The 72,089-nt window shown below is 40.2% G+C and overlaps 1 protein-coding gene across 1 annotated transcript; it reads left to right on the top strand.

The window, feature by feature from the left end:
* Positions 1-24,958: 24,958 nt before the first annotated feature.
* On the top strand, positions 24,959-54,845 carry si:ch211-241b2.5 (programmed cell death 1 ligand 1). The gene is made up of 8 exons (XM_060935386.1): positions 24,959-25,061; positions 35,276-35,333; positions 35,558-35,908; positions 37,837-38,121; positions 41,799-41,912; positions 44,390-44,452; positions 48,705-48,749; positions 51,491-54,845. Coding segments are annotated over exons 1-8 (939 nt in total). The 5' UTR covers positions 24,959-25,040; the 3' UTR covers positions 51,493-54,845.
* The last annotated feature ends 17,244 nt before the right edge of the window (positions 54,846-72,089 follow it).

Here is a 72,089-nt window from a genome sequence, read left to right as displayed (position 1 = left end):
AATTTGTACCCAATACCTTTCACACTGTAATCCTGAATTAAAGCTCTTTAAACTTGTGCAGCTTTATATTTTGGACTGTGTATGATACTTTAACACATAACTTTCATCATGAAACAGCTGGATGAAATGTCAAGTCAGGTTTATTTGTACAGCACTTTTAACAACATTGTTGCAAAGCAGATTTACAGAAAATTAAAGCCTTTAAACATATGACCTAACTTTATCCCTCATACATTTATTTATCCCTGATGAGCAAGCCTGTGGCGACGGTGGTGAGGAAAAACTCCCTCAGACAACATGAGGAAGAAACCTTGAGAGGACCCAGACTCAAAAGGGAACCCATCCTCATCTGGGTGATAAAAGACAGCATGATTATAAATACCTCGCTTCTATAACTGTCCTACAGAGTCAGAAAGTGCAACTGTGTAACCAGGAAATTCATTATAGTTTTAACATGAAGTCTGTTTTGTTGAAGTTATAAACTGTTCATTGATGGAGACTTGAGTGCAAAACTGTTCATGACAACTGCAGTCCTAAAGTTATCATGGTGATTGTCGTCCTAAACCATCGTAGCAAAACTGTGTCCAGAACCATCTTCCAAGAGTCCGTGTGTGTGTGCACGCACAGGTTTCCCTTTGAGCGTGCACTGACAGTTCCATCATTCTGTCGCTAAACGAACAGCTGATCACACCGAGGTGCTTGCTGAGCGCCGATTTTTATTAGTTTGGTCCTGCGTTTCCTTTCCTTCGTATATAACATAACGTCTTTTCTTCTCTCTTTCTTTCCGTTACTGTAGTCGTTCTTTCACATTTCATTCGCACACTCACGTCCTCCAGTTTTCTCTCCTGTTTCAAGTTTGTATCTCACAATGCCTTGAGTGAACGGGGAAAGCCCACCACGTGATGCAAGACGTAGTATCTTGTATTGGGTCATGGTGAAGCAGGAAAAAATAGCGGAGAATTTAGGGCCACGTGGAGATAAATTCATTAATTGTTCTATTTAAAAATTGGAAGTATGTGATTCGAATTCGGTAGCTTTTGGTTTGTTTAACAAAAATAATTAGGTGTCGGGGAAAATTCTTTTTATGACCTAAAGTTGAAAAATCTGAAAGGCCGTCTATCTTTAATTCTGCATCTAATGGACTTGCACTGTTTGAACACCAGATGTCACAATCTGTGTAACCAAAATATTTTTCTTTCATGGAGAATCTGTTCCACTCCCAAAAGGAATCTGCACTTGGGAAGCAACCAAAAGCCTGATAGCTCTGGATCACAATGACCATTATGTTTCAATTGATCATTTTTAATGTTCTCAGGTCATAGACTTTATTAAATTAATAAAATGTCAAGTCAAGTTTATTTGTATAGCGCTTTTAACAATAAACATTGTCGCAAAGCAGCTTTACAGAATTTAAACGACTTAAAATATGAGCTAATTTTATCCCTAATCTATCCCCAATGAGTAAGCCTGTGGTGATGGTGGCAAGGAAAAACTCCCTCAGACGACATGAGGAAGAAACCTCGAGAGGAACCAGACTCAAAAGGGAACCCATCCTCATCCCAGCAACAACAGACATGACTGTAACATTAACAGTCCTAACATAAAGTCAGCTTCGTTGATGCTATAAACCCCCCACGGACGGAAACCCGAGCGCAAAACTGTTCACGACACCCGTAGTCCCAAAGTCAACAAGTCAACTGCAGTCCCAAAATCAGCAAGTCAGCTACAGTCCCCAGCCACAAAAGCACCACTGCAAGAGTCCAGAGCGTCCTCCAAGCACGAACCCCAACTGTCCACATGGGGCCGCCCTCCACAGGAGCGATGCGATGAGACTCCAACCAGACACAGGGCACCAGGATGGATCAGGCAGGTTCGAGGAGCTGAAGAGGTCAGCATCTCGATCCCAGGACCGACATGTAACTCAGAGGGACAGATTTTTTTGGGGGGGGAGAGAATATTTTGAAAAATATTTTGGAGAATTAATTAATGTGTTTAATTCAAATATGGTGAACGAAAGGAAATTTTTAACAATAATGGAAGGATTCTCAAGTGTCAATGCTTTGAAACAGAAGTTATGTGCAAATTTTCATAAATTAAAGTGAAATATATATCATATGACTATAGTACTGTAGAGCTAAATTTAGTAAACAGTCAGAAGGTTGTTTGCAAAAGTGTGATGAAGATTTCCTGCATTCTTATAAATACTGGAATAATGAATGTATTCGGTGGCACGGTGGTGTAGTGGTTAGCGCTGTCGCCTCACAGCAAGAAGGTCCGGGTTCGAGCCCCGTGGCCGGCGAGGGCCTTTCTGTGCGGAGTTTGCATGTTCTCCCCGTGTCCGCGTGGGTTTCCTCCGGGTGCTCCGGTTTCCCCCACAGTCCAAAGACATGCAGGTTAGGTTAACTGGTGACTCTAAATTGAGCGTAGGTGTGAATGTGAGTGTGAATGGTTGTCTGTGTCTATGTGTCAGCCCTGTGATGACCTGGCGACTTGTCCAGGGTGTACCCCGCCTTTCGCCCGTAGTCAGCTGGGATAGGCTCCAGCTTGCCTGCAACCCTGTAGAACAGGATAAAGCGGCTACAGATAATGAGATGAGATGAATGTATTCTGATTCTGTAAATGGTTTCTAATGTTTTAATAATCTCTCTTCAGTTTCTGCTGACCAAGTATAAATCGATACAAAGGACAGAACAAGGTGAGAAGCATAACAGATATTTGAAATAATTATTACCCAAGATAACCTGGCTATAAGACCAGGTATGTGTATATACTGTATGTCGAGTTAGATTATAGATCTTTTCTCCAGACCAGGAGGAGATGAAGTGTGCCTAAGTCTTAAAATCTTACTTGAAGTGAACACAAGAGGGCAGCAAAACCACCTTCTTCTTTCAACTGCTTCTGTTATTTGGATCTGCATATTTGATTTGGCAGAGATTTTATACCAGATGCCCTTCCTGGACTGGTACCAAGTATGCACCGGTTTGTGCAACTGCAGTGCCTGGGTATTTTACCTAAACTGCATGTCTTTGGACTGTGGGGGAAACTGGAGCACCCGGAGGAAATCCACACAGGCATGGGGAGAACATGTAAACTCCACACAGAAAGGCTGCAGTTGGCCATGAGGTTCGAACCCGGAACCTTCTTGCTGTGAGGTGTCAGTGCTAACCACTGCACCACCATGCCACCCAAGAGGGCTGCAAAACCAGAAGTATGTGAAGTGAAATGAGCTCTTCACCTGAATTAACCATTTGGCTCATCACTATGAGACACCTGATATCAGGTCTCAAGTACAACTCTATAAATCTTTGACGCTTTAATATAAATGTCATTTAGAGACACAGCAAGTGTTGCCAGGCAAAACAAACCTCACCTGGCAAGCACTTATTTTATACCTATATGTTGATAATGATAATATTTCTCAATCATCAGCTGTCCGGTTATAGTCCTATGAAAATCCATGACCTTGAGTTTGACATTTCAAAGTCATTCAAGGTCAAAGGTCATGGCGGCAACTGAAAGCCCATATGGGACTTCTTATATGTTGATAATGCTGAACATCTGGGTATCATGAACCATTTTAAAGTGCATATTCTGGACCAATTTCATGTTTTTTTTATATGAAAGTCTGTCCCTTTACACACTCATCCAGAAGGGTAATTTTGCACAAAGCCATCTGTCTACAGCAGAAAAAAATAAAACAACAAACCACATCTGGAAAAATCCCAAGGGAGTCTGGAGCCAGATTTGTAACGCCACGTGCGGATCCGCCAGCAGGCTGACCTAAGGTTGACCTTGCCATTGACCTTGACCCGATTACCCCCAAAATTTAATCAGGTAATCTACAGACCATTGCCCACCTACCCTGAAAATTTGAAGTCAGTCGGTGCAACCATCTAGATCAGGGGTCACCAAACTTTTTTCTCTGGGGGCCACATTGTCGTTCCTGACTGTGATGGGGGGCCGGGGTCGGGTCAGCTATATAACATAGAATTGTATGACCCAGACAAATATGACCACCAGCAGGCCTCATTGTGTCGTAGAGATTACTAGCCTGGCACAGCCATCCCCACTACTATATCCCCACTACTGTATCCCCACTACTGTATCCCCGCTACTATATCCCCGCTACTATATCCCCACTACTATATCCCCGCTACTATATCCCCACTACTATATCCCCACTACTATATCAACACTACTATATCCCCACTACTATATCAACACTACTATATCCCCACTACTATATCAACACTACTATATCAACACTACTATATCCCCGCTACTATATCCCCACTACTATATCCCCACTACTATATCAACACTACTATATCCCCACTACTATATCAACACTACTATATCCCCACTACTATATCAACACTACTATATCAACACTACTATATCCCCGCTACTATATCCCCACTACTATATCAACACTACTATATCAACACTACTATATCCCCGCTACTATATCCCCACTACTATATCCCCACTACTATATCCCCACTTGATTCCTGGCACATATTTGTTTATCTTTACTAGTGGTTTGCAAAAGTAGTAATCGAGTCTTCACACTTTGTTTTAATTTGAAATACCACAGATATTCCATTTATTTATTTTCTAATAAAAATAACATCAAAGCTGTCAAGGTAAGAAACATCTGCCTAGTTGAGGTGATTGACACTGGCAAAGGTGAGTGGAAAATTATAAATTGTAGGTAGGCCTGTTGATATTATTAATAATATTAATAATAATTGTGTGCAGCACTTAATAAAGGTCAAATAAATAGGCCTATAAAATAAATACATTAAAAAAAACAGTGAAATTATACTTGTAATAATATGAGCAATAGATCAATAGATCACAGCAGTTGTGCTGTGTCCTGCACGTCATTGCTCTCATCCACGGCCAAAGCAAAAAACTCGATTTCTGACGCTTTCTCATTCAGCTGGTCATACACGTTGTCCCCCAAATCTTTGGTTCGCCTGGTCATAGTAGGTGCGGAGAGACTCACCGCGTCGAGCGCATCCTTCTTGTCGGGACACGCCTCCTCGGCCACAGCAAGCATGCATACTTTAACAAAGTCCTCATCAGTAAACGGCTTTCCATGGGTAGCTAGTAGGTGAGCTACCTTATAGCTAGCTCGGACAGCAGCCTGGTTGATCTGGGTTTGGCGAAGGAATACATTCTGTTGTGCAGCCAGTCTGCATTTCATCCTCCAAATCCTGTCTTCTCTTGTTTGCCCTCGCAAACTAGCATACTCTTTGTGGCGGGTTTCGTAGTGACGATGCAGATTATATTCTTTGAAAACCAACACACTTTCTTTACATACAAGACAAACTGCACGGTCCTTACACTGAACGAAAAAATAATCAGTGGCCCACTGTTCTTTAAAAACTCTGCACTCTCTGTCAACTTTTCGCTTACCGCGAGCCATTTTGCTGTCCTGAACACTGACAGTTCTCTGCGCGTGCGCTGCCTGTCACTGCTTGATTGCGAGCATATGACGAAAATTCGGAAAATATGAATAGTTCATTTTATAATTAAATATCAATTTTAATTGATAAAATCAACAAAATACAAGATGCAGACGTTATTATTTGCCAAAAAGCAATTTAAAAAAATAGGCCATGACCACTTTTGGGGATTGCCTCATAGGGCCGGTTCAAGTGGTGGGGGCAGAGGGGCTGGGGGGCCGGTCAAAGGGGGTGGCGGGCCAGAGTCGGCCCGCGGGCCGTAGTTTGATGACCCCTGGTCTAGATGCTAGATTGTTAAGAGACAAACAAACAAACTGCGCTGATTACAATATCTTGCCCTGCTTACTCCGTCATGGGCGAGGTAATTACTAACCCCATTTCCAGAAAAGCTGGGATGTTTTCCAAAATGTGTAATAAAAACAAAAATCTGTGATTTGTTCATTCACATGAAGCTTTATTTAACTGACAGAAGTACAAAGAAAAGCTTTTCAATAATTTTACTGACCAACTTAATTGTATTTTGTAAATATCAACGAAGTTAGAATTTGATGCATGTAACACACTCAAAAAAATTTGGGACAGAGACAAGATAAGACCGAAAAGTTTATAGGCTATTCAAGTAACACCATTTTGGAAGATCCCACAATAAGCAGGTCAATTGGTATCATGATTGGGTATAAAAGGAGCATGTACCAAAGGCTTAGTTTTTGCAAGCAAGAATGGGTGTGGCTCACTGCTTTGTGCCAAAATTCATGAGAGAATTGTTACTCAATTCAAAAAGAACATTTCTCAACGCAAGATTTTAGGTCTTTCAAAATCTACAGGATATAAAATTATGAAAAGACTCAGAGAATTCAGAGAACTCTCAGTGTGTAAAGGGTGAGGTCGGAAACCACCGTTGAATGTAGGTGACCTTAGAGCCCTCAGATGGCACTATGTGAGAAACCGTCATGTTGATGTGACAAATATAGCCACATTGATTCGGGAGTACTTCAGAAAACCGTTGTCACTTAACACAGTCTGCTGTTGCATCTAGGAGTGCAATCTGAAACTGTATTATGCATGGAGGAAGCCATTCATCAATTCTATGCAGAAATGCTGCTGATTTCTTTGAGTCTGGACTCTTCTCAGATGGACCAAAGGACAGTGTGCTGTGGTCAGATGAGTCCACATTTCAGCTTGTTTTCAGGAAAACCGGATGTCGAGTTCTTCGTGTCAAAGATGAACACAACCATCCAGTGTGTTATCAGAGAAAAGTGCAAAAGCCAGGATCTGTGATGGTACGGGGGCATCAGTGCCCATGGTATGGGCGAGATGTATGTGTATGAAGGTACCATTGATATATTGGGATTTTAGGGAGACATATTCATCAAGGTGACGTCTCTTCCCAGGAAGTCCATGCTTATTTGAGCAGGACAATGCCAGGGCTCATTCTGTGCAGGCTACAACAGTGTGGCTTTGTAGACACAGAGTGCGTGTGCTTGACTGACCTGCTGCCAGTCCAGATCTGTCTTCTATTGAGAATGTATAGCGCATCATGAAGAGGAGAATCAGACAACGGTGACCATGCACTGTTGAGCAGCTGAAGTCTTGTGTCAAGCAAGAATGGACAGAAATTCCAATTCTGAAACAGCAACAGTTAGTATCCTCAGATCTCATACAATTAAAAAGCGTTGTTAAAAGGAAAGGTGATGTAACACAATGGTTAAAATGCCTCTGTCCTAACTTTTTCTGAGTGTGTTCCAGGCATCGAATTCTAACTTCATTTATATTTACAAAATACAATTAAGTTGGTCAGTAAAATTATTTCTTTGTGCTTTTATCAGTTAAATAAAGTTTCACGTGAATTAACAAATCAGATTTTTGTTTTTATTACATTTTTAAATAAATCCCAACTTTTCTGGAAATGGGGTTAGTACATGCGCTTATGCTTAAATCCCGACAAGAACAAAATAGAATTTGAATGCTTTTTCTTCTTGTTCATTGAGAAATCCATGTAGATGATCTGAGAAACTACAAAATCGTACAAGAATGCAAAAGAAGAAAAGAGAAGAAGAACACACACAGGCTCAATTCTGACAAAGAGATGCTTTGTCCTTGCACTTGAAATGAGGAGATGGGTTTCCTGATGATGCCCATTCTTTGAATTTTTTAAAAACTCTTTCCTAAGTAACCAGTGTAGAAATTACATAAAGGTGAAATTGTAGAAATGTAGCTTAGGCTTGGTAAAATATAATCATGTAAAATAACATGTCTGTAATTTTTTAATTTATGTATTTATATCAGATTTATTTGCTTTTGCTGATTTAATTATTTTACTTTACATTTTAGTTTGTTCCTACTTGAATATTCGGAATCTTATGTATGAAATGTTGTATATACAACCCCGATTCCAAAAAAGTTGGGACAAAGTACAAATTGTAAATAAAAACGGAATGCAATAAATTACAAATATCAAAAACTGATATTGTATTCACAATAGAACATAGACAGCATATCAAATGTCGAAAGTGAGACATTTTGAAATTTAATGCCAAATATTGGCTCATTTGAAATTTCATGACAGCAACACATCTCAAAAAAGTTGGGACAGGGGCAATAAGAGGCTGGAAAAGGTAAAGGTACAAAAAAGGAACAGCTGGAGGACCAAATTGCAACTCATTAGGTCAATTGGCAATAGGTCATTAACATGACTGGGTATAAAAAGGGTATCTTGGAGTGGCAGCGGCTCTCAGAAGTAAAGATGGGAAGAGGATCACCAATCCCCCTAATTCTGCGCCGACAAATAGTGGCGCAATATCAGAAAGGAGTTCGACAGTGTAAAATTGCAAAGAGTTTGAACATATCATCATCTACAGTGCATAATATCATCAAAAGATTCAGAGAATCTGGAAGAATCTCTGTGCGTAAGGGTCGAGGCCGAAAAACCATGCTGGCTGCCCATGATCTTCGGGCCCTTAGACGGCACTGCATCACATACAGGCATGCTTCTGTATTGGAAATCACAAAATGGGCTCAGGAATATTTCCAGAGAACATTATCTGTGAACACAATTCACCGTGCCATCCGCCGTTGCTAGCTAAAACTCTATAGTTCAAAGAAGAAGCCGTATCTAAACATGATCCAGAAGCGCAGACGTCTTCTCTGGGCCAAGGCTCATTTAAAATGGACTGTGGCAAAGTGGAAAACTGTTCTGTGGTCAGACAAATCAAAATGTGAAGTTCTTTATGGAAATCAGGGACGCCGTGTCATTCGGACTAAAGAGGAGAAGGACGACCCGAGTTGTTATCAGCGCTCAGTTCAGAAGCCTGCATCTCTGATGGTATGGGGTTGCATTAGTGCATGTGGCATGGGCAGCTTACACATCTGGAAAGACACCATCAATGCTGAAAGGTACATCCAGGTTCTAGAGCAACATATGCTCCCATCCAGACGACGTCTCTTTCAGGGAAGACCTTGCATTTTCCAACATGACAATGCCAAACCACATACTGCATCAATTACAGCATCATGGCTGCGTAGAAGAAGGGTCCGGGTACTGAACTGGCCAGCCTGCAGTCCAGATCTTTCACCCATAGAAAACATTTGGCGCATCATAAAATGGAAGATACGACAAAAAAGACCTAAGACAGTTGAGCAACTAGAATCCTACATTAGACAAGAATGGGTTAACATTCCTATCCCTAAACTTGAGCAACTTGTCTCCTCAGTCCCCAGACGTTTACAGACTGTTGTAAAGAGAAAAGGGGATGTCTCACAGTGGGAAACATGGCCTTGTCCCAACTTTTTTGAGATGTGTTGTTGTCATGAAATTTAAAATCACCTAATTTTTCTCTTTAAATGATACATTTTCTCAGTTTAAACATTTGATATGTCATCTATGTTCTATTCTGAATAAAATATGGAATTTTGAAACTTCCACATCATTGCATTCCGTTTTTATTTACAATTTGTACTTTGTCCCAACTTTTTTGGAATTGGGGTTGTAAATAAATTTGCTATTGGAGAAAAAAAATATATATCCATCAATAAAAATGATACCTTGACCGTTTCATGCTCCACAGCTGAGTTTCACTGATTATTCAGCATATACTACTGGATAGAGAATCGTGGTTTTCCTGGAATACTGTTAGATATGTAGAAGTGTGAAAGCTGAATATAAAATCAGGTATAAACATACTGTGAGTGCACAAGTGAAATATATTTCCAACATAAAGTATGACTTATTCTTAATTATTTCAGGCTTTCTGAAGTGAAATGTGATCCAGATCATTGATATTTTGATGTGAGCTCTGTCTCACTTTGAGCTCATTCATATACAGTACCAGCCCAAAGTTTGTACACCCCTTCTAATTCAATATTTTTCTTTATTTTTATTAATTAAAAGTCACTTCATGTATTAAAGTAATGATGGGTATCGTTTCTCTTTACTTAGTTGAGTGGTTCTTGACATAATATGTATGGATTACTACAGCTGTGGTGTTGAATAGGGCTATTTATTTATTTGTATTTGTATTTTTTACTATTTACTGTTCGATCTCAAATGCATTAAGTCAAGTCCAGTTAAACATGAGCTAACTTTATCCCTAATCTATCCCCAATGATCAAGCCTGTGGTGATGATGGCGAGGAAAAACTCCCTCAGATGACACAAAAAAAACTTCGAGAGGAATCAGATTCAAAAGGGAACCCATCCTCATTTGGGTGATAATAGATAACGTGATTATAAATAACTCACTTCTATAACTGTGTCCTGTAGAGTCACCAAGTATAACTGCGAAACCAGGAAATTCATTATAGGTTTAACATGAAGTCTGTTTTGTGACATTATAAACTGGAAACTTGAGTGCAAAACTGTTCATGACAACTGCAGTCCTAGAGTTAGCAAGTCAACTCTAGTCCTCAGACATAAAAGCATTACTGTAAGAGTCCAAAGCGTCTTCAAGTGCGACTTTTGACTGTTCATATGGGGCCGCCCTCCACAGGAGCAATGTGATGAGAGTCCAGCCAGAAGTAGGGCATCAGGATGGATCAGGCAGGTCCGAGGAGCAGAAGAGGTCAGGATCTCGATCTCAGGATCGACATGTAACTCAGAGGGACAGACAGAGTGAGGGGGGACACAGATTGTTAGGTATGCCCAATGTCACCTGATGAGTAAGAACAGTATACATTTTGCACTGAGTGCAAGCAGGGACTCTGGCAAAACTAACTATGACAGCATAACTAAAAGTGGAGAGCCAGACAGGCATGAGGGAGCCCCAGAACAGAAAGCAGCCAGTCACTACACTGTCAACAAACCCAAGTAAGAAGGCAAGAAACTCGTCCACTAATTACCTTTTGACAAGGCACACCCGTTAACTGAAAAGCATTCTAGGTGACTACCTCATGAAGCTGGTGAAGATAATGCCAATAGTGTGTAAAGCAAAGTGTCATCAAGGTAAACGCTGGATGCTTTGAAGAATCTAAAATATCAAACATTTAGTTTTTAACACATTTTTGTTTACTACATAATTCCATGCATGTTCCAGATATTATTTCATAGTTTTGATGTCTTCAGTATTGTTCTACAATGTAGAAAATACAGAACAATGAATAGAGTAGGGGTGCACAAACTTTTGACTGGCACTGTAGATTTAGTGCAAGTAGCAACCCACTATCCATGATGGAAGAAATGGAGACACCGGAGTGCACTGTAGTTTGTATCGGGGATGGTAGATTGTAGGGAGATGCACGCACATCTCCGCGTGCACACATACTAGACAAAATCGACAAAAATAGTTGGCCTACATGTTATTTGCGATCCCAAAATAATCTCATCTCATCTTCTGTAGCTGCTTTATCCTGTTCTACAGGGTCGCAGGCAAGCTGGAGCCTATCCCAGCTGACTACGGGCGAAAGGCGGGGTACACCCTGGACAAGTCGCCAGGTCATCACAGGGCTGACACATAGACACAGACAACCATTCACACTCACATTCACACCTACGCTCAATTTAGAGTCACCAGTTAACCTAACCTGCATGTCTTTGGACTGTGGGGAAAACCGGAGCACCCGGAGGAAACCCACGTGGACACGGGGAGAACATGCAAACTCCGCACAGAAAGGCCCTCACCGGCCACGGGGCTCAAACCCGGACCTTATTGCTGTGAGGCGACAACGCTAACCACTACACCACTGTGCCGCCCCCCAAAATAATAACTTGTTTAATTTCTGATTTTAACCCCTTGACTCCCTCCATTAGCCTGGCAAGCCAGACTAAATGTGAATATTTAGTCTGGCCTCGCTCGTAGACATTTCCGAAGGGTGTGGGAGGAACAAACCGCTGTCTTTCAAACTGTCTCTGTGCGTATAGGCCAACGCTCTGACCAGTCAGCGCAACAGTGACTGTGACGTAGTCAGAGCGACAGAAAGCAGTGGGGGAGGCCTTGAAATAAATAATTTTTCAAAATGCGTATTAATTAATAAACAGGTTCTAGATATTAAGAAGTTTGGAGATAATGACCACAAGTTTGGAGTCTGTACCTCATACACTCATTTTTTTTCCCAAGTGTTTTTCAAGGGTTTACTTAAACTGTTTTTGAGAGTTTTTATTTAGTGGTGTTTGGTGAAATAATTTCCCTTAAATTTAAAATAACGGGAAAATAAGAAACAATCAAAAAGTAATGTTTCAAAGCTGTTTATTAATTCTTCGTACTGCACAAACTAGCCCATCCTTTTGGCTACGAGCGGAGCCAGCTGGTAGATCAGACTTTTGCCATAGCCGGTCGGCAAAACAGCGAAAACGTCCTTCTTGAAAAGGAATGAGCGGAGAGCCTCTTCCTGCTCATGTTTCAACGAAAACTCCAAGTCTAATTCTTCTAAAACTGATTCCAAAGCGGAGTCAAACACGCGCTGTTCACTAGCCGTAGCCATCTTTCCTGTTGCGCTTTCTCCAGCGTCGCACAGCCTTGTCGTCACTCCTGCAAAAGCCCGCCCAAAGAATCCAAACAAAAACCTTGCGTTGTGATTGGCGGGCACGATTTGATGCCCGGGGTGTTTTTGTTTATATGGTGCGAGGCTAGACCCACTCGCTAGGCAAAAATATTTTTGGCCGCTAGGCGGGTGGGTCTAGTTTACTAGGCTATCTCTCCATGCTAATTGATTACAAAAGCATGTACAATTTTGTCTTTAGAGGTTTGGGAGATTGGAAACTATGCCCATGGAGCCTAAAGCATAAAGTTTTATGCCGGTTTTTGTCATTTTATACGTGTTATAGAAAGAACTTGCCACTTAGTAAATCAATAAATATCACAAATGACTTGAAAACATGTTAAATGAAAACAATTTGAAATAAAGCAATCATTTTATAGTGCTTTAAAGGGGTGAGAATAATTTTGACCCCTACATTTGTAGAGTGAAACGACAATGTTTTCGAATCCAAGCTTGAAATGAAATTTAGGAAAAATGGAAAAATAGAAAATCATCATCATCATGGATGATGGATGTCACATCGAGTCCGATGACAATGGTCGGTGGTAGGAGTGTCTTGTGGCAGCAGAGGCACAGGGTATAAAACAGACTTAGCATTTAATTGCCATCTCATCTTCAGACTCTGGCATCTTTCTCCAAAGATGGGCCTGGTTAATCTTGTAGCATCTGTTCTGCTCAAAGTTTGCAGTTTACAAGGGTAGAAGGATCCATACAACAGTACTGAAGAGATTTTTAAGCAGAGTCTTTATATCACTTTCTTGGTCTTCTAATACCATGTTCCCCAATGATCTACATTATATTACAGGCATTTAAGAGCAGACGCCCTTATCCAGAGCGACGTACAACGTACCCAGAGCAGCCTGGGGAGCAGTTGGGAGTTAGGTGCCTTGCTCAAGGGCACTTCAACCATTCTTGCTGGTTCAGGGGATTGAACTGGCAATGTTTTGGTCCCAAAGCTGCTTCTCTAACCATTAGGCCACAGCTTCCCCATACAGAAGATGTTTGGGAATTCTTTCATCATCTATACAGAGTACATATCCAGTCCACTGCAGTTGACACGTGATGATTACACTTTCAACAGAGGGGCACTTTATTTTAAAAGAGAATGGAATGCCATTAAAATGGAATATTCAATAATAAATATGTGTTTTATTGTGGAAGTTTCATGTTTATGGTGGGCTAACAACCTGTTTCAAGATGTTTCAAACATCTTAGTCCTGATCTGGGATACACAGGATGGCCTGTAAGGTTATTTCCATCATTTAATAAAATGAAAAATCTTCCTTTTTTTAATTTCACAAAGACTGCATTATTTCTCAGCATTTGTCATTGACTTACAATAACCCAAGTGCCATTTCTTTTCCTAGAAAAACAAAGAGAAATTCATTAACTTCCCCAAACCGTAACTTCTTGTTTTGCAACATCCTCTCACCAAACTAGGATTTGCCCAATGCTTTTGGTTACCGAATACATGATCTTCCACATGCTTCGTCAGACAGATCTCATTTTCCCATCAAGGAGTGATGAGATCCTGAGTAACATGAGAACTGACTCAAAGATTGTTTCCTTGTATCAACTGTAATGAGAGTGTGATTAAGTTTCAGTTTCTTTGGTCATTCCACAGAGGGGACACTCATGTAAAAAGAAAAAAAAAATCCCTTGATACTCCGTAAAGTTTTCACACGTGCAATTCCACTTATTCAAACGTCTATGTAGTGACAGAGGTGAGAAATATCCACTACAAAAGAACTAATCTGTAAACAGGATCATAATCCCCCTCAGGATATTATCGTTAACATGTTTCCATGATGAAGTCTTGGCTGACTTCCATGTTTGGAATCTCCAGGTGTGAGGATTTATAAATACAGTAGATAAGGATCTGGATCGGAAAGCCCATACATATTCCGGAAAAGTTAGATTCCCTTACATTAATGACAGAAATGCAGAATTTCGATTGTAATTGTGCAGTACTGAAATTAGCTGGTTATCTTGTCATCATCCTTATAGTTACAGTAAAAATATCCCCTCGGGATGTTTACAGTCATTCAGCGATCATAGTCTGAGTATCACTAGCAGGTCACATGAGAACAACTGACGCTCTGCACTTCATCTGCATCTGAAATCATCTCAAACTGGCAGAAATTTTAGGTCGAATTTGACAGTCTTGGTTTTTGAGCTTGTGAAACTGACAAAAGAGGCATAACTCATGGGAATGTTTGTGATTTATCCCAACTGTTGACACAGCTATATCACTGAAATAACACAGAGCGTAGGCATATCAGGTGGAAATTCAAATTCAGTCCGTATTGCTTGAAACTGGTCTCACTGGATTCAGAATTGACAGCAGAACAGACTTTTTTTTACAGAATTAAAATATGTTTATCCGTTCTTGAGATATTACAACTCATAGACTGAAAAAAGGCTTCTTTTTTTTTTAGAAAACTGCCGTAATATTCTGTATGAGGATCACATGGTCCAAAATGCGCCTCATTAACCAATGAGATCAAATGTTTTTTCTTAACAACTTAAGATATTTAAATTCCATAATTTAATGGAAATCCCAATTTCCATTAAAATTCCATATTTAAATGGAAATTGGCAGCACATAGATGGTTGTATACTGAATACAAAGTTTGAAAAGTTAGTATTTAATTAGTATGAATTATGTGAATTAGGTAAAACGTTAAATTGGTACACTCAATAAAAAAGTAATAAAAGTATTTCTAATCCCCTCTTTGTGCTCTGTAGGCCTTTGTATTTCTCAAAAGTAGGGCCTACTAATGTTTATATGAAAGAATATAAATTATAATATTCACAGCTTTCAAGGCGAACCTCGAAAAAACTGCGTGATTCACATCTAATAAACAATTCCATTTAAGTGAATTAAAATCGACACTCGCGTTTCTGACTTCCGTTTTTTTAAATATCATTCCGACCACTAAGATCTCTATTTTTCATCAAAACAACTCCAGTTATATTCTAAAATAGTTATTTATTTACTTGAAACAGTTTGATTTGAAACAAAAAATAAGTAGGTAAAGCTATGAAAACTCACTTCAAAGTCTCCTGTGAAGCATCACATCAAAACTAGCAGATGGAAAATTGTGCTGAATGCTTCATCAGAAACAATGAGAGCGAGAGAACATCCCTATAAAAATTATATGATTGATATTGATGAGTAATGCAGTGGGAAACCGATCAGAAGAGAGAGAGAGAGGGAGAGAGAGAGAGAGATTTAGTGCAAGTAGCAACTGCAATCTGCCATTACTCCCAAAGCACCGAACAGATCTTAACCAGATACATTTCTTTGAAAAGCAGAGATTATAAGCTTTTTAATGAGAGTATTCACACATCACACACATCACATTATCTCTAGCCGCTTTATCCTTCTACAGGGTCGCAGGCAAGCTGGAGCCTATCCCAGCTGACTACGGGCGAAAGGCGGGGTACACCCTGGACAAGTCGCCAGGTCATCACAGGGCTGACACATAGACACAGACAACCATTCACACTCACATTCACACCGACGGTCAATGAGAGTATTCATGACAGAAAATATTCAAGAGTTAAGCAATGACAGAGTTGGAAACTTAGATGAGCGTCTGCATGAACAATTTTCACAGCACGGCCAGCGAGAGTCTGATACGCCAACTGAGAGTGTTGAAGGAACCCGTTTAAAGTTCATTTGTGTCCAGTTGGTCACAGGTGTTAATTAAACACTGCAAGTTTTGCTTACATGGCATGGCTTTTCAATCTGCCACTGAATTTTACTTATACCAAAAAAAGTCGTATTTTGTGTCATTTATCTGTTGTAGAATGTGAAGTGTGTTAAAAAAGGTGATCAATTTACTTTAGCTTAAAAAAAAGGTCAATTTTGTGCCACTTCTATACACTTACCGTCCACTTTAATAGGAACTTGTTCTTGACTCTAAGGTTCCTGTTCTTGGCTGCAGGAGTGGAACCCAATGTGTTCTTCTCTCTCTGTTGCATGCTGAGATGCTTTTCTGCTCATCACAGTTGTAAAGAGTGATTATATGAGTTACTATATGAGTTCCTTCCTGGCAAAAAAAAAAAAGCTCAAACCAATCTGTCCATTTTCTCAACTCTGATCTCTCTTATCAACAAGGCATTTGTTTCCACCCATAGAACTGTCGCCCACTCACTCACTCACTTACTCACTCACTCACTCGATGTTTTTTGTTTTCTGCACCATTCTGTGTAAACTCTAGAGACTGTTTACTATGTGTGAAAACCCCAGGAGATCAGCAGTTTCTGAAACACTCAAACCAGCAGTCCGTCTGGCTCAAACCAACACCTATGCCATAGTGAAAGAAAGTTACGCTGTGAGATCACAGTTTTCCCCATTCTGATATTTGAACTTTGTGAATGTTAACTGAAACTCTTGATTTGTATCTGTGTGATTTGATGCATTGTGCTGCTGTCAAGGAATCGGCTGATTAGAGATCTACACTACCGTTCAAAAGTTTGGGGTCACTTTGAAATGTCCTTATTTTTGAAAAAAAAAAGCACTGTTCTTTTCAATGAAGATCACTTTAAACTAATCAGAAATCCACTCTATACATTGCTAATGTGGTAAATGACTATTCTAGCTGCAAATGTCTGGTTTTTGGTGCAATATCTCCATAGGTGTATAGAGGCCCATTTCCAGCAACTCTCACTCCAGTGTTCTAATGGTACAATGTGTTTGCTCATTGCCTCAGAAGGCTAATGGATGATTAGAAAACCCTTGTACAATCATGTTAGCACAGCTGAAAACAGTTTAGCTCTTTAGAGAAGCTATAAAACTGACCTTCCTTTGAGCAGATTGAGTTTCTGGAGCTCAAATGGCCAGAAAAATGTCTTGACTATATTTTCTATTCATTTTACAACTTATGGTGGGAAATAAAAGTGTGACTTTTCATGGAAAGCACAAAATTGTCTGGGTGACCCCAAACTTTTGAACGGTAGTGTACATCAAATAAAACAGCAGGTGGATGGATGGGTGTTCCCAATAAAGTGGCCGGCGAGTGTCGTGTGTCAACAGTGTTAAAAATGGGCTTGCTTAGCTTTAGCTATAGACAGAAATGTAAATATTGTGTCATGTGTCTTCTATAGAGTGTTAACAAATGCCATTATTGTGTCATGTGTCTTCTATTTAACAATTATTCGCCGAAGATGAAGTGAATATTGGTGTGACGGCCTCCTATGCTAGGGCCTGGCTGTGTGCTGTTTCCTGTTCCTCTCTGTCTTCCTGTTTTTTGCAGGTCTGATTGACAGGTGTTCTGAGTAATGGGGTGCACCTGCTTGATTGGGTGCCTGGTGATCGGGTGTACCTGAGGAGAGAGCACGTCATAAAATGGCTGCTGCGGGTTCCCGTTTAGCTCTCTCCTTGTCTTCCCGGCACCACGTCTTTTGTTTGTGTTGGCTTTGGCCTTGGTTTTGTCTTTTAGTTTTGCACTGTACAACATCCTGCACTCAACAATCATCCAACAACAAACATACTGATATCACTGACTTTATATGCATAAAGTAAACATTTGTGTTCTCATCTCATTATCTCTAGCCGCTTTATCCTGTTCTACAGGGTCGCAGGCAAGCTGGAGCCTATCCCAGCTGACTACGGGCGAAAGGCGAGGTACACCCTGGACAAGTCGCCAGGTCATCACAGGGCTGACACATAGACACAGACAACCATTCACACTCACATTCACACCTACGGTCAATTTAGAGTCACCAGTTAACCTAACCTGCATGTCTTTGGACTGTGGGGGAAACCGGAGCACCCGGAGGAAACCCACGCGGACACGGGGAGAACATGCAAACTCCGCACAGAAAGGCCCTCGCCGGCCACGGGGCTCGAACCCGGACCTTCTTGCTGTGAGGCGACAGCGCTAACCACTACACCACCGTGCCGCCCCACATTTGTGTTATTTTGGGTTAAATAAATTGTTATTTTTAAACGTTTGTGCGTCTCCCTCGTCTTTTGTTTTGGCCAGCGAGCCGGGTCATGACATTGGTAAATAATAATTGAGATGAAGAAGTCGAGGTTAGTATTCACAGATATTCACTGAGCCTGAGACAGATAATTGTTTGAGTATAAATACACAGTTGATTATTTTAAAAAATCTTATTAAAAAATCATTTATTTCGGGGGGCGGCACGGTGGTGTAGTGGTTAGCGCTGTCGCCTCACAGCAAGAAGGTCCTGGGTTCGAGCCCCGGGGCCGGCGAGGGCCTTTCTGTGTGGAGTTTGCATGTTGTCTGCGTGGGTTTCCTTCGGGTGCTCCGGTTTCCCCCACAGTCCAAAGACATGCAGGTTAGATTAACTGGTGACTTTAAATTGACCGTAGGTGTGAATGGTTGTCTGTGTCTATGTGTCAGCCCTGTGATGACCTGGCGACTTGTCCAGGGTGTACCCCGCCTTTCGCCCGTAGTCAGCTGGGATAGGCTCCAGCTTGCCTGCGACCCTGTAGAAGGATAAAGCGGCTACAGATAATGAGATGAGATGAGATTTATTTCGGTCTTCAAAAGCTTCATGTAAATGTAATAGCATTGTAGCGCAGACTTGTGTCAGTTATCTACACCGAGTCACATAAAATACTTTCTTTTGAAATCGAAAAAATTAATCACAGTTCCACCTTACCTTTGAATAGTTTTAGATCAAACTTCGTAGCATCTTTAGTGCTTTTAGAAACAGCATTTTCTTTCATCATTTGTAATTCTTCCTCACTTATGGTGACAAAGTGATCGGCCGCCATTTTGCCGACTTGCTCGAGGTGATTATCGAGAAATAGTCCGAAGCTCTCAACCAATCAGCACGTATGATTTTTATAATCACCTCCGTATTAGGCTTGCAGTACTCGAGTCCGACTCGTGCCCTAATTTTAAGGACTCGTGACTTGATTTGGACTTGAGCGCTGATGACTCAGACTTGGACTCGCACTCGTACATTAACTGCATTTGGACTCGTTAATTGGAGACGAGGACTTGGATTTTTTCTTTATTTTTTGTAACATGCCATAATTTGGCATAAGATTTATATTTATATCTGCATTAAATTTTATACTAATTTTGTGCAATAGGATGCACATTCACCTGTTCATACATCATGTTCAGGAACAAACTAACGTTAATGGCACTAAAATGCCTGGAGAGACGCCGCTAGGATTGTCCGCTTTGCTTAAACAGACTGGGGAAAAAAATACACTGCTATGTGTTCCATATGTAGAAGAACTATCGAGGAGACGACGGGGACAACCTCGAATTTCAATCATCATTTAGTAAGACTCCACCCAGAGAAGGAAGTGACACACTATTGGCCCTTTTCCACTACCCTTTTTCAGCTCACTTCAGCTCGCTTCAGCTCACTTCAGCCCGACACGGCTCGCGTTTCGACTACCTCAGAGCAGCACGACTCAGCTCGCTTCAGCCCTGCTTAGCACCCAAAACTCGCACGGTTTTGGAGTGGGGCTGAAGCGAGCCAAACCAAGACGAGTGGGGCTAGGGGCGTGAGCAGACACTCCCCTGTGCACTGATTGGTGAGGAGGAGTGTCCTCACATGCCCACACACGCTGGGATCTGTAAACCCGGAAGAAGAAGAATTACGAATTACGAGAATTTCTGAAGCCATATTATGCGCCTCGCCTCATCTATACGCTCTTGCCAGTATCTGCTGGCGTTGTCGGTGACAACAAGCCACAGCACCAAGACCAGCAACACTAATGACTCCATGTCCTCCATGTTTATTGTTTACTATCCGGGTCGTGAGACTACCGCTTAAAAGGTCACTGATGTCACTGTTTGCGCTGCCTAACGACATCGCGTGACGTCCACCCACTTTCGCTAACTCCACCCAATGTGTCCACCCACTTCCAGCCAGCACGGTTCAGCGCGGTTGTAGTCGAAATGCAACTCCAACAGCCCCACTCAGCTCGACTCAGCCCGACTCAGCACGGCACGGCTCAGCCCAACTCAGCCGCGTTGGTAGTGGAAAAGCGGCATATGTTCATTGCTCTGTTGATAGTAGGCGGGGCTTCCTTGCTGACCGATGAACTACCTAGTGTTAACCTTCTCTTGTTATTTGCCTTGTTGATAGTGGGCGGGGCTTGTGTCAGACTCGACTTGGATCAATAGTGGACTCGACTTGAAATTTTCTTTAATGACTTGGACTTGAGCAATGGGGATTCGAGATTGGACTCGGACTTGAGGTTTAGTGACTCGACTACAACACTGCTCTGTATTTAAAGAGTGTTAGCAGTGTTTAAAAGGTGCTGCTTAACTTTTGCGATAGAAAAATGTCATTAATCATGTCGTGTGTCTTCTATAGAGTTTTAAGTTAACACTGGGCTTACTTTACTTTAGCTATAGACCAAATGTCATTATTATTATTATTATTATTATTATTATGTCATTTGCCAGGCAGCACGGTGGTGTAGTGGTTAGCGCTGTCGCCTCACAACAAGAAGGTCCTGGGTTCGAGCCCCGGGGCCGGCGAGGGCCTTTCTGTGCGGAGTTTGCATGTTCTCCCCGTGTCCGCGTGGGTTTCCTCCGGGTGCTCCGGTTTCCCCCACAGTCCAAAGACATGCAGGTTAGGTTAACTGGTGACTCTAAATTGAGCGTAGGTGTGAATGTGAGTGTGAATGGTTGTCTGTGTCTATGTGTCAGCCCTGTGATGACCTGGCGACTTGTCCAGGGTGTACCCCGCCTTTCGCCCGTAGTCAGCTGGGATAGGCTCCAGCTTGCCTGCGACCCTGTAGAAGGATAAAGCGGCTAGAGATAATGAGATGAGATGTCATTTGCCTGTTATAGAGAGTTAAAAAGGTGATTGATTTACTTTAGCTAATAATGAAATGTCATTATTTTGTCAGGTATACATCATATAGTGTTAAGATTGTTACACGTAGCTTGGTTATAGGAAGATACTGTATATTTATGATGTCATTTATGTGTCATAGAGTGTTAAGCTTTTGTAAAACGAGTCTTTACTTCACGTACAGAAGAAATGTCATTATTGAGGCGTTTTTCTTTCATAGAATGTTGTGATTGTAAAAAGGGGGTTTCCTTATCTTTAGCAGGACAACGAATCTCATTACTGTGTCATTTATCTTAAGTGTTAAGACTGTTAAATCTTTAGGGGCTTTACTTTAGCCATATAACAAAATGCTCTAACATGATTGTGTTACGTGTTTATCATAGAGTGTGGTGATTAAAAATAACATGCCAGTACTATGGGGGAATTTACATCTTTATAAAACCAAATCAAAAATTTTTCTCCTACTGCATGAATCTTCATGCACTTTATGGGTTGCCACTACAAAATCCGTGAGGTTAGAGTTTTGCTATCAGACAGAAATGGGGGAAAAAAAACCCACAAGGATAATCCTGTTTCTGATCAAAGCACGTGGTAGCTAATGAAAAGTACTGAAACAAACTATGGATCGTTTCACTTTTATGGTCATCACTATAGTGCAGGTGCTGTGCATAACAATAATCTCTCTCTCTCTCACACACACACACACACACACACACACATATATATATATATATATATATATATATATATATATATATATATATATATATATATATATATATATATATATATATGAGTGATTCCACGCTTATGGGTACTGAAATGGGGACATGAACTTATTCACCTAAAACCATTTCTTTTTTTACCATCAGGTCACAAAACATGTAATCTTTAATGAATGATATGTTAAAAGATAACTTTAATTTTCTGAGATGTAATAAAAACATATTTATATGCCAAAGTCAAGCCTATGAGTTCCAAAATGATGTCTGTTACATTACTTCTGTTACGATTGTCCATCTCGCGTCTGTTACAAATTAATTACAATCTAGCTATATACCATGTTAATCTTATTGAAAGAATGTGTATGTTTATTCTACTACACATGTTTATTAATTATATTTGCTAAAACATCACCTTCCTATGTTTCAAAAAGTAATTCTACATTGTTAAAATTGAGAATATATATGTCCACAACACTTCTGTTACGTTCTGACTTTGGCATATAAATATGTTTTTATTACATCTCAGAAAATTAAAGTTATCTTTTAACATATCATTCATTAAAGATTACACGTTTTGTGACCTGATGGTAAAAACAGAAATGGTTTTAGGTGAATTTTTAAAAATAAGTTCATGTCCCCATTTCAGTACCCATAAGCGTGGAATATAGCAACGTCTCTGAGTCCAGGGATTGTTTTTTACCCTCAACACTTGCCACTAGAAATAACGCCGTCTCAGTTCCAGTTCTAGAGGCTCCATGCTGTATTGTGAGCGTACTGTGGTTTTTTTGGTCTGACACACCTGATTTGCCATGCCTGTACTTTTTGCTTTCCTCATCATGTTATGAAGAGATAAAGAGGTAGAAGTTCTGGTCACATGACATGCATGGAAAATCCAGACCACATACACACACACACAGACACACACAAATATAGAGCATGAGAGAGTGTGTGTGTGAGATAGAGAATGAAATTATCTTGAATGAACTCCTCCACAGTTTACTTGCTCCCACTCGATCACAATAAACTTTCAGTAGTTGTCATATTCGTTCTGTGACACATTACACTTACAGCACTTACACCTACTCAAAATATACTGAACTTACTCCATCATCATGCCTACTCTCATTTTTTGGGGTCTAGTTTGAGGTCGTTTTTGGTCTCCAGCGCCATACTTGTTTAAAATCCAATCGGAATGGTAAAATATTACTAAAATTAATTCATAGTGAGCATTTGGTTGAAATTATGGCATTTTAAACACATCAACATATAAGTGTGTGTTTTAGATAAATAACTTAAAACTTGTCCTCATGCTTATTTTTGTCATCCCAACATAGCCTTGAAAAAAATTAAGTCGACAGGCTATCATGTTTGACATCTAGTGAATATCTAGCGAATATTCTGTATAGTTTAACAAAAAGTCAAGCAATACGTCGCATAGTTAATTTCTGAGGCGGCACGGTGGTGTAGTGGTTAGCGCTGTCGCCTCACAGCAAGAAGGTCCAGGTTCGAGCCTCGTGCCCGGCGAGGGCCTTTCTGTGCGGAGTTTGCATGTTCTCCCCGTGTCCGCGTGGGTTTCCTCCAGGTGCTCCGGTTTCCCCCACAGTCCAAAGACATGCAGGTTAGGTTAACTGGTGACTCTAAATTGACCGTGAATGTGAGTGTGAATGGTTGTCTGTGTCTATGTGTCAGCCCTGTGATGACCTGACGACTTGTCCAGGGTGTACCCCGCCTCTCGCCCGTAGTCAGCTGGGATAGGCTCCAGCTTGCCTGCGACCCTGTAGAACAGGATAAAGCGGCTACAGATAATGAGATGAGATGAAGTTGTAAAATGAATAGAAAATATAGTCAAGACATGTTTCTGGCCATTTTGAGCATTTAATCGACCCCACAAATGTGATGCTCCAGAAACTCAATCTGCTCAAAGGAAGGTCAGTTTTATAGCTTCTCTAAAGAGCTCAACTGTTTTCAGCTGTGCTAACATGATTGTACAAGGGTTTTCTAATCATCTATTAGCCTTCTGAGGCAATGAGCAAACACATTGTACCATTAGAACACTGGAGTGAGAGTTGCTGGAAATGGGCCTCTATACACCTATGGAGATATTGCACCAAAAACCAGACATTTGCAGCTAGAATAGTCATTTACCACATTAGCAATGTATAGAGTGGATTTCTGATTAGTTTAAAGTGATCTTCATTGAGGTGGGTGTCATGGCTCAGGTGGATAAGGCGCCATACCATAAATCCAGGGACCAGGGTTCGATTCCGACCCGAGGTCATTTCCCGATCCCTCCCCGTCTCTCTCTGCCACTCATTTCCTGTCCTGTCTCTACACTGTCCTATCCAATAAAGGTGAAAAAAGCCCAAAAAATATCTTTAAAAAAAAATAAAGTGATCTTCATTGAAAAGAACAGTGCTTTTCTTTCAAAAATAAGGACATTTCAAAGTGACCCCAAACTTTTGAACGGTAGTGTATATTCCATAGATGTTCCAGATGTTCTTTTATAATTTTGACATCTGCAGTGTTGTTCTACAATGTAGAAAATGCAAAATACACAAAAACCTATGAAGGAGTAGAGTATGGGGTGTATAAACTTTTGACTGCTACTATATGTGGTTTGAAGACAAACCACAAGGCACAGACTCAGGGTGCCAATACTAACACCAGGAAGCGATAGAAAAATTGCTGGTGATGAGAATCTGAGAATATTCATAATATGAAGCTGTTCAGTAAATTCCCAGCTGTTCTCATGGCTGACGCATGAAGAGTTTTGGCGATTATGACGTCATAACTTCGCCTTGGGCTTGGAAACAATGAATGTGAACAAATCTCTCTCTATCTCTCCCTCCCTCCCTCCCTCTCTCTGTGTGTGTGTGTGTGTGTGTGTATCCGTCTCCACAGACCCAGAGACCGCCCCTTCTCCCCTCCCACTCGGGGGCGGGGCCTGAAAGTAATTTCCAGAGCGCCTTTTATGTCAGCAGTGTTATTGTTGATGCTGTGTCTCAGAAAGAAAGTTCAGCAAAGCTCACATGTTCACTAACAGCCTTTAACGCTGAGGATTTATGATAAAGACCAGAAGAACGGTAAGATTTCTGTACAGCCTATTTGGGATCTTTGTCTTTCTTTCTTTCCTTTTTTTTTTTATTTTTATTATTAACATGAATTAGAATGACCAGTAATGCATTGATACAGATATTTGGCTGTGGTTTGGTTATTTGTATTCCTTTTTTCCTCCATTATGTATTCATTCAGCTTTATTTTAACTTATTTAAACTTCCTATGTTTCTACTTTTCATTTTATTCCCTACATGCATTCATTTCAAACAGAGTGGTTTTCCACTTTGTTTATTTCTATTATGCTTTAAATGATTCTTTCAGCTTGCTCAGGCACATGCTTTTGCCATCTTGTGTGTGTGTGTGTGTGCCAGTGTTAGAACACCCTGATAGGTAATTTGTTCAACAACCCTTCTGCAGAATTCTCCAGAATGGCTCCATGCCACTGTGTTAATGGACAGATAATTCATGATGAACTGTCAGATGACCTGTTGTTTATTGCTGGTCTGCTTCTTTAGAAGTACCTAAGCTTCTTTAAGGACCCAATCAGAGACATAAAACAAGTACTTTCATATATATATACAACTTTATTGCATATTAAAAATGCAAGCTACACTTTCTAACCAGTAGCCCTATTGTTCTAACTTCAGAGTAAATCACACACACACACACACACACACGCACACACATTCCTGTAGAAGCATGTCTGAACCAACTTTTTTCCACCTTTAGTAGCTCAAGAGCCTTTGGTTTCGGATTATCTCATGAGGAATGACATCGGATCTGACACAGAAACTACAGGATTTAAACAAATAATATTCCATACAAAGATTTACAACATTAGATTAGATTAGATTAGATTAGATTAGATTAGATTAGATTAGATAGAACTTTATTGATCCCTTTGGGAGGGTTCCCTCAGGGAAATTAAGATTCCAGCAGCATCATTACAGGATAAACAGAGAATAGAAAATATAGGAAAAAAACTTCTAGATAAATTAAATTAAGTATTTACATATACAAATATAAAAAGAATAAGATATGGGGAAGAGAGGAAGGGGGAAGTTAAAGTGCACAGATGCTGGAGTGGATTTTTAGGAAACATGGAGCTGAGAATCTCGAAAGTATCTGTGTTCTGGATTCAAGCCAAGACAGGCATCATAAACTACTGTATTACAAAGACATGAGTGTTTTACTGGGAAATACACCACTTGTGGTTTTCATACGAGCTCCATCTGGGACATGGAGAAGCAAAAGTGTGAGGAAATCAATGAACAAGTTCATCTCATCTCATCTCATTATCTGTAGCCGCTTTATCCTGTTCTACAGGGTCGCAGGCAAGCTGGAGCCTATCCCAGCTGACTACGGGCGAAAGGCAGGGTTCACCCTGGACAAGTCGCCAGGTCATCACAGGGCTGACACATAGACACAGACAACCATTCACACTCACATTCACACCTACGCTCAATTTAGAGTCACCAGTTAACCTAACCTGCATGTCTTTGGACTGTGGGGGAAACCGGAGCACCCGGAGGAAACCCACACGGACACGGGGAGAACATGCAAACTCCGCACAGAAAGGCCCTCGCCGGCCGCTGGGCTCGAACCCGGACCTTCTTGCTGTGAGGCGACAGCGCTAACCACTACACCACCGTGCTGCCCTCTGTGAATGTGTCAATATAATAAAAAGAAAATCACAAGCTGGCTTGAAGATATGAAGTTTATCTTCTCATGTTGAAAAACTCGCATTTTTCATACGAAATCCATCGCGGATCTGAGTGACATATTCAAATAATATTGGCTGGCGTTGAGTGGTCTATCAGTTATATTCCATTCAGCTAGCATGATACTGAACGAGTTGAAGACGAGCAGCTGAATGGAGTATATCTGATATACCATGAAAAAAGCCAGCTAATATTATCCATCCATCATCTGTAGCCGCTTATCCTGTTCTACAGGGTTGCAGACAAGCTGGAGCCTATCCCAGCTGACTATGGGCGAGAGGCAGGGTACACCCTGGACAAGTCGCCAGGTTATCGCAGAGCTGAGCCATTATTATTATTAATAATAATAATAATAATAATAATAATATTATTATTATTATTATTATACATTCCTTTTGGGTGTTCAACACGTCTTTCTCTTTCAAAAATTCCCTCAAAATCTTCCGTATTTTATGACGCAAACCTGGTGGCCATGTTTATTCACAAATTGTCACAGTCGCTTGCTAGCGTGGACGTTTTACGTCTCCGACATGTGACGTCATGTTGTCTTGACAACCACGCTGTCAGTAACGGCGCTGAAAACACGAGTTCGGAGCAGCCTCCAAACATGGCCGCTCCAGACTACAAGCCCCAAGAGTCACATCGCCCGCTATCACCTGACCACTAATTACACCTGTCTCTCATTCAGCAATTACCAAGCACTCCCATATATACTCAGCTCTCACTTCCCCACTTCGTGAAGTATCGTCTAGTACCCTGTGTCTAACTTTACCGAGCCGTTTGGTTTCCAGTGTATGACCCGTGTTTACTTTTATCACCGACCTCGTCTTTTGCTTACTCTCCGTTGCATTGTTTGCTGATTGACTGACCCTTGCTTGTTTCCGGATTACGATTCCTGCTCTATGTTTTGGCTCAGCGTGCTGTTGGCGAAGCCCTCAGTCTCCCCTGCGTCTGCATTCTGACACATGCAATATCGTAAACCATATTCAACGCTCATTCTCCATTGGGTAGAGTGACGTAATACACGTAGGATAAGCGATATGCTAACAATATTGCATGCTATCAAACCAAGTGAATGAAACCCTCTAGAAAGGAATAGAACACGTTTTTTATTCCATCGAAAAATTGTCCTGTATGTATAATATTTCACTCCGATGATGTCACTCCCAGTGTTTTCCTTGCCAAAATGGCGAACCGGTTCAAAATTAAAATTCTTTTGATTAACTTGCGTATTTTTGTTGTTGTGGGTGTGTCCATATAACATAAAGAATGTTACACAGTAGTGTGAAGATACAGTACGAAGTTTATCTTCTTGGGTTGAAAATATGTTCACCACTTGACGATAAATTTCATCTCTTCGCACAACCGTGAAACATCCTCGCTATATAAGAACAGTTTGTCTGCTTCATTAGAAGCTGATTGTTGTATTTCTCATCACCTATTAGAGCACTCTTTCTGGAAAAAAATGGTACTAAACAGGTTCTACTTTTCTGTTATAACTTTAAGGGTTACTCCAGAGGGACAAAAGGGACAAACCAAACCCCTTTGAGAGTCCTAGCTATCGTTCTGTCTTTTCAGTGAATGCATGTTATTCTTCCCAACTTCATTCTGTTCATGAATCATAGTGTACATGTGAGAATTTCAAAACTAAATCACGTTTAGCAGTTTTTTGGCCACACTAACCCTGTTTTACATTTGTAGAAACTTCGTTCTTGTTAAAACATGTCTGAGTGAACTTTCCTCCAGGGGGATGATACGTTGGAGCTGTCGATTTAATTCCGAGAAACATACTCTGCGTCTGTGTTGGTTTGAACAAATAAGATTCTGCACAAAGATTAATGAGGTTAAATACATACATGTCAACCTATACGGAATGTCCGTATTTTATACGGATTTGATTCAATAAATGTAGTATACGGGCGTATAAATAAAGTTATACGGATTCTTTAAAAAAACTTCAATATTTATTTCGAGCTATAATCAATTCCCACGATGATAAAAGAGCGCATAACATTTACAAACGTACTGTACACCACAGACAGCCAATAAAGAGTCTTATGAAATCGCGCGTTATCTTGTGGTAGCGAGACTTCGTTCCACTTCTGATCATGTGCACACTGCATTGCGAGAATCCCGCCAACCATGAAGTCATAGACATATAAACATAGACGCCGCCTTCTGCGTAGAATCATACGTCATCCTCGCCGCCATATTGGATGTGGCAAAGTGGAGATTCTTCACCCGTCTCTGGTATAGCGTCTAGACAGTAGCCAAGAATAAAGATGCCTCATTCATGTGCTGCGTTTAACTGTACCAACAGGTTTACCGTCCAAATGAGATCACATGGGATTACCTTTCACAGGTGAGACTGGAAAAATACTTTTCATTGTATTTGGTCATTATAACGTAATTTTACGAACAGATTTTCCTGACTTTGTGGCTAATATGAAGTCTCGCGCATAATAGCCGCTCGGTGAAACCTGTCTCCAAACAACGAAGTATTTCCTTTGTAACTACGCTGATAATACTTTGTGTTTTTGTCAAACATTGGAGCTTTGTATTCATTCTGAAGGTTTATTGTTATTAATATTGAATAAAAAGTAACTTGGATATATCATTGTTAATTATCATTCAAATTTTAGGTAAATTAGTTTAATTTGCATCTTATACGGATTTTATAAGGGAAATACGGATTTTGGAGGTTGGTTATACAGGTTTGATTGACCAAAGGTTGACATGTATGTAAATATACAGTCCTTAAAGCCACTGAAACATAAAATTTATTTTCCATCCATCCATCCATCCATCCATCCATCCATCCATCCATCCATTCCTTCATTTTCAGTAAGTGCTTCATCCTGTTTAAGATCACAGTGGATCTGGAATCTATCTGGGAATACTGAGTGCAAAGTGGGACAGTTAACCCTGCATGGGATGCTAGTCCATTGCAGCACACTATTTATACACACACACACACACACACACACACACACACACACTTAGGCAAGGGGTGAAGTCAAACATTCAAACTTCCAACACATTCAAACACAGTGAGAACACGCAACAGTACCCCAAGATCAGGATCCAACCAGGGATCCTAAAGCTGTAAGACAGCACTGCTGTCAAAAATCTCTTTGGAGAATCTAATTTAGTCCTGTGGTCAAGACAGGTCTGATCTTGTCATAATATTCAAGTCGATAAAGTTAGAATGTCCAAATGAAGGCCATATTACACCAGTTTTCCAGAGAAATGTGCCAGGCTGTACAGGGAAAGCTGCTCTCTAACGTTCAAATATGTACTAAATTTGGCCATCTTGGTCAGTGTGGAAATGTATCACTTGACTTTTTTATTTCATGCCTAGTAAGAGTTTTATAGACCTGCCAAGTAATGGTTTTCTGAAGAAGCTTTTAGATTTCACTTTTCCAAGAGAACACATGACTGCTTTTGCGTCTGTGAGTAATCCTGCAACCAACATGTAAAAAAGTGTAACCTGAAAATGTCGTTAAGAAAAAAATAGGCTAAACATCACCAAACAGAGGCAAAGCTTTGTTGGTGTAATTTCTTTTGAGAAGAAGTTTAAGAAGTTTTTTATAAATTGGAGTCATCTGATTTGTTTGCATGATTTCTTTTCTGTTCAGTGAACTGTGCAAAGCTGTGCGTCAAAGCTTTGTTTTTTTTTTCTTTTCTTTTCAAGGCTGGTCATGCCTTCATCCCCCAGAGAATATAAAGCATTCAAAAGAAATTCTGTCAAGGGTGAACCTGATAAACCTTCAGAAGTTCAGGATGACTGTAGTTTAGATTGTACTTCAAATGATGGGTTTAACGTGGTAATAATGGCTTATTCACAGGAACTTGCATGACTCGGAGCCTAATCTAGGGCACGTAATACGCGATAATACGCGTTTTTTATCTGTCTGTCACACATCCACTTTTTGGGCGCGAGAGTGATATCGCGTATCTATTCATTTTGTTGCGCATTTATAAGTAGGGAGCGTGTAGTTGCGTTTTACTGAATCTTGTGCGTATCAGTTTGTCAGCACCCGCTAGCAAGCACTGCGGTAAATACAGCGTTGTTTACACACCAATCGGAAAATATCGGAAAGGACCGAAGTATTCCGAATGGTTTATTTAGCGGGTAAAACAGTTTTGTGAACTATTATATCATTGGTCACTGAACTGGAAGACAGTGTATCTCAACCAATCATGTGAAGTGTTTTAAAAATACCCAAAAGCACATGGCATATCGTTCTGTCTCATCCAAACATAACATTCAGAGCCTCCAGGATTTCGCGATTTGCAACATCAACGCAAATTCAACCAATCCCCGTGAATTCAGGGCGGTGTTGCAATTCTATCCAATCACCGCAACTTTCCCGCAAATTTGACCAATCGTTGGCGTCGTCTTGCGGTGACGTCGACAAACTGCCTTCCGCCTTACTTCCATGTATACGTTCAAGAGAAGCAGCATGCACGCAGTGTTGCCAGATTGGGCGGTTTTAAGTGCATTTTGGCGGGTTTTGAACATATTTAGGCTGGAAAACTTCAGCAGTATCTGGCAACATTGCATGAATAGGCTTAGATTCTGTTACTGAAAGTGTGTTATGTTCACAGTGAAGCATTGTGTGCACTTTATTTTTTTTTACTTAAAAATTAATGGATGCCAACATTTTTGCCAAAATGGTATTTTATTTTCCATTGTTTAGGCAGCTTCAGCATCATACTGTGAGATTCTGTTCAAATTGTTTTTTTTTCTTCTATGAAGCCTGAGCCATTTATTTTATTAGTTTATAATTATTGTTTAATTTAGTCTTCAGGAGAGACTGCCTGCACACAGTACTAGTATTAATAGGTTTTTTTTCTTACATGAAAGCTGAGGCATTTATATTATATTTTAAGGTAACTTCATGTTGCGCTGTGAGGTTCTGTGCACTTTAACTTTTGAACCAACAGGTGCATTTGGATAAGTAAAGCCTATTTTTCTGCATTTTTGTAGTCCTGATAATCTTACACATTCTACATGATTGCTAGGTTTTTTTTTTTTAGTAATTTGTTTAATTTTTCTTGTTGAAAGTTCAATTTAGTATTATGTTAATGATATTCTAAAAGTAAAGATTAATAAAACTGTTCTGTTTATAGATGTACTCTTGAAAATATCTACCAATGTATTACTTATTTTTCTGTCCCCACTAACTGGAACAAATGAGGGATATTTTTACCCATGTTAATATTTTCTGTCCCCTGTTTCTACAACTAGTGAGGGATCTGTCCCCTATTTTCAAATTCCTGTGACTGATGTTCTGTGTAACCTAAGACTAAGAACAAATTGATTTAAAGAGTATGTATTTAACAAAGAAACACATAGTCACCGATATGGTGAAGTTTTCTTGAAGGAGATGCTTATATAACATTTATGGAGGGAGTCTCCAGTGTCAGCGCTTTGTAACAGCCCATTACCTCTTTTCCACCAAGTCGGTTTGGAGATGGTGCCAAATCTTGAACAAATTGTTTGCATTTCGAAAGCCAAAGAACCAGGTCTCAGCCAGGAAACCTGGTTCTAGACCAGCTAAGTGTTGGTGCTGTTCTCGAACCAAGAATCTCTTACGTCTGGGAGTGGGATTATCATGCTCAACAACACAACTAAAACTTGTGATCGCCATTTAAAAAAAAAATAGAGCTAGTGTAGCATGTAGTTTTTTGGATCCAAAGAAGAAGAAAAACCAGAGCTTCAGTATGGACATGAAATCGAAGAAGCAGAGATCCATGGAGGACACAAACAGACATGTATACAGTGATGTAATGACATACCTCTGTGGTGGCTCTCTAGCCAGTGGAAAAGCAAATTGGTTCTTAGAAGGTTTGCAAGTAGAACCAGGTCTGAACCAGCACTATGGCACCAGCCCAGAACTAGCACCTGGCTCGCTTTGGTGGAAAGTGTGTACATAAGTTTTTGGCAATACTCTGCCTTTCATTATTGTTTTTTTTTATGCCAACTATCTCCACGTTTCACACAAGACATGATCGTAATAAAGTGATGCTGAGTCAATGAAATGTGATCATCGCTTGGGCTTCATTGGGGCTTGTTTCCTAGTTTGGCTTGCCCTGTGAGATAAAACAAAACACTCAAACTTGTACAGTAAGGCAAAGTGTATGTGTAATGGCAAAATTACACAATGCCTCAAGTACTATTGAAAAAAGTTGTAATAATCATGATTATACTACTGTAGAATGACGTTATTAGCAAACATCTTTTGTAACTTTGTTATGTTACGTTACAGGTGGGTTTTTGCCCAAACTGATAATCGCACCATCAGTTTTTCTTTGGCTAATCAGACACAGGGTATGCCACCACTCTTACTGGAGTAGTTGAGGGTTAAGGTGCCTTGCTCAAGGGCACTTGAGCCAGTCCTGCTGGTTCAAGGAATTGAACCAGCGACCTTTTGGTCCCAAAGCTATTTCTCTAACCATTTGGTAATGGCTTCCCCAGTTTGTGTTTCCATTGGCCAGAGAGCCACCATAGAGCTATGTCATTACGTATGTCACTGTATATGTGTCTGCTTGTGTCTTCCACAAACCTCTACTGCTCCCCTTTTGTATCTTCAGTAGGTATCTTTAGTCTAGAAAGGAGCATGTAGTGTTTGTTTAAAGCTTTACCCTGAAAGGCCATTGTGGCCCAGTGATGAAGCAAGTCCAAGACAAGGAGTGGCTGAGATCAAGTCTTAGGGAAGTTGAAATGAAAGCAAGACTGAGTCAAGATGAAGACTGAAAACTATCAAATCCTTTTTTCTTTGCTTTTACTTCAACTGGCTGGCTTCATTTGTGCACTGCACTAATGATTAGGTAGTTTTCTAGAAGGAGGAATTATCCATCCATCCATTATCTGTAGCCGCATATCCTGTACAGGCTTGCAGGCAAGCTGGAGCCTATCCCAGCTGACTATGGACGAGAGGTGGGGTACACCCTGGAAAAGTCACCAGGTCATCGCAGGGTTGACACATAAAGACAAACAACCATTCACATTCACACTTACGGTCAATTTAGAGCCACCAATTACCCTAGCCTGCATGTCTTTGGACTGTGGGGGAAACCGGAGCACCTGAAGGAAACCCACGCAGACACAGGAAGAACATGCAAACTCCACACAGGAAGGACCCCGTCAGCCACTGGGCTCAAACCCAGAACCTTCTTGCTGTGAGGCGACAGTGCTAACCACTACACCGCCATGCCGCCTCAAGAAAAGACAATACAAACGTTATTTTGGAAAACTCCCAGTCAAGGCCATGATTATATTTTTACTAAGACCAGTGCCCAAGACTGAAACACTTGCTTTACAAGTGCAGAGCAAAAAATATTAAGCTGTTCATATGAGTTCACTGATTAAGCCTTGACCCATTGGCAACTATCACTTCCCTGGTATATTTATTGTACAGTGTATTCATTTATGCCACGAGCTGGCCTAGTGGTTGGCATGTCTGACTCATGACCTGGGTCATACCAAAGGCCATCACAAAAATGGTACCTATTGCCATCTGGCAAGGCATGCTGCAATACAGATGTGTATGGAGCATCAAATTTTTGTGGTTATCAGAGGACTAGCCCCTTACAGTAACCCTAGCTATGTAACTGGCAAGAGGCCAAGGGCTAAAGAAATGGAGATCAGTGCTACCCAGTGCGCCTTAAGGGCCTGGTTAGTACCGGGATGGGATGCTGCCTGGGAAGACCAGGTCCTGGCATGGGAGGGACTTTGATATTTGTTTATGGACTAATATTCACAAGCAGTGTTCAATATTGTATGTGTGGTAGTCTGGAAAAACCCATGAGATGTCTCTCTGGCAGCCAAAAATGTTTGGGGACAGAACTGCCTATAATTTTGACACCTTGCCTTGTCTTTCTTCCTGTAAAGGTCATTGTTGTGCAAGCAGAGTGTTTAACAAAGTGGTGATAAAGACAATGTCTATTTTTAAACACGTCTGAAACCTTGCTAGCTAAGTGCAAATGTCATGCTTTGGTCAAGTTGTTCACACCATGGCATCTGCATTAAGCTTTCATCTTTAAATGATGGTATGAAAATACAGTCATCACTCATTTTCATTTTTTCTTTAGAAGAATTGCTCAGGTTTTGATGTACTTTTTTAAACCGATTGCTAGCATCTGTTTACAGGTCATGGTGTATTTCATTGCTTGATATCACAGCATTATATGTACCAGGCAGTCCAGTCCAGCTCCAAGTGGCTCTAATTTCCAGATTCTCCTCGCGCTATCCGGGATGTTTGCCTTGTAATTATGATACATGATGAACAACAATGATTCAGCATATTGGCGTAGCTGCTTCAGCGGGAAATTAAAATGGGGAACTGAAATATTTTCTCTCGCTGCTTATTCACTGGCTGGTGGCAGGCAACCAACAGACTTGACTTTGGATGACTAATATACAAAGATGCCAAAAATCCGAAAGAAAATTGTGATTTTCCCAGGTGATGTCTGATTGGTTGGATGTGTGTGTGGGTTCTTTTTCTATACAGGTACCAATGAGGGGTGAAATATTCACATTGCTCTTTGTCACGTGGCCATGTCTACAAGGTATACTGTGCATTACATACACACTGCTTTGAACTAAACTGACTGAAATGTACTAACTATTAATAATAGAAGTGTACCATTTTCTCTTTTTCTTCTGCTTCTCTGTTTCTGCGTTCCCTCTTTCTATTTTAATGAAAGCATTGTTGAATTCACTTTGAAAGCCAATATTCTTTGGATTTGTAGTGGATCCCTTGTGCTTTGTTGATGTTGTTTTTCTCTGGTAGCCCTCTTCATTGTAGAGTCAGAACAAGATTCCTACAATGGAGAGCTCCACGATAAGATCACAATGGGATGCCGGTTTTCACACGTTCCAAACGTCTCACAAATATCAGTCATTTGGAAGCGCATCAAACCTCTACCGGGAGTGGATATCTACAAGTTGGATAATGGTATCGAGAACTACAACTTCACTAACAAGCAATTTCAGCCACGTGTGCGACTCCTGAGGGAGGAGCTGAAGAATTTTCGGGCTGTACTTGAGCTGTCGCAGCTTCATCTGAATGACTCGGGAACCTATCAGTGCATTGTGATCCAGGATGAGCTTGACTACAAGCAAACCGAGCTCACCGTCCAAGGTTAGTTTACTTTACCAGCTTAACTGAACTAGCAGCCCACCTTATCCAAGTGATGATCTGGTATAATCTTTTGATATTCATGTCCATTTGACTAAAATATTCTGGACAGTAGGGGATTATTTGACCTATTAGGTGGTTTGCATGAAGCATATTGTCACAAAGCAGATATACAGAAATCCAGATGTAGATTAGATCTCGAATAAACAAACCAGAGACAATAATGGTGAGGAAAAACTCCCTGAGAAAGTATGAGGAAGAAAACTTGAGAGGAACCAGGTTCAAACGGGAACCCAACCTCTTCTGAGTGACACCAGATTATAAATGATTACAGAGGTGTAGAACAGTAACAACATGTGGTGAAAGGACATTCAGACTGTGAGATTCTGGGACGAACATCAGGAATATCTTTATGGTCACAGCAGCAACTATTACATACAAATTATTCCTATAAGTTATTAGGTACAGTATCCGATTGAGAGTACCCACTGGAGCAAGGGAGAGATTTGTGCATAAACTGACACTTTTTTTATTTAGTTTTTTTTTTTTTTTTTTTTAAACTCCTGCTGCTGGACCTTCCATTGCTACTTGCTCTCTAAAACCACATATTTACAAATATATGATTTTTAGTATTTACTTACTAGCTAGGGTGGTGCAGTGGTTAGCACTGATACCTCACAGAAAGAAAGTTCTGGGTTCGAAACTTGTGGCCAACTGGGACCTTTCTCTTTCTGTGTGAAGTGTGCATGTTCTCCTCATGCCTGTGTGGGCTTCCCCTGGGTGCTCTGGTTTCCTCCCACAGTCCAAAGACATGCAGATTTGGTCAACTTGCTGCTCTAAATTGTTCATTTCTGTATTAGCCTTTCCATACCGTAACTTGGCGACCTGCCCAGGGTGTATCCTGGGCCTCTTGCTCAACGTCAACTGGGATTGGCTCCAGCTTCCTGCACAGCCCTGAATGATAAACAGTATGGATGGAACGATTAGACTTACTAGCTGGTGTGGGTCACATAAAGAAAATGATGGGATTTGCCAGTCAAATAGGCCAGGACTACAGTTCATCTTGTCATGGCATATGACTTAAACCGAATGCCAACTCCATTTATTTGGAAAATAAAGGGTAATAAAGGAACATAACCTTTGTCTAAACTCAGGCATAAGTTCTGTGACGTACTTTAAAGAGTTCAAGGCTGCTGAGAAGCATGTGGGTGTTGTGAAGACTGGAACATGATCAAAAAGTCAGAAGTACGTACAGAAACAGAAAATGTCAACAGACTTTTTTTTTTTTAAACCAAGCATGCACACACAATATCCCTAGTGTTAAATTTCCATCCAGAGTGTTGACTGAACACTGTAGATGTGGGTGTTAATTCAGCATTGTGTATCTCAGAATACACCGCAGTTCTGCAACACCTAATCTGCAAATCATAGTGCATAACATGTTTACTGCAACTGAGTCAAATCAGCGTTGAATTACAGTCTTGGTGTGATTGAACCACACAAAGGTTTCCTTTAAAGATAGGATTAGCTCTTGGAAATGGTCGCACCATTCTGTACTCATAGCTGGCTAAATAAGTCCTGTGGAAAGAGTAAACACACAAGACTTTGATTCAAAATCCTAAACAAATAAGAACACCTTATTTCAGATTGTTGAAATGCTGAACGAGTTTCAGGTTCAATCAGGAATGAAGACAGTCAGGCCAGTTTTTTGTACTACAACACAGAACTTAGAGTAGCGTTTGGGATGGAAATGGGAATTTTGGGGTTTTAATAAGAGTTGCTTTTTTTCTTCAAAATTGTAAGCATAATATACTGTAGTGCAATTTCATGATGTCCTTGACACTATGATGTGTGCTACAATATCTATATCAGTATCTCTTTTATATCAACGTTGCACTTTTCCAAAACATTATACATTTTGTGTTCTCCAGCACCATATAAGGCAATTAAGAAGACCGTCAAGAGGCTAAGTGAAAAGGAGGTGGAGCTTTCCTGCGAGTCCCAAGGCCTCCCATTGGCCCATGTGACTTGGAGCAATGACAAGCTCATGGGGCCACAGTTGACACACCGCTCGGAGAGCAGCCAGGCAAAAAACAGCGACGGCGTCTTTGTCGTCACCAGCAGATTGTCTGTCACACATGATGTCAACAATTACACCTGTTCCTATATGACTGACGACGGCAAAACGAACCTGACAGCTACGTTCAGGATCCCAGGTGGGTGGGTGTGTATGGTGGTATCCCAGGCAATGAATTCGTAGTGTTTGTAATGTCGTGAGGCTAATGTTAGCTAGATAGGTAACTAGTTTGGTTTCATGCAACTGTGAGAAACAGGCAAAATTAAGGAAGGAATGACGCAAAAGCGCACTTAATCACTATTTACAAAGAAGTCAGTGCAGTCCGTCTTCTTGTATTCTGTTGACTCACACTACTAAGGTTTGCAACTGTTCAGGGTTAAAGTTCAGATAAACTAATCGAAACGTCTCGATAAACTCAGAGTAAAGTAAAATCCGAGGAGAGTTCCTTTTACGCATTTTGTATTCATCTGATTGCCCCTTTATGTGGTCTGAATTGAGTGATATAGAGTTGAGACATATTGAGTGGTTTTGGTCAGATTGAATGTTTTGTATTGGGCCATACTGAGTGTATCAGGTTGAGCCATATTGTGTGTGTTGAGTTGTTGTATTGAATGATTGGAGTAGAGGTATATTGAGTGTTGAGTTGCGATGAGTAATTTAAGCTGAGCCACTTTTAAGTTTAATGCTATGGAATGATCTGAGTTGAGATGTTAAATGCAGCTGAGGGCTTTCGACTTGTTGAAGCGTTAAGCGGTTTGAGCAGAGTGCAGTTGAATGGTTTGGGTGGAGCTCTAAAGGGTGGATTGAGTTGACTGCTGTTGAGTGGTATGAGTAAAGCAATATTGAATGGATTATGTTGAGCACTCTATGGGTCATTTGATTTGAGTGCTCTTGAGTGAATTGAGTTGAGAGCAAGGGAGCAGTTTGAGTTTTGTTGAGCCATTTGAGTTGAGCATTGGCAAGTGTTTTGAACTGACGCATATCGTGTTGGTTTGCGTTGATTGCTGTTGAGCGATTTCGAGTTGATGCATACTGTTTTTGGTTTGAGTTGAGTGCTAATAGAATGATGCTTCAATAACCTACAGTTATAGGGCTCCTTCATTCTTATCCTCTTAAAACTTTTAATTTGATGGGTTTATCGTAATTCTTTCTGGTATTTCTGGTATAATACAAACTGAGGTCATCCACTGAGGCTGGTTCCAGAAATAAATCATTCAAAAAATATAATTCATGACCTAACGTGTGTTTCCAAGCAATGCGTATGTACAAGTATGCCTGCCCACACAATAGACCACATTTGAGGTTTTTTGTGTGGGATGTTTATATAATGAATGGGACTTTACTTCGGATGTTGAGTAACACACGCATACACACAGACACACACACACACACACATGCAAAAAGGTGATAAGCTTCTCACTAGTATATCTAGATTATGCAGTTGTTTTACACGTCAACACAGGACCGTAGTCTTCTGTGAACATTAAACAAACGTTGCTATCTTTATTCTTGGGAGTTTTCCGGTTCATACAGATGTTGTAACCATAAACATGAACACAGAACATGGAAAATGAGTTGGAAGATTATCCTTGAAGCTTTCTCACCACACCATGCAACTTTACTTTGTTTGTGTGAATGCTGGAACTGTGTACGTAAGAAGTCTAGACCAAGAAAATCACCCAAACTAAATATTTTCTTTCCTCTGATCATTTGGCTACATGAGAATTTAGCTAGAAATTCAAGCTCTGCAAGCTGGCACAATGCCACAACCACCCCAAAACCACCAGGAAGAGAAGTGATCAGGAATGATTTCAAAATCTACTTCTTGGTAAAAATGTGTTTTAAACCACATGACTTAATGGTATTGCCATTTTGCAGCTATGTATAAAAGTATAGCGACGGATAACTGGCATGATCATGAAATCACACAATGCACTGCTAGCCTGCATACTCATAATGCACTTGTACATCTGCAAGGAACAATTAGTGCAGAACCATATGAGGCCAATATAAACAGCCAACTCCAGAATCTTAGGCACCTTTCAATAAAAAAAATTATTGTATAAAATAAACACTACATTCAATAGTTCAAAAGTTCCACTCAAAAAAACTGTCGAGTCGTCAAGTCCGTAACTGCATCTGATAAACACTGAAATGTGAGCCAGGTTATCAATGGATTGAATGAATGATCGCAGGTTACTCAGAAAAGAACTCATGGAACTGAAAAACAGTTACTGCCAGATAATGGAGATTTTCCACGTCATCCACCCCAGTGGAAAATATATTCTATGAGATGCCATATCTGTTGTTGTTCGCTACAAGGATGGGAATAACGTCATGCAGAACATGCTATTCCAGGCATTCAAGGAATGCCTTTCAAGCTAGTATGCTCACAGGCTAGTTAAAGGTAGACTGCCTTTCAGATTTTTCAAGTGTAAGTCATAAAAGTATTTTTCCCCGACACATTTTTGTTTAGTGACTGAAAGCTACTGAATTCGAATCACAGACTTCCAATTTTATTATTTTTTAAAATAGAAAAATTAATGAATTTATCGCCACGTGGCCCTAAATTCTCCACTATTTTTTCCTGCTTCACCATGACCCAATTCAAGATACTACGTCATGCATCACATGGTGGTAGGCTTTCCTCGTTCGCGCAAAGCATTGTGAGATACAAATTTGAAACAGGAGAGAAAAATGGAGGACGTGAGTGTGCGAATGAAACGTGAAAGAGCGACTAGAGTAACGGAAAGAAGGCGAGAAGAAAAGACGTTAGGTTATATACGAAGGAAAGGAAACGCAGGACCAAACTAATAAATATCGGCGGTCAGCGAGCACCTCGGTGTGATCAGCTGTTCGTTTAGCGACAGAATGATGGAACTGTCAGTGCACGCTCAAAGGTAAACCTGCGCATGCGCACACACACACACGGACTTCCTCTGTCTGCTTGACTGCGCGAAATAGCGAGCGATTTCATGCACATTACTTGCTTTAATCCCTTCAAATTAAATTACTTCCCAGCCAGAAAATGGCCTGATATTTTTTTGTGAGATATTACAGAAATAAATAGATATCACAATGACCACATTTCAGAGGGAACCAAATTTCACCGATTTTGTGAAATCGAAAGGCCGTCTAGCTTTAATACAGACACAAATGAGTATACAAGTTCACGCATAAGAAGCATCTTGGCTGTAGATTTTATCTTTTCGAAGAAAAAGTCAGCAAGTCATTGGTCAACATTTGGACATAGAAAGTATTTTCAAGTCTGGCTAGTGTCCGTTTTATTATTCTAGCATGAGACTTATACTGCATGACATGTATACTTTATAGTTTTTACGACGACTCTGCATTCATCCACGTGTCTTTAGCGCATGCTTATTAATCCGACTTGCAAAAGCCGATGTTTGTAGTGCGGCAGGTGGTGGGATGTAGATATAGTTATATGAGTAGCATGCGATATAGTTACAGCATCAAGCTGCTACATACTCAGTTCAGTAAGGAGTCCGTAGCAACTCTGGTGTTTCAAGGCCCTTAACCCTATTGGCTCAAATCGATCCCATGTAGAAGTGTGGAAAAAGATTGAAAAAGAAGAAGAGGAAGAAGAAGCAACTAGGGAGTTTCCTTTCCCTGTTGTTGAATGAGGGAAGAAAAAGCAAATCTATTACACAAGCGAGGAAAGGAGTGCTAATATCTTGCTAATATCTAACGAACCCTAAAGCCAAAGCCTTCTTATTGGTTTAAAATCCTAACTCTCAGTGTCCTACCATTGTGATTATATCATAACAGCTTTAATTTTCTTTCTTTGTTTTGTAGCTGAAATTCCTGAGGACCCGAAAGGGGCTACAGGCTACGCAGCTATTGCCGTGTTAATTCTGATGTTCATGGGGTTCATCTTTGCCTTGCTGTTTCTGTGCAGGAGAAAAAAAGGTTTGTCTCTCCTTTTTTTTTTTTCACAAAAAAATTCTTCAAAATATTTCCTTTCATGTAATCTCTAGAGCTGCGTTTTATTGTATATTCATACAGTGTACATGCAAGCATCACTCTGAGCCATACACACGTCAGTCCTTCTGCTTTGTTTGCGTGTTCTTTGGTCTTATTTCCCACTCGTGTTTCAAATTAGCAGGGTTTTTCTCACTGGTGTTCATACCAGTTTTTCCCCCTCGGTGAGCCACTTTATTTTTAGTTCCTCTTTGCGAGATGTCAATCAGGCAACGATTATTTAAGGTTATTTCTGTTGAATTTCTGCACTGTCATTAGGACGTGGCAAATATTTCATTGTTGTGTCATATAATCACAGCTAACGTAATGTTTGTAGCTCACGGTAAAAATAGAAACCGTCTACCTGCATGGCACCAATGATCATTGGGGATTCCCATGAGACAGGACCTACTGGTAAAACCATACAAGCTTTGATTTCGTGCATTAACCCTTTCAGTCTCAGGAATATTACATCAAGACTAGATTCCTGGTTCCCTAGTAATGTCAAGTAGAAAGCTTTAGAAAGAAATTATGAAATATCAGGGAACAGGTAGGGTCTGAGACTTTCACCTGTTCTCTTCGTGTCTCTGTGGGTTTTCCTCCGTGTTCTCCAGTTTCCTTTTGCTATCCAAGAACATACATGTGGGTTGATGGCTCTGTATTACCCCGTGTGTGTGTGTGTGTGTGTGTGTGTGTGTGTGTGTGTGTGTGTGTGTGTGTGTGTGTGTGAATCCATTGTCGCACTGAACATGATAATGCACTTCCTGAACCTGAATAACAGATTTTCCTTTGTAGCTCGTTTCTCTGGAACTTACTGTGACTCTGTAGCTGTGATCTATCATAAGCTGAGTTGGGTTATTAGGAAAAACATAAACGTGCAGGATGGGGCAGCTGACCTTGTACGTTTGTGATGCGTACGTGACAAATTATTTTGTAATACCAGCATCGAGCCTTTAATAAACATAATATTACACAATATGTCTTAAACAATAATAAGTCCTTCTTTTACAGAAAAAATCTCTCAGATGAACGTCGATAGATCTGAACGTACTATTCCCCCCCCTTTTTTTAAGAGCCAATTTCTTACCTGTAAATTTTCTTTACTATGAAATTGTTGCCCAGTTAATGCATTATGTTGAAAACAGACTTGTACCTTCTAATATATTTGACTGATTTACTCTTACTTTAAATGTTTGCTCATACAATCCTAGATTTTCATCGTCAGGTAGTTTTTAGGTTTAAAAAAATCTCAATTGGAAGCACAAAAAAAATCCTTTTTAAGATTTGGAGTAACATTATGGAATGATATACCTAGTGATATATACACGAGGGGAAGTCAAAAAGTTCTAAGACAAATTGAAAAAAATCTTTATTTATGAAAATAACAAAGCTATTTCTCTGCATATCCTCCATTTAAGTCTAAACACTTCTGCAAGCGGTGTTTCCATCAGAGAATTCCTTCTTTGTATTCTTTTTTTTTAATTCGTATATAGATGTAAATTAAGTAAGCAAAAGTTGAAGTTACCGTAAAACACTTTTTTTTTTTTTTTTATTAAGAGAAGATAGCTATGTTGACGACGTCCTCTCAATTGTCGACAGGTTAAGTTATAAATTATGGATTATAAATGCTTCAGAGTTTTGATTTCTTTAACATCAGAATTCAGTTTTAGCTCTTATGGTATAATTATTTATTTTCCTTTTCCAAATTTTTTTCAAAATTCATTCTTTCTGTTGTTAGCTCATCCGGCTGACAGGTGATGAGTTTATCCCATCATGTGTCATCCGTCCGGTGTCGTCCACATTTCACGAAAATCGCTTCTTCTCTCTCAATTCTTCACCGATTTTTATTCTTTTTGGCAGGAAGGTAGGTCTGCATGGGGTGCATATAGCTTCTACACAAATTTGCTTAATTGCAGTTAATAATGAAGATATGGAGTAATTAATCAATCCCTAACGAGCAGTTTCTACGCAAATCGCTTCTTCTCCCTCAATTCTTCACTGATTTTGATTCTTTCTGGCATGAAGGTAGGGGGACCTAGGGTGCATATAACTTCTACCCAGATTTGCTTAATTACAATTATTATTGAAGTTATGGACTAATTAAGCCTTAATTCAACAGCAGTTCAACAAAAATCGCTTCTTCTCGGTCAATTCCTCACCGTTTTGGATTCTTTCTGGCTAATAGGTCAGTATTCCTAGGGTGGATATCACTTCTATATACAGCTTGTATATAGTGTATATGGCTCGCAATATTTATTGCGCAAGGAAGGTGGCCCACTTTAGATCGTTCCTTCTGGACTAGACGGAGCCGGAGTGAGCTACGCCGTCACTGCTGGCGGTCTCGATTATTTTGTGATCATAAATTTGATCTTTAACATCTTTGACTTTTGTCTCAAACTGAAAAACTTATTTTCATATTTTCACAGGGCAAACAAGTACGGGCTCACCTGATTGTGAAGCACCTGGACAAAACCTGACGTCGACTGACCGTAAGTATAACTGAATATATCAGTAAACTGTAAATTATGGTAAAACTGAATCTTTTTTTATTCAGCTCCGGCTACATTGACTTTTTAAGCATAGATAACACTTGCACTAATCTACTGAATGCTCAAGCTATATCTTTTCAGGCTATAGTACAAAAGATACAACCGTAGTAATAACATTTGTCATGAAAGTGATTTATTATTATTATTATTATTATTATTATTATTATTATTATTAATTCTCCTCCAGTGAATTGAATTAAGGGATTGACTTACAGTCTGGCCAAAATAATGTACTTTCAAACAGGGGAACACAAACTTTTTTTCCAGTTCAGATCCGGTAATTTTTAGGCAATACTACTAAATAATATTAATCACATTAGATGAATATGTGCTGTTATTTCTAGATTTAGAAAATGTAATGTAGATATTAAATTATCTTATGAGCATGTTTACTAGTTAGACTTAAATTTATCATTTTAAATGTACAATATTTAATTGTTAGATTTGCTTTAGATTTGAAAATGAGCAACTTCCACATTCAAAAGAAGCACATCAGTGAGCATTTTTATTATAAATCCATTCAATTCCAGTGACCAGTGAATTTTTCTGTACCTCAATACAATAATAACTGACACCTACCAGTCAAAAGTCAAAAATAGTCTCTATGGTCTTAAAAAATTACTACAGTTCTATATGTGCCTGTCACAAACCCCTTGGGATTCCCAGACCACACTCTGAGAACCAAGTCTTTGGAAGACAGTAGTTGGGATTTCCGTACACGCTAATAAATGTGTCTTCACATCAAACGTCACTACATGAACACTTTTTTTTTCTTTTTTAAAGTCCATTTATGTTGAGCGTGTCCTGTACCAGTCCTGTGGTATGAGTAAGCTGTTACTATAGAAAGGATAACATATTACTGTAGAACGAGTGCATTGATATCGACCTGTGATTTGCAGCAGAACTAATGTCTGAATTGCTGTTATAAAAAATTAGTCACCTTTTGACCAGTTAGATTTGAGGACGCGACAACACTGTGGGATAAAACCAGCAGTGCCAAAGTATAACAAGATGCCACTCCAGAACTCCATATTATAAATGAGCTGATCATAACCATACTATTTTTATAACTAACCAAGAATGATCTAGACTAGGGTGCATCAGTTGCCCTCACTTTCATAAAATCTGATGCATTTTTGTTTGGGTGTTCCTTTTCACCAATAAAGACATCCTGTAAAATTTTTTGACCGTATTCAAAAGTCTAATGGTGGCACCATGAGGTTCATTTTTTGCCAAAAAACGCTTATTTTATGTTTTCACGTAAGGTTTGAATCACAATGTTGGACTCCGTTTATTGATTCCTTGTGAGCCAGAGATCATGTTAAGAACCTTTGCAAGGGATTGAGAAGCATTAATGTGATTCATAATACATCTGTATTGTTGTTGAACAGTGATTCAATGAACAGCTAAAACTCAAACTGTGCTTGATAATATATTTAGAATATGTACTAAAAATGTGTATCTAAGATATTTGGTATACTCTATAAGGTGCCATAATGTTTCATGAAAAGTGATCGAAATTTTGTCATAAAAGTCATAAAATAGCAGCTTTTTCCATAACTTTGAGCTCCTGGTGCCACCATTAAACTTTTGAATTTTGTCAAAATATTTCACCCAGTGTTACCAAAAGGAACATAAAAACAAAAATGCATCATGATCGGAGGAACTTTTCATTTTTAGGGGGCAACTGATGCACCCTAACCTACACCCGTTAATGTTTTACTGCGTACGCACCCATTACCTTTCCATCTTCTGTCTGTTGCAGCCCCTAGAATCGTATGCTAAGAATTTTGAAATTTGGTACACTAATTGGAGATGGTCCCATGAGTCATTTCACCAACTTTGATGTCAGTGTTTTGAATGCTCTAGCGCCACCAATGGGTCAAATTTTGAGCTGTGTTTCCGCACGTAATGTTTGAACTGTATTCCTAATTATTTAAAAATTTGAGGTACCAATGGATTCCTTGGAACGAGTCAAGTTCAATGCACTCCATGACATAAATTCTGTCCCACAAATTCTGTCCAGTTTTCTTGAAATCTAACACACGATCTTTTGACCAAGCTTCACAAAAGTTATTTGCTGGCTTTTTAATTTGCCAAAGCGTTCACTTGTTACAGCCAATCAAAATCAGAAGCAAAGTTGCCAAACAGGAAGTGAGGTCATATCTCAGCAACACTGAGTTTTGATGTATCAAAACCAAATTCGGTACATGGACTCGGGACCCTATTTTCAGGAAGTGCAAAAAAGTTTTGGAGAATAACTGGTGATGTGTTCAGCCTTAAATAATTATTCTCATGTCTGGTCATGAAAGCTTTATAAATTTTGTCTGATCTTCACCAAATTTGGCAATATTGGTGTATTTTTTTTATTTTCAAAACCTTTCGTCCAGCAAAGCCACTAAACAGGAAGTGAGCTCATACAGCGGTGCTTGAAATTTTGTGAACCCTTTAAAATTTTCTATATTTCTGCTTAAATATGACCTAAAACATCATCAGATTTTCACACAAGTCCTAAAAGTAGATAAAGAGAACCCAGTTAAACAAATGAGACAAAAATATTATACTTGGTCATTTATTTATTGAGGAAAATGATCCAATATTACATATCGGTGAGTGGCAAAAGTATGTGAACCTTTGCTTTCAGTATCTGGTGTGACCCCCTTGTGCAACAATAACTGCAACTAAATGTTTGCGGTAACTGTTGATCAGTCCTGCACACCGGCTTGGAGGAATTTTAGCCCGTTCCTCTGTACAGAACAGCTTCAACTCTGGGATGTTGGTGGGTTTCCTCACATGAACCGCTCACTTCAGGTTCTTCCACAACATTTCGATGGGATTAAGGTCAGGACTTTGACTTGGCCATTCCAAAACATTACCTTTATTCTTCTTTAACCATTCTTTGGTAGAACAACTTGTGTGTTTAGGGTCGTTGTCTTGCTGCATGACCCACCTTCTCTTGAGATTCAGTTCATGGACAGATGTCCTGACATTTTCCTTTAGAATTCAGTGGTATAATTCAGAATTCATTGTCCCGTCAGTGATGGCAAGCCGTCCTGGCCCAGATGCAGCAAAACAGGCCCAAACCATGATACTACCACCACCATGTTTCACAGATGGGATAAGGTTCTTATACTGGAATGCAGTGTTTTCCTTTCTCCAAACATAACGCTTCTCATTTAAACCAAAAAGTTCTATTTTGGTCTCATCCATCCACAAAACATTTTCCCAATAGCCTTCTGGCTTGTCCACGTGATCTGTAGCAAACTGTAGATGGGCAGCAATGTTCTTTTTGGAGAGCAGTGGCTTTCTCCTTGCAGCCCTGCCATGCACACCATTGTTGTTCAGTGTTCTCCTGATGGTGGACTCATGAACATTAACATTAGCCAATGTGAGAGAGGCCTTCAGTTGCTTAGAAGTTACCCTGGGGTCCTTTGTGACCTCGCCGACTATTACACGCTTTGCTCTTGGAGTGATCTTTGTTGGTCGACCACTCCTGGGGAGGGTAACAATGGTCTTGAATTTCCTCCATTTGTACACAATCTGTCTGACTGTGGATTGGTGGAGTCCAAACTCTTTAGAGATGGTTTTGTAACCTTTTCCAGCCTGATGAGCATCAACAACGCTTTTTCTGAGGTCCTCAGAAATCTCCTTTGTTCGTGCCATGATACACTTCCACAAACATGTGTTGTGAAGATCAGACTTTGATAGATCCCTGTTCTTTAAATAAAACAGGGTGCCCACTCACACCTGATTGTCATCCCATTGATTGAAAACACCTGACTCTAATTTCACCTTCAAATTAACTGCTAATCCTAAAGGTTCACATACTTTTGCCACTCACAGATATGTAATATTGGACCATTTTCCTCAGTAAATAAATGACCAAGTATAATATTTTTGTCTCATTTGTTTAACTGGGTTCTCTTTATCTACTTTTAGGACTTGTGTGAAAATGTGATGATGTTTTAGGTCATATTTATGCAGAAATATAGAAGAAAATTCTAAAGGTTTCATAAACTTTCAAGCACCACTGTATCTCAGCCAGATCAGCTGATATGAAACTTGCTGTGATTGCATGCATTCATGCCCATGATAAAATGACATGAAGTTTCCATGGTAACTGCCCTGCTGGGCCTCTCATCGCTGCCTGCTGCTGTGTTTATGAATTTTTTTTTTCTCTTCTGTTCTGCAGATTTACTCCCAAAGCCTGACTTCAGAGTTTCTTTTACGTCAGCGTGTAAGTATTTTTGGGGGCTTTTTTTTCTTTTGTGACTTGACTCTTAGTAACCCACTTTTCCTCGCAACGCACACAAATAAATCACATAAAGAGCTTTGACACACAGCGATAAGGATCATTAAAAGTCGTCTCTTTATTTATTCCATAGCTGTATATTTTCTTCACCTCTAAACGCCCGTGTTGTTTCTCTGCATGATTAATTTGAGCCGTTTGAAGTTTTCTGCTTGCTTTTTGCATTCATCTGTCAAATGGAAAAAACAAACAGATAACCCACAAAATGTGCGAAAGCACAAACTGATTTCACCCTCCCACATACACGTCTCTCCCACGTACGCTAAGAACGAGCACTGAAATGAACCTTGAGCAACTTCCTTTGAACTGATGTGAGTAAAAAGGGGGGTTCTAAGGAAACCAGTTGCAGATTTGTTCCTGTTTAAAGTGGATCAGGTGTAAACAATCCTGTTTGTTTGGAATAAATCAGACTCGTATGCTCATTATCGATAACGTTCAGACAATAAATTATTCCGGAACAGACATAAATCTGAAGAGCTTGCTTGTGCAGCCCAAAATGGTGCTTAACCTGAATGACTGTACTTTAGTTTTGGTGCTTTTAGTGTTGCCATAGGAGTCTCCTGAGCTGAAGACTTTGCTTTAGTCCTGATCTTCATATAAGTGTACTTGTGTAGTGTAATTTAGATTAGCGTATTAATTTAGCACGTAGCACCTGACTTGAAGTCTACTCCTACCATAAATGCTGGAGTAACACAGCTACCTTAATAACTCCCCTTACAAAAAAGAAGTTTATTCAAGTGTGCTTCTAGTCTACTTCTTTTAAACTAAAAGTAAGAGAGTATGCTTTCAGTTTACTTTTTATTTACTTAATAAAGTTGTACATAAGTATACTTGGCTTATACTGAAAAGTATATAGAAAGTCTAAGTATATTAAGCTTAAACTTTTGATCAAGATTTACTGAACAAAAGTGTAATAAAGTGTTAAAATATTTGTGCCTTATGTTGAAGTGGACTTGCCCTGTAGTTGTGCTTATCCTTTTGATAGTAGCCTATACAATACTTCTTTTTCACACATATCGGCTTCTTTGTGATATACGGCAGCATGTTTTAAATCCCGTCTTTTAAAAGATGAGGTAAGGGTTCGGGCTGGAAAACTAATAGTATACCTAGAAGGGTAATTGCAGTAAACTTCAAAACTAAAAAATGGACTAGATGTATATAACCAGTAACTAATAGTATATTTCCAATATGCTATAAAGTATACTTTAGTAAACTACAAAAGTGGACTAGAAGTATAAAGCAAGTAAACTCATAGTATATTTCCAGTATACTATGAAGTATGCTTTTGTAAACTAAAGAGTCGACTACAAGTATAGAACTAGTAAACTATTAGTATATAAGTTTACTTGTGGTATACTTGCAGTGCGGTACAAAATAAAAAATGCTAGTTGTATACTCAAAGTTTACTTCTCTTAGACTTAAATTATACTTTTTATAAACTAAAAGTGGGCCAATTTAGTCCCAAGAAGTATTAGATTAGTTTACTTACAAGTATACTGTAAGTACATTGATATCAGTATATTTGGTACACAAAAGTATACTTAAGGAAACATACTTTAACTTTACTTAGTAATAAAATGAACTTGAAGTATACTTCTTTTTGATAAGGGTCTAACAAGTGGAAATCAATCAATCAATCAATCAATCAATCAATCAATCAATCAATCAATCAATCAATCAGGGCAGCTGATAAGAGGTAAAAAAAAATGTCTTCTTGACCGGCAAAGCACTGGTACAATAATTCCACCCAAAAGGCTCTCGCCACTATTAAAGACAGGAACATGATGCGCATCTTCTCAAAGACACATTTCATGCATTACATTACTTTACAGGCAGAAGTCAAAACTTATGCAAGCCACCATAAACGAGTTAACAATAGGACTGAATTCTATCCTGAATGGTTGAACGATGTTTGCCTCATGTGTTTTCCAACATGCTTTTGTGATCCTACTGTGTACTCGATATAAGTAGTTTGTCTGTCTGCCAAGTCCTAATTATTTACGTGGATTAGGGTGCATCAGTTGCCCCCTAAAAATGAAAAGTTCCTCCGATCATGATGCATTTTTGTTTTTATGTTCCTTTTGGTAAGAAAACACACTGGGTGAAATATTTTGACAAAATTCAAAAGTTTAATGGTGGCACCAGGAGCTCAAAGTTATGGAAAAAGCTGCTATTTTATGACTTTTATGACAAAATTTCGATCACTTTTCATGAAACATTATGGCACCTTATAGAGTATACCAAATATCTTAGATACACATTTTTAGTACATATTCTAAATATATTATCAAGCACAGTTTGAGTTTTAGCTGTTCATTGAATCATTGTTCAACTACTTTTAAACAATACAAATGTATTATGAATCACATTAATGCTTCTCAATCCCTTGCAAAGGTTCTTAACATGATCTCTGGGTCACAAGAAATCAATAAACGGAGTCCAACATTGTGATTCAAACCTTACGCGAAAACATAAAATAAGCGTTTTTTGGCAAAAAATGAACCTCATGGTGCCACCATTAGACTTTTGAATATGGTCAAAAAAATTTTACAGGATGTCTTTATTGGTGAAAAGGAACACCCAAACAAAAATGCATCAGATTTTATGAAAGTGAGGGCAACTGGTGCACCCTAACGTGGATAATTAACTTTGCGTTTTTTTTATTCCAGAGAAAAACCAGCATGCCAACATACAGCCCGTCCTCCCAGGCCTGAGGAAAACCATGCTTCAAAAACGGAAAATAAGGGACCGGCAAAACCATAACAGCCCAAAGTCTTGATTTCTTCTTGGGCTCATTACTTCATCTCAGACCTTTTCAACATCGGAGGGCTCCAAGGTGTGATTTTAGCAGACATCAAGGGAGCTTCAGGAGATTTCTTCCAAATACTGAACTCCAAGATTGCAGCAGAAGCAGGACTGCAGACACACAAACAAACAGACAATCTCAAAGACTTTCTTCTAGGGAACAAGGCCAGTCTTCTTATCCTGGATGGTTATAAAGAAGAATACAGAGACCTGGAGGAATCGTAGCATGCCCTGAAGAGCACGGCGTTCTGGGAGAAACAGACAGGCAGCATGAGTTCTCGATGGAGCAGACAAGTTCATGGCGTTATGCAACGGATTCAAGGAATTGAAGTGCTTGACTTTGTTATGGTTTTAAATTCTTGCGTAGTTTTATTTCCGTCTTCTGTGTTCAGACTAGAAAGTCAGAAGTCGCTAGTGCTGCTTGTATTTTGTCTCTTGTGTGTGCGTGCAATGTTCAGGATTCATCTGAAACCGTAGTAGATATAAACAGTCTACCTTCAAAAGATAACGAGTTAATATTTTTATATTACGTGCGAGGATTTGTATTCGCGTCACTGATAAGTCAGGAAAGCAACCTAACTAGACTGCCTACACACACCAGAGGCATCAACAATCTCTGTGTCTTTCCAAGCTTTATTTTACTAAATAATGTCTCTATGGACGTACAGTGGCAGGTTGTGTGTCCAAGTGGTAGATCCAGTCCTTCCTCGCAGGCCCGAGGGAAACTGTGCATCTAAGTTGCAAACACTGTTCTTCCATTTTTGTGTGTCAAACAATAAATAGGAACTATTAGCAGGTGGGAACTGAAAAAAACCCAACAACCATCAGATCACACAAGCCATAGGATTGGTCTGAGGATTAGTTTGTCTCTGTCATTGAAATTTTCGTTCCATGTTGTGTATATGTATACATACAGTCTTGTGCAAAAAAGTCTACGTCACGTGTAAAGAAATGCCCTCGACCAAAAATGGCTTAAAAATAATGAAATGAAATGTTTCAATATTTTAAAAAAATACTATAAACAGTAATCAGTAAGCCATAATAAATGAAGCAAAGTCAGTATTTGGTACAAGACAACTCTTTGCTTTAAAAAAAAAATAAAAATCCGTCTCAGGTCCAGTGAGTGCAGTTTTATGCGGAAATGAGCTGTAGGTTTTACTGAGCATCTTACAGAACCAGCCACGGTTCTTCTGGACACTTTGACCGTCACACTCGCTTCTTCATTTTGCACCAAGACCCAGTAGCCTTCATTATGTTTTCTTTTTTAATCTGAAAAGTGCTCTCTTATGCCGTACAGACTTTTATTTTGTACAAGTCATGAAATAGAAATCAATAAAGTTTGTATGAAAAAAATAGGGGGCTAAGACTTTTGCACAGTACTGTATATGTAGAATGAGCATAGGGTTACTTAGGGTAGGTGATATGTATCTATTGTGGACATCAGTGAGTCAAATAACCAGCAAGTTGGTAGCTCTAATATTAAATCTTAAAATCTTTTTTTTTATTATTATAATCTTTTTTCCTGTTTAACCTATTTTTGTAATATATATATATATATATTTTTTTCTTTTTCCATAGATATTCTCAATGTTTTGATGGCACTTTTTCTTTAATCAAAAGTCTGTATCATAATACTGTTCTTGTAAAAAAAAAAATGTATTTTGAGAATATCGCAGTGTGAATTTTTTTCCCCTCCACGGCACTCAGCCTTGTTTTATGCAGCAACAAATCAAACGTACATTGACGACACAGGCAGAAAAACATTTTTTTATACTTTATACAACTGTTTTTTAATTTTATGTACTTTTGTTATATTGCACATAAAACAAACAAACCAAAAGTTTACAGTCGTGTCAAGTGCACCAAAACAGTGTTTCTACTTTCAGCTTTCTGTATAATAATTTAAATGTATATATTGCATAGACACGAGCGTTTTAGTGTGAAATACACCGCTCGTGTTTTTCCATCCGGGACGTGGAGAACCAAAACTGGGACAGAAATCTCTATCTGTGACTCGTGAGGAAATCGATGAGTGAGTTGTTTTGATAAATTTGGGGACTTTTTGTTTGTGAATGTGTCGATTATAATAAAAGGAAAATCACGCGTTGGCTTGAAAATATGAAGTTTATCTTCTCGTGTTGAAAAACTCACATCATAGATCTGCGTGACAGATTTGAATAATATTGTCTGGTGTTGAGTGGTCTATCAGATATATTCCATTCAGCGAGCATGATACTGAACGAGTCGAAGATGAGTAGCTGAATGGAATATATCTGATAGACCATGAAAAAAAGCCAGCCAATATTATTATTATTATTATTATTATTATTCATACGCATTTCTTTCGGGTGTTCAACGCGTCTTTCTCTTTCAAAATTCTCTCAAAATCTTCCGTATTTAACGAAGCAAACCTGGCGGCCATGTTTGTTTACAAATTGTCCCAGTTGCTCACTCGCTAACGCGGACGTTTTTTGAACGTGTGACGTCACGTTGTCTTGACAGCCGTGCAATATCGTAAGCCATATTCAACGCTCATTCTCCACTGGGTAGAGTGACGTAATACACGCAGGATAAGCGATATGCTAACAATATTGCATGCTATCGAACCAAATGAATGAAACCCGCTCGAAGGGAATAGAACATGTTTTTATTCCATTGAAAAAGTGTCCTGTATGTGTATATAATAATTCCCGATATTTCACGCCGATGATATCACTCACAGCATTTTCCCGCTGGCTAGACACGTGTTGTCAAAATGGCAAACCGGTTCAAAATTAAAATAATTTTGATCAACTTGCGTTTTTTGTTGTTGTTGTTGTTGTTGTTGTTGTTGTTGTTTTTGTGTGTGGATGTGTCCATATAATATAAAGAACATTGCACGACGGCGTGAAGGTATGAAGTTTATCTTCTCATGCCGAAAATACGTTCACCACTCAAAGATGAACTTCATCTCTTCACGCGACTGTGTAACATCTGCTGTATTTTAACAGACAAATGTGTACTTTTTCTTTTCTTTTGAAATTGCACAACTTCTTCCAAGATTTAATGACTCAAGCCACTTCTCTTTGCTAAGTGAGGAAAGCACAGAAGTAGTTCACATACATTTATTTCCGCCACAAAAGACTGATGTGAGCCAAAACTTTTGCACTGTACTATTTGTATGATGATGTACAAGACATTGAATTGAGGTTTGGAATAAAATGTATGTTTTATATATAATTTGATATATATGTGTATTTCTATATCTTATATGCAATGTGGTGTGTATTATATTCATCATATCCTTCACCAAACTTGACTGTTGGCCCTCTGCGTTCTGGTACGTAGCGTTCTCCAGGTATCTGCTAAACCCAGGTTCGTCCATCAGACTCCCAGATGCTTCACTGCTCCAGAGTCCAGTGTTAGTGCTTTACACCACTCCAGCTGGTGCTTGGCATTGCGCATAGAGATCTTAGTCTTGTGTGTAGCTGCTCGGCCATGGAAATCATTTCATGAAGCTCCTCAGGCACAGTTCTTGTGTTCATAATGCTTCCAGAGTCGGTATTTTTTTAAATTACTCTGTAGTGAGACGCTTTAGTATTCAAAGACTCTGCTCCATGAGTTCGCATAGTCTACTGCTTCATGACTGAGCTGTTGTTACTCCTAGATGCTTCCATTTCACAATAATAGGATTTGCAGCCGGCCAGGGCAGATCTAACTGGGAAGAATTTCACCAAGTAACTTAAAGCAAAGGTGATGGATGCAAATGCAGTTTAATAAAAGAAATGCACAATCAATCATGGTCCAAAAACAGGCTAAAGGTCAGGCGATCAGCATGCAACGAAACAGGAATCTTGGTGGAATCCAAAGACACAAAAACCAGGACGCAAGGCCATATTAGAAAACCAGAATATCAATCACAAAAGCACGGCTTGAGAAAATCAGGTACACAACACTGAGTGTTTACTATTTACTTTGCAATAAGAGAAGAAATAGTCCAAAGTGTTTTTATATAGAACGAGTGTGTGATAGGGATCAGGTGCTGTTATGGTGAACTTGGATGTGTCAGGGTGTAGTGGAGGTGGGTGTTGCGGTCTGTTGTGGCCACCCTTATCAAAAAGAAGTATACTTCGAGTTCATTTTATTACTAAGTAAAGTTAAAGTATATTTCATTAAGTATACTTCTGTGTCCCAAGTTTACTGATATCAATGTACTTACAGTATACTTGTAAGTAAACTAATCTAATACTTCTTGGGACTAAATTGGCCCACTTTTAGTTTATAAAAAGTATACTTTAAGTCTAAGAGAAGTAAACTTTGAGTATACAACTAGCATTTTTTATTCTGTACCGCACTGCAAGTATACCACAAGTAAACTTATATACTAATAGTTTACTAGTTCTATACTTATAGTCGACTCTTTAGTTTACAAAAGCATACTTCATAGTATACTGGAAATATACTATGAGTTTACTTGTTTTATACTTCTAGTCCACTTTTTAGTTTACTAAAGTATACTTTATAGTACACTGGAAATATACTATTAGTTACTGGTTATATACATCTAGTCCACTTTTTAGTTTTGAAGTTTACTGCAATTACCCTTCTAGGTATACTGTTAGTTTTCTAGCCCGAACCCTTACCTCATGCACACTACCAGTAGACAACTTAAGTGTTTTGTACCTTAAGGTACAATGAAGTTATAAAGGTAAGAATTCACAAAATAACAACAGACACTCAGGATTAAGAACATATTCATTTTCTTTAAAAATCTAAATTTAAAGCAACATTGTATTAAATGCCAAAATATAAAAACGGCAGTGAGAACTGAAATTGACATCCAAGCTCTAAAGAAAAAGAAATAAATAAAAAAAATTAATTATCCCACTCAGGAGAAATAAAAAAAAACAAATAATAAACCCTTATATGGAACCACAGACATACCTAAGAGTCAACAATGCTGAAGCACAACTACAGGGCAAGTCCACTTAAACATCTCATCTCATTATCTCTAGCCACTTTATCCTGTTCTACAGGGTCACAGGCAAGCTGGAGCCTATCCCAGCTGACTACGGGTGAAAGGCGGGGTACACCCTGGACAAGTCGCCAGGTCATCACAGGGCTGACACATAGACACAGACAACCATTCACACTCACATTCACACCTACGCTCAATTTAGAGTCACCAGTTAACCTAACCTGCATGTCTTTGGACTGTGGGGGAAACCGGAGCACCCGGAGGAAACTCACGCGGACACGGGGAGAACATGCAAACTCCACACAGAAAGGCCCTCGCCGGCCACGGGGCTCGAACCCGGACCTTCTTGCTGTGAGGCGACAGCGCTAACCACTACACCACCTTTCCACTGTTTCCATCAGTTCCAAGATACATTTGGGTAGGGGGAACATAGTCAAAATTTCTTTTGAAATATGTTTTCCTTGTTTTGTCTGATCTTAAAACACCTTCATTGTAAAAAGTTAACAGATCCTCCTTTTCAAGTTCTTCAATTGTCTTTTGTATGTGTTCTTCTGAAATGACTAACCCTGTTAGACTCTCCTCTATCTTTTCGAAATACCCGTTTCATACCAATGTTATGAATCTCCTGAAACTCTTCAATAATGCACTGTATTGTTGTGGCTAGTAAAAGTAATTTTGCCTGCATTTTAAATAAAACAAAGCCAAATTCTTGAGGAATGGGTCAGTGTTAGCGCTAGATGTGCCAAAATCTGTATTTAAGTCATCATTATCAGATGCACACACGGACTCCTCATGGCCATGGTTGTCGTTAACGTTAACATCCGTAACGTTATCTGGTGGTACATACTGTGCCACACTTGACTGCCTACGGTATGTTTTTGCGACACATGGGTTCCAAAGGATAACCTAACTCTGAAAGATTTTGAGCAACCCTCAAACGGACATACGACTTTCTTTCCACTACGAATGTGAATTCTTAAATGGATGCACAACAACGAAATGCTGCTAGCGACACGGTCACATCCTTGAACAGTACATTCGTGAATGCTAGAATGTTGTAATATTGGGGTTCGTCGTCTCACGTAAGCTAACGGTGTAACGTTGTGATTTCTGTGCATGTTAGACTTGAATGCAGAGAATGTCCGAAAATCGCACGGACATTGTTGGAGTCCACACTGAAATCGATAATTGGCCAGATTGTTATGTGTTTTCACGTGGCCAGAGAATTTTTTAAAGTCCAAAGTTTGATGTGGACAAATCTTACACACATACATTTTGGAAGCAGTCAGACTAGCTTGTTCGTCGATACCACATTGTTAACGTTAGCTTAGCTAACTTCGATTATTGCCTAATCTATGCTGAATAATAATACGATTGAATTTCGAATTCAAGACTCTTTCTAATTAGGAGTTACCTTTTTTGTTTAGTGTCTTGTTATTTCTTTGTCTTAAAAATCACTCTCCCCTCCTTTTTTTCTGTGGCTTGTCCATAGTTTGTCTTGCTGTGTCTTCTTGAGCCTGCAGCAGCCAGTTGCGTTGGGACTGCGTGCTGGCTACAGAGAGACAGGAGCGCCAGAAAGATTGAAAAGCGGTGCCTTACTGTAATTTCTTTTTTTAAAGTAACAAAAACCAGTGACTTACTGTAATTTCAAATAATGCAAAAAAAGTCAAACAAAATTCCCATGATACAATGCCAACTACAGTTGTCATCTCATCTCGTTATCTCTAGCCGCTTTATCCTGTTCTACAGGGTCGCAGGCGAGCTGGAGCCTATCCCAGCTGACTACGGGCAAAAGGCGGGGTACACCCTGGACAAGTCGCCAGGTCATCACAGGGCTGACACATAGACACAGACAACCATTCACACTCACATTCACACCTACGCTCAATTTAGAGTCACCAGTTAACCTAACCTGCATGTCTTTGGACTGTGGGGGAAACCGGAGCACCCGGAGGAAACCCACGCGGACACGGGGAGAACATGCAAACTCCGCACAGAAAGGCCCTCGCCGGCCCCGGGGCTCGAACCCGGACCTTCTTGCTGTGAGGCGACAGCGCTAACCACTACACCACCGTGCCACCCCTCCAACTACAGTTATTTACTCCAAAAATATTTTAAAGTATTTTACTGTTTGATATACAGTATAGTAAAGTACTGTAGAAATTACAGAAAAGTCTAACAGTGTTGCAATCTTAGCACTGCTAACATGACAGGAACATGAGTTCAGTCCAAATTTAAACCAAGAGCTTGCATTCCGGGATCAAGGGGTGAGATACTTTTACTTTCCATTTCTCTCAACAGACTTCTCATTAATTCTTTTTGTCACTGAAGTCTGAATACGGAAACAAGTATTTCCTGCACTGAAAGATCACAGCTATAATGAAGCAGGAGGTGCTTTATTATTTTCGTCAACACCAGGTCATGTATGTAGTCAACAGGAAACACACTCGATGAATGTGAACTGTGGTCTTTCTCAGAAATATTACACTGGGAACGAATAAATAAATAAGTTGTGTGTGTGTATCTCTGTGTCCTGAAATGGTTTTGGTCAGCTGCTAGTGATCCTGCGACAGGAAACTGAATCTAATTTTACTGTTTAATACAACTTACCTTAAACTTAAAGCTAGACTGCCTTTCAGATTTTTCAACTGTAGGTCATAAAAAGAATTTTCCCCGACACCCAGTTACTTTTGTTTAGTGGACCGAAAGCTACTGAATTCGAATCACAGACTTCCAATTTTATTTGTTTTTTTTTTAAAGTAGAACAATTAATGAATTTATCTCCACAGGGCCCTAAATTCTCCGCTATTTTTTCCTGCTTCACCATGACCCAATACAAGATACTACGTCATGCATCACATGGTGGAGGGCTTTCCCGTTCACGCAAGGCATTGTGGGATACAAATTTGAAACAGGAGAGAAAAATGGAGGATGTGAGTGTGTGAATGAAACGTGAAAGACCGACTACAGCAGGGGTGCCCACAATATTTTGATTCGCGAGCTACTTTTAAAATGACCATGTTAATATGATCTACTCGGACTAGGTTGTTACCACTACTAGGCCTACTATGACTACTGCTACTACTAGGCCTAATAATAATAATAATAATAATAATAACAACAATAATGACACTTGTTTTGATTTATAAACATTCATATGCAATTTGTTTAATAATATGCAAACATGCATACAAAAAGGTGACTGAAATTTACATTCAAATTATGTTAAATGCATAAGCTTTGTACTCCTAAACGTATTTTTGTTCAAATCACTGTTAACTTTTATAAACCGCAAACTACTAATATGTAAACATGAAACAAGCCCACTGTAAAAAAAAAAAAAAAAGGGCTATGTTTAGAAAAAAAAGTTAAATGCATCCAGACAGGCATTGTAAACCCCAAAACATTTTTGTTCACATCAATTGACTTTTGTATAGCCTGCTAGACAGAGATTTGACATTTACAACAGTTTTATATAAAAACATTTTTCCTTCTTTTATATTTTTTCCTTCTTTCTTTTCTTTTTTTTTACCGTGGAACTTAGCAACAGCACAACTTTAATACATAGCATACTGATGTAGGCCCTAAATCAGATCTTAATCCGATGATGATCGGCACTGGAGGGAGTCGGAGACGGCTGCATAGTCCAGACAGTAGCTGCTGGTAGCGAGCCTCAAGCAGGCCTCGAGATGATCGTCGGACATACTGGAGCGGTATTTGGACTTAATGATCTTCATATCCGAAAAGGCCGACTCGCACAAATAAGTGGAGCCGAACAATGCGGTTAAGGAGGTGGCACACTGCCGCATGTTCGGGTACTTCGCCTCCGTGAGTAAATTCCAAAACGGCCCATGCGCCGTGGACTTCAACTCGATGTCAGACTGCAGCATCAGCATCTCGTCTTGCACGGCAGACGTGTTCAGCTGAAACAGTGCCGCAACTTTTGAGGCGAGGGAATCCACCTCAGTATCTTCCCCGAATGGGTGGCACATGAATGTAGCTGGTGGCTCGAGCAAAGCAAAGTCTTGAAATCGCTTCTCAAACTCTGACTGGAGAATTTCAATCTGCTCAGTGTAGCACGCACTGTTAAGTTGCGCAAACGCCCTCCCTTGCATCTCCAGCTCCGAGGCGAGGTTTCGGAAGTTTCCTAAATCACGGCGCTGCATCTTTGAAACCAGCAGTTTCATTTTGCTGGTTGTCATGGTAACCTAATGTAACAATTTTTTTGACGCAGCGCTTGGCTGACATTTCGCTTCAGGGAAAAAGCGAATTTGTTTACATGTAAAAATGACCACGACGTTTTTTTTTTTAATTTCATAACAAATATATTAATATTTACATATCAATCATGAGATCTACCATCCCTGCCTTCAAGATCGACTGGTCGATCGCGATCGACGTAGTGGGCACCCAGCGACTACAGTAACGGAAAGAAAGCGAGAAGAAAAGACGTTATGTTATATACGAAGGAAAGGAAACGCAGGACCAAACTAATAAATATCGGCACTCAGCGAGCACCTCGGTGTGATCAGCTGTTCGTTTAGCGACAGAATGATGGAACTGTCAGTGCACGCTCAAAGGGAAACCTGCGCATGCGCACACACACACGGACTTCCTCTGTCTGCTTGGCTGCGCGAAGAAGCGAGCGATTTCATGCACATTATTTGCTCAGGAATCTCCTCAAATTAAATAACTTCCCAGCCCCAGAATGGCCTGATATTTTGTGAGATATTACACAAATAAACATAAGTCACAATGAGCACATTTCAGACGGAACTAAATTTCACTGATTTTATGAAATCGAAAGGCCGTCTCGCTTTAAATGTATGTATGAATGTTCTTTATGAAGGTTCCATGCAAGAGCCAAAAACCAACCATGCAAACGCGATCACTTCTTATTTGTGACTTGAAGAATTTTAGAATTTTTCGCCGTAGAAAATTTTATCATGCAATTTGTTCATAATAGAATGAAGAAAAAATGAACCAATAAGCACTGATTAAAAATAATCTGAAGCATTCTTTTATATAGATGTTACAGGTCAAAAAATTTCAACCTAGATGATTTTTTTTTTTTTTTTAACCTGGGTTAAAAATTTTTTGAACCCAGTTCATAATTTCCAACCTAGATAAAATTCTGGATAATCTAAGATTCTTAAAAGAGATTTTCCATCCCTTCTTTTGTCTCTCTTTCTTCCATCCCATAACACCTTAACCACTAGACCAGCGCTGATTGCTATGGGAGGAATGATATATATTTTGAATTTATTAACGAATCCAGTCTTATTATGTCATCAAGTAGTTTAAAACAGGGGTTCTCAACCTTTTCTACTTTAAGGCCCACCTATTCATACTTGTAACAAGTTGGGGCCCATTAAAAAAGATCCCTGATTATTTTGGCTCACCTATTCTATTAGAATCTAATAATCTACTGTAAAGTATATTAATGGGATCCAGCATCACTCCCTGTTACAGATGGGAGCCCAGGAGTTAAATAAATGCAATAAAAATTAACAAACTGTTTTTAATTGTAGGTTTTGTATTTAAAACTGTATGGATGTACCAGAAGCCAAACCATGCTTGCAGGGCATTCTCAGTTAAAAGGGATTAATGATCCAAAAGTGGAGTCTGGTCCATTAACGCAAGAACTTATTGCCATGTTTGTGTTCAGCAAACAAGCAAGTTATTAAAACCAAGAAGTGGATATAGAACCCACTCAATGGGATTAGATCCTTACACTCTATCAAAGAAGGATTTTTCCTTCCTATGAGTTGGAAAATTATCCATCTGTTGAGTTCCCCGACATTTCAAACTACTGCAGACATCGTTCTACACGGACACACAGATGAAAACCTGGAAGAGCATGGAGGAGAACAACTTTATATACGTGGCTTGGTTAAAGATCTGGGGATCAGGACATTACAAGATAGACGGCGGTCAATGGATCTAAGTGCAGGAAGAATGTTTATTAGCAGGCGTGATCTTTACAAAAACAAAACAGAAAGCAGAATCATAAAGCAGAGTATTTAAAGGAGAACTGAAGTCATTTTTAAACTTGCTTTATTTCTTAATTAACGTGTTATTTCAATTACGTTTTCGGTTTTAGTAACCTTATATCGTGACTCGTATCGGCAACTAATTGCAATTAAATATGACACTTACCAGCCTATTCGGTTTTTAGCCGTGTTGAATTTAGTTCGTTTGGTCCACGGCAGGCGTCGCTTATCCGCGCGATCTTCACGAGACTTGTGCGAGACTTCGAAGCGTGAAGTGTCAGCCAGGTGTCAGTGCCGCCATTTTGAAAACTGTTTTCCAAACGAAATATCGCATTAAAACGAGTTTAAATGACGATTACTGCCGACTTTTTTCAAACTTTCCTGATTGCCATCAAAACAAACAAAACTTCCGGCTTGATTACGTCAGCATTCGAAAGAGGGCGCGCGCGTCTTTGGACAACATTGGCAGATGTCAGTCACTTTGATTTCCGCTGTACGTTTTACTTCCGTCCTACGATGTCTCGCACAGGTCTCAACGAATCTCGTTTACGGCCATTGCTTTGACATATGGACTGATATATTACAGAGCATATTTCAAACACTCAGAACTTGCTATAGCAGCGACAAAATAGCGATCAAACATGCATTCCTATATTTAATAAAATGAGATAAATAGAATTTTGATAATAAAAAAATTGCCTTCAGTTCCCCTTTAAACAGCGTTATAAACATGGTTAGAAACAAACGTGACAGTGATAATGATAATATTTCGCAAAGCCTCTGTGAAAACAGCGTCCGTATCTGCGCATACTGATTGCGCTCAAATCAGTATCAGGTGTTTCCCATAATGACTGGGTCCCAAGCATGCACACAACGCACTCCATGAGCGCACACGGCGGCTCGAGCTGTGCCAGATTCAAGCGAGCAAAGACAGGACGGACAAATGTTTGCCTGCTGTGTGACCACAACTTTTAACTGACGTGTATATCGCAGCCAAAATGTCTCATTTTCATCGATAACCCATCGCAAAGCATCGCAAGCTGTAGTGTGACCATAGCGTATGCTTGTCACGCTGTTTTGTATCTTGTCACGTAAGCAGCGTGTGGGTCAAATGGCAAGAAATGAGACGTATTTTGTCCAAAATTAAAGTCCTGTGACGTACACGGCGTATGTGCGGCGTTACTGTGGCATATCTGGGCTTTGTATGGGGTTCAAGGGATGTAAAGTTATGGCATACTGAGGTGTATTCGTGGTGTATGATGTATTGCCATGGTGTAATCGTTTCATTGGAGTGGAGTTTTGTTCTTATGTGTGACGTTGCTGCTGCGTACTTGCGGCGTATCTGTGGCGTTCATACTGCATTTGTCACAGACAAGAAAACATCATGCTAACGAAGAAGTCAGGACCCAAGAAGGGCAAAGAGAAGAGGGAAGACATCAGCCACATCCACCCAGCCAGCCCCGGAGTCACCTTCATCAGACACATGTCAATTAAAGCGTTCGCACGGCGTAATACGTGTTCAAGCAACGTTCCTGCTGTGTCACTGCTGCGTAGCTTTTGCTTTTACAGCATACACGTGACATATGTGTGATGTATCAAGGATTTTTAAGTGCGGACTTAAAAATACGCCGCACCCTGGTGTACAAGGAGATCGTGTTATGCATCCTAGAGTATTAGCAATGTAAGCTGGCGATGCTGTAAAGTTCCTTTCTTACTGCCACGTATCCTGACACGCCCAGAGGTGGACAGAGTACCCAACTTCGTTACTTAAGTCGAAGTACAGATCCCACTGATCAAATGTGACTCCGATACAAGTGAAAGTTGTAGAGTCAATTTTTTACTTAAGTTAAAGTACTGACGTACTTGCTTTTAAAAATACTTAAGTATTAAAAGTACATTTTCTGTCAACGCATTGTTGTATTATTGCCACAACGCGAACAAAACCTAATGCCGTGACCAAGGACAGAAACGCGAATTCACAAGATGAATGCATGCTGTGCATCATGGTGGTTTAACGTTAAGCTAGCTAGTCAGTGACGCTCCACCTGACTAGGGTGACCAGACGTCCTGGTTTAACCGGGACAGTCCCGATTTGGGGTTGTGTGTCCCGAGTCCCGAGTCCCGACAAAAGTCTGTCAGGACACGGATATGTCCCGGTTTTCGCCACTCGCGACATTTGTGACTGAGCAGCGTGGGAATCATTAGCGGAGAAATGTCTGCATTTACTATTTTGATGAATTGACAGGAATCGCAAACTTTCCTGGTTACTGCCCCCTGGCCCTGTGGCATGGGTGTTTATTTAGCTGCATTATTCCAGACAACAGAACGTGTTGCCATGCAACAATAAAATAAACATTAACTGGCGCGAATGTTCTTTGTCTAGCAGCTAGCAGCAGTAATGCCGAAAAGAAAATGTACCTTTTCCAAAGATTTACAGGGCACCTACCCCTTCCTCCGAGAGGTGCAGAACAATGCACACGAAGCCTACTGCACACACTGTAAGTGTTCCTTCTCCGTAGCCCACGGTGGTAACGCCGATATACAGGATCACATTAAAACTCTTCTTGTAAATATACGTAGGCTAATGCATTTTGTTTAGGGTGGGCGGATTGACAGTCGCCTTAGCTTTGTTCCTGTGTTTTGTTCTTGTACTGAGTTGGGTAGCCTATGTTGCAAATGCTGTGCGCTCCTGTGGGGGCTTTCCTCGGGCTGTCGCCCCTCTCCTCCTTTACTGCTGTTTTGTTTGAGTGTATATTCTCAAATCACTTGTCTCTTTTTTGTTTCTGTTTAACATACCATTCTGACAGTTTGGCCATATTGAACAGCTTGTTGCACCTTCCATTAAAGTGTTCACTTTTGTACACATCTTGCTTTATTCATTCAGTTGTGGGGAATGGTTAGTAAGGTTGATTCTGACCGAGGCTATGTTGAGGTCACATATCTACTTTTTAAGTTCATGCTATAGTGCATACAATTTTAGAGATATAGCCTACATGTGCATATGCATTCTTCTTGGTGTTCTCACAAACAGGTGAAATAAATCAGTTTAAATGTGGCCTATGGACATAGCCTGGCCTATTCTCAGCCATTACAACATCTGTTGTCTGACCACATAATTTAACTGATCTGTATCCCACTATGCTACTAGATAACAAAATGCCTGTTTGTTTTATTTCATGTGAGATGTTGATAAATGTGAGCTTCAACAAAATGATAAGAGCACCTCTCTGAGTGTCACGTTTACGGAAAAAAAAGGTGTGCGTGCACGAGCATGGTCGCGCGCAAAAGTGTCCCGGTTTCAGACTAGGGAAATCTGGTCACCCTACACCTGACATGCTAGCAAACTCTTTTCAAACTCGAAATCATATTGGGTAGCTAACGCTACTAGAAAAGAAAGATTTCTACATTCTGTTTATTTGGCAAGATTATGCTAAAACATGTTTCTGAAAGGGGGTGGCACGGTGGTGTAGTGGTTAGCGCTGTCGCCTCACAGCAAGAAGGTCCGGGTTCGAGCCCCGTGGCCGGCGAGGGCCTTTCTGTGTGGAGTTTGCATGTTCTCCCCGTGTCCGCGTGGGTTTCCTCCGGGTGCTCCGGTTTCCCCCACAGTCCAAAGACATGCAGGTTAGGTTAACTGGTGACTCTAAATTGAGCGTAGGTGTGAATGTGAGTGTGAATGGTTGTCTGTGTCTATGTGTCAGCCCTGTGATGACCTGGCGACTTGTCCAGGGTGTACCCCGCCTTTCACCCATAGTCAGCTGGGATAGGCTCCAGCTTGCCTGCGACCCTGTAGAACAGGATAAAGTGGCTAGAGATAATGAGATGAGATGTTTCTGAAAGGACTTCAGATAAGTTAATGTTATTCATGTTAGCGTAACTCCGTTTTTACATGCTAACTAACAGTGTCCAAGTTAACTAGCTATGTGTAAATGTTAGCTGTGGACATGGTGATGGCAACTTGGTGGGCAAATCCATAGAAAGTCATTTGACTAACCAGACTGCATTGCTACGTTTGCAATGTTATCGCTAGCTCTAAAAGCACAGACAACTTCATTGCAAGCTTTCTCTTGGAATAAAACATTTACAGACCTCAATATGCTTCTGCAGGTTGGACGGCGAGTTTTTGTAGGCCGTGATGTGGTTTGTTTTCGGCAGAAAAGGCAAACATTTAAAACGAAACAAATCTTTAATCCTTTCAGAAAATGAAACATGCACAGCAAATTCCTCAGTGTTGAATTAACACTTTCAGAGTTAATTTGTGTCCAATTGGACCTATATAAATACAGTAGGGTGTTAAATCAACACTCTGGGTGTTAATTCAACACTGGGGATTTTGCTGTGTGGGTTCATGGGCCACGAGTGCGTGCGTTCCCCAGAAGAATTAACCGCCTCCTTCCATTCTGCTATCAACTGATCGAGTTAAATAACGCTGCTGAGAAATCATTCATCTGTCTGTGGACGTGACGTGACCCTAGTGATTACTGATCGGCTGTCTCAGTGTCACCTGCGAAAAAAACCAATCACGTTTTAGAAAAGAAAAGAAAAAAACTCCACTTTCAAAGCTGCTTCATAGTAACGCGTAACGAGGACCTTGATAGAAATGTAGTGGAATGAAAAGTACGATATTTGTCTTTCAAATGTAGTGAAGTTAAAGTCATACGTTTCCAAAAAAAATAATACTCAAGCAAAGTACAGATACTCAAAAAGTGTACTTAAGTACAGTACTCAAGTAAATGTACTTAGTTACTGTCCACCTCGCCATACATACCGTATGCAAGGCTGAAACGCCAATGTGTGACACAAGCATTAACGAGGCGGACGTGACATCGGATGCAACCCAGCAATTGTACCCCACTACGAGTAAAAATTAGCTTCAACAAGAAAAAAAAAATTCACAGCCCGCTAGATGGTGTGGGCTGCGGCCCAGTGGTTGAGAAACACTGGTTTAAAATGCAAAGTCTTTCCAAATCCAAACCCAAAACCGAACCCTGGATATAGTAAGTCTTCTTAATACAAGTAGCAAATTATGAACTGGGTTAAAAATTCTAACCTAGGTTGAAAAATTCCACCACAATTCTGACCCGTAACATAGATGTGTTTAGATAGTGATTGCATTTCAGCAGGGTGGCATGGGGGTGTAGTGGTTCGCACTGTCCCCTCACAGCAAGAAGGTTCTGGGTTCAAGCCCAGCATCTGGCGAGGGCCTTTCTGTGCAAAGTTTGCATGTTCTTCCCCCAAAGACATGCAGGTTAGGTTAACTGGTGACTCTAAATTGACCGTAGCTACAGATAATGGATGGATGTATTTCAGCATAGTGCAGCTGGAACACACTGATGAAAGTGAAACGTAAGTGCAACAGAAAATCACATTCACCTCTGACACTTTTATTTTTAACAAAGCAATCCCCTTCTGGGTGTTTTTCCTGTCAGAGCAATGAAATGGTTTTGTTTTTCATTGTGTTTTATGCTTGTCACTAATATAAAGCAGTACTGTATTACATTTCATCCATCCATCCATACAGGGTCGCAGGCAAGCTGGAGCCTATCCCAGCTGACTACGGGCGAAAGGCGGGGTTCACCCTGGACAAGTCGCCAGGTCATCACAGGGCTGACACATAGACACAGACAACCATTCACACTCACATTCACACCTACGCTCAATTTAGAGTCACCAGTTAACCTAACCTGCATGTCTTTGGACTGTGGGGGAAACCGGAGCACCCGGAGGAAACCCACGCGGACACGGGGAGAACATGCAAACTCCGCACAGAAAGGCCCTCGCCGGCCACGGGGCTCGAACCCGGACCTTCTTGCTGTGAGGCGACAGCGCTAACCACTACACCACCGTGCCACCCCAAATACTGACCTGCAGAAGGTAAAAGATCGACAGAAGAACTGAGAAAGAAAGATCGACACTGATCATAGAATAATCCACAGTGAAATAATTTTTGCTGGGTGCTGGTTACGATGAGAAAGCCGTAAGAAAATACAAAACGCTTCGGACATGGGAACACAAGCACAGAATCCACTCAGTCAAGTATGTACTGTAAACACAGCAGAGTTGTCAAATTTCTTTTATAAGTTGAAGTTGATTTTGATTTCCTTCACTCTGATTTTCCTAGAACTCATACGCTACCAGATTATGACAATCTTTGGGATGTTGAGGGAAGCTGTTAGGGCGACAGGGTCAAATACTACATTTGATCTACCGACATAAACACTAAAGCAGAAGGATGTGTAAACTTACTGACACTGCATCGTTTGCACTTTGTTTTGGGAGTCAATCCTTCAATTCTTGGGTTTCACGTGACGTCACACCCGCCTCATTAGTTATTCAAAACTTTAGCTGGTGGTCTACCAAAGCTCAGTTGACAAAGCGTTTGTACGGAGAAGGTGCATTGCTCGCATGAAAAATGCCTTACGCTTGCGTTGTTTTAGGTTGTTCGCATCGATCAAACCGTGAAACTGATAAAAGTTTCTTCAGGGTTCCGCGTGAACTAATAAAAAAGGGTGAACGAGCACAGGATTTCGCAAAAAGACGCTGAGAAAGGTGACTTTTGAACCATGAAATCGAAGGGAGCCGAGTCAAAGCATGCTAAAGTTTGCAGTGATCACTTGGTGAAAGGTTTGTATTTCCCTCTCAGCTCTGTCCTTAGTGTTCTCCAAGTATTTTTCTTGCTATGTGTCGTTATTTTACGGTACTTAGTCACAAAGCGTTAAAGTCTCCAGCTGTTTCTTTGTTTCCTCCTCACACAGTCCATATGCATGAAGGTCGCGACAAAATTCTTCCCCAGCCGTACAGTTACAATGCGCCGTGATCACTTCTCCGTCTTGTTTAACTCAGATCCAGGTCTTTAAAGGGGTTTCTGATCTTTGTGAATGTTTTAGCTGAGAGATAAGAGCCAACACAAGTGAGAATCGAGCCAACTGTTACTTGTTTACACTTCAGCTTGCAGCGGTTTGTTGTAAAGACGCTAATGAAAAGCTTAAATACTTACACAGGCAAAAATAATACAGGATTCATTGGGCAGCGACTTGATCCCGAGGTCCTTTACCCAGCCACATACAAAAAAGTTGCAAGCCTCCACACACTTCCACGCTTTCATCTGTTTTGCGGTGTAGAAGGACGTCTGCAACACCAGATAGTTTGAGATGTCGGGGAACTCGACTGAAGGGTAGTTTTCGAGATCGTATGACAAATCCTTCTTTCCCAGACTGTAGGGGTCGATTCCATTGCACATAGCAATCTTCTCAATATATCTAAACCGAGCAGTGGCTTCTAGATTAAGAGCGTACTCTGATAACTTATCGCTAGTTGTTTGCACTACGGCGGCCGTTTCGGTTTGCTAGACCACCAGCTGTTTTACCAGAAGTGAAATCGCTAAGAAAAGTCACATGACTGAAACCCAAGAATAAAGTTGTCCTTTTCAGTTCTTTGACTTGTCCTTGTTTTTCGGTTTTTGCACTTTTTATGACTAAACACAAAGACAGAGTGGTTGTAGGCTTCGTGACTTGGATCATCAGACTTTACTCCACCACTGAAGTATGCAGAACACTGTTGCATCTTGTCTGTCGGTGTAAAATGTTGAGGGTGAATTCTTTCTAACCCACGCTTTTCGACGCTTAGCCTCTTTAGGTATTCTATAAAACTATAAATCAGGAAAAGTCATTTTTTCCCCATGTGAATTCGAAGAAATGACTGAGGTTATCTGAATTAGTAAACAAATATAGCGCCTGGTTACCCCCCCAAGGTGCAAAGCATTATGGGTAACGTGAAAGTAGTCAACGGGTGCTTCAGAGTAGCCAGTTGACCTAATCAACATGTCTTTGGACTGTTGGAGGAAACCGGAGCACCCAGAGGAAACCCATGCAGGCACGAGGAGAACATGCAAAAACACTAAACACAGAAAGGCGCTGTTGATCGGCAGGTTCAAACCTGGAACATTCTTTCTGTGAAGCGACAGTACTAACCCCTGCACCACTCTCCCACCTACTTGTTTTTTCCACCTGAAAAACCGAAGTAGCACAAAACTGTGACTCCGCCTGCCTTCCAGCGCTAACCCTACATCCGAACTCCAAACTCCAGCCCTGTGTCCGAAATCGCTCCCTATATAGTCACTATACAGGGCACTATATAGTGAGGACGCCATTTTACTGAAACCAATTAGTGAGGATTATTTACACCCTATACTGTATAGTGTACTCAAAGTATCCCACAATGCATCACGAAAAGTAGTGAACAACGATGGTCACTAACCAAAGCAATATATCCCATCATGCATTGCGGTCGCGCTGAAAGAAATCAAATTAAAAGTCTCAAATCTGATTTAATAAAATGCAGCAGCAAAGAAGAAAGTATTCAGCCTTGATTAAAAAAACCTGAAAGCTGCAGGCACTTTGTATTTATTAATGTGTGAAATGCGCTCAGTATAATATGGATTTATTACAAAAACACATGCATGTATTTATTATTTTGAAACCCACCAGCCGACTGCTCTGGCACGTTTTAATTGTGCGACAGTCTCATTATCTCTAGCCGCTTTATCCTGTTCTACAGGGTCGCAGGCGAGCTGGAGCCTATCCCAGCTGACTACGGGCGAAAGGCGGGGTACACCCTGGACAAGTCGCCAGGTCATCACAGGGCTGACACATAGACACAGACAACCATTCACACTCACATTCACACCTACGCTCAATTTAGAGTCACCAGTTAACCTAACCTGCATGTCTTTGGACTGTGGGGGAAACCGGAGCACCCGGAGGAAACCCACGTGGACACGGGGTGAACATGCAAACTCCGCACAGAAAGGCCCTCGCCGGCCACGGGGCTCAAACCCAGACCTTCTTCCTGTGAGGCAACAGTGCTAACCACCAGGGGCAGTCCTGGGGGCGGTCCGACCGGGCAGCCGCCTGGGGCGGCATCGCGGGGGGGGGGGGGGTGGGGCGGCACGAGCGCGGGCGTGGAAAAAAAAAAAGGTCCCCCCAAAAAAAAGGTCCCCCAAAAAAAAAACCCTGAAAAAAAAAAACAAGACGGGCGGGGGGGTGAACATTTTGGATGGGGAAACCCAATACCAAAGTTGGGCAGGTGACGTCATCAGTGTGTGTGAGTGTGTGTGTGCCTAACTTGTCGTAGCCCATAATATGCACAATCCCGCCAGCGGAACGTTGTACTAGTCATCAAAAAGACTTTACTACCATAGTACTACACTACTATGACATTACACAGAGTCTTAAGTAATACATTACGACTTGATCATTGCCATTCTGGTAACAGCAAATTTATAACGGGCCGTGTCCGCGACGTACAACACACGACGAGAAATGTTTAAACGACCATGTAAAGCTGTTAACATTCTGTTGGCTAATACAGAGCCCAACGTGGGGGGGCGGCACGAGTGCGGGCGCGAAAAAAAAAACGGTCCCAGAAAAAAAAAAAGTGGTCCCTAAAAAAAAAAAACAACAAGACGGGGGGGGCGCCAGCAGGGGGTTTCGCCCGGGGAGTAAATCACTCTAGGAT

Source organism: Neoarius graeffei, chromosome 12 (assembly GCF_027579695.1).
Source record: "Neoarius graeffei isolate fNeoGra1 chromosome 12, fNeoGra1.pri, whole genome shotgun sequence".
NCBI lineage: Eukaryota > Metazoa > Chordata > Actinopteri > Siluriformes > Ariidae > Neoarius > Neoarius graeffei.
The sequence above is the reverse complement of the archived record's forward strand: the minus strand, read 5'-3'. Positions and strand labels throughout refer to the sequence as shown.

What these genes read in the sequence shown, in the direction of transcription:
- si:ch211-241b2.5 (XM_060935386.1), top strand. Translation starts at nt 25,041, where the DNA reads ATGATAAAGACCAGAAGAACG. An exon ending in TGATAAAGACCAGAAGAACG is followed by an intron (nt 25,062 to 35,275) that starts GTAAGATTTCTG and finishes TTTTCTATACAG; the next exon opens with GTACCAATGAGGGGTGAAAT. An exon ending in AACCGAGCTCACCGTCCAAG is followed by an intron (nt 35,909 to 37,836) that starts GTTAGTTTACTT and finishes TGTGTTCTCCAG; the next exon opens with CACCATATAAGGCAATTAAG.